Below are 72089 nucleotides of genomic sequence, written 5' to 3'. Positions count from 1 at the left end.
CACTGAGACTAAATAATATTTATTAGTTTGTATGTTTGGGAAGTATTTTGGGTTATTTGCATTGTTCAAACAAATATAGTTTGATGTCTTTTTAAAAGAGTATTCACCGCAGGAATTGATGAGTGAGAATAGAAATTGGTAAATTTATTGCTTATTAAAATTAAGAAATTAAGAAAGTTGGTTATAGGCAAAAATTACGGAAATTAAGAAAGTTGGCTGTAGTATTAAATTTTTATATAATTACTATTGATTTTACAATTGTATCCTTAAGAGAGAGAGTTAATTTATGTTTTCAACATAATATTTATTGTTGATTGAAGAAAAAAATGCAAAATAAATAAGGGTATGTTGGTAAAGAATTAATTAATGTACTTGTAAATACCAACAGGGTTTTATAAAAAAGGACAAATTTTTTTCTCAAAAGGCTCTTATAATTAGGGACGGAGGTAGTATTTTATTTGGAATATTAAGTTTGTTTGTGTTTATTAGTAGACTTCGCACGGGTCAAAAGTCTAGTATATTTATATATAAATCCTATTAAGTCTTGCAACCCTAATTTTACTTCTAAAAAAAATTATGAAAAACACAGCAAGAGAGATTCAAACCAGTTACAACTTGGTGACATTTCTATGTAATACCGTTGCACCACTCAATGACAAACCCATGATTGTTGTTAACTATAATGACGAGGAAAAGCATTTTGCTGCAGAAGAAATCTCATCCATGGTATTGACAAAAATGGGCGAGATTGCTGAAGCTTACCTTGGATCAACAGTGAAGGATGTTGTTATAATTGTGCCTACATACTTTAATGATTCACAACGTACGCCAGTCTACTTGAGATGCGGGTGCTATTGCTGGCCTCAATGTTTTGCGAATAATCAATGAGCCTTCTGCAGCTGCAATTGCATATGGTCTTGACATGAAACCTTTTAATCATGGATGTAGAAATGTTTTCATTTTTTATTTAGGTGGTGGTACTCTGGATGTGTCCATTCTCACATTTGAGAATGGTGCTATCAATGTTAAGGCGATTGCAGGAGACACTCACCTTGGGGGACAAGACTTTGATAATACAATGGTGAACCATTTTGTGAAAGAGTTCTCGAGGAAGTATAAAATCGACATTAGTGGAGATCCAAGAGCCCTTAGGAGGTAGAAGTCTGCTTGCGAGAAAGCAAAAAGGATACTTTCTTCCAATACTACGACCACCATTGAGATAGAGAGTTTAAATCAAGGTTTAGATTTCTACTCATCGATTAGTCGCGCAAAGTTTGAGGAACTCAACAAGAATGACTTCGACAAGTGCATGGAGATTGTAGAAAAGTGTATAATTGAGATAGAGAGTTTAAATCAAGGTATAGATTTCTTCCAATACTACGACCACCATTGAGATAGAGAGTTTAAATCAAGGTATAGATTTCTACTCATCGATTAGTCGCGCAAAGTTTGAGGAACTCAACAAGAATCACTTCGACAAGTGCATGGAGATTGTAGAAAAGTGTATAATTGATAGTGGGATGGACAAGAGTAGCATTCATGATGTTGTCCTTGTTGGTGGCTCTACTAGGATTGTAAAAGTGCAACAAATGGTGAGTGATTTCTTTGGGAGGAAGCTTTTATGCAAAAGCATCAATGTTGATGAGGCAGTGGCATATGGCGCTGCTGTCCATGCTTCTATATTGAGTGGTGAGCGTAGTGAGAAGGTTCAAGATTTACTATTGTCGGAGGTCATTCCTTTGTCCCTTGGATTGGAGACTCAGGGGGGGATTATGAACACAATAATCCCTAGGAATACCAAAATTCCTGCCAAAATGGAACATGTATTCACCACACATTTGCACAACCACATGAATATTCTAATTCATGTTTATGAAGGTGAGAGGAAAATAACTAGGGAAAACACTTTACAAAAAAAATGCTCTTCCGACTCTGGAGTATTTGCGAACCGTAGAAATTTGTAGCCTAACTCATCTTGACAAAACCGGCTTGTAAAGCATGGAGTGCCTCCTCTTCTATACACTTAGTCCAATTCAACCCATATGGGACTAAATCCACCCCCTCAAAGCCAACACAAGACAACTCAAATGTCGCATTTAAGCGACTAGGGACATATCGCAATAAAGGCGGAATTCCCAACCTTTTCCATGGGAAAGAAAGGTTGTTCTATTAGGGTAAGGCACAAAATCAAAATGGATTTTTGAAATGCAAGTTTGGCGTCTAATGAATTTTTTTTCTTTTTATTTTACAAATAAGGGTTACAGCCTATATAGATGGATTTAATATGCTATCCAAGGAGAATATTCACTCTTGCAAGTAGCAAAACTCCGGTTTATAAGAATTTGACTGAATCAATTTTGATGGCTTTAGTGTCAACTTGACTACTTTTTTTTTTCTTTCGAGGAAAGTGTCAGCTTGACTTCTAGTTGTTTTAAATTATGCACCACTAGTTGTTTTGTTTTTGAGCAAATTATTATCCACTAGTTATTTGTGAAAATTATAACCACCAACCTTAAAATCATGAAAACTAATCCGAAACAGCAACGAAACTTACAAAGAAGTTCATATTGTACTTCTTTTTATAAGCCAAGCCCTCAAAGAAAACCTTATACATACATTAGCCGAAACAAACAACAATTTGTTCTCAAAACCTGGGTGACCTTGCAAGAGAGAAATGACAGTAAAAGGTGAGAAAGTTGCAATAGGAATCGACCTAGGAACAACCTATTCTTGTGTTGCTGTATGGAGGCATGATAGGATAGAGATCATACCGAACGACCAAGGGAATAGAACAACACCTTCTTATGTTGCCTTCACTGACTCTGAAAGAATGATTGGTGATTCTGCTTTCAATATGGCTGCATCCAACCCAACCAACACTGTTTTCGGTAAAAGCTTCTAAACTCAATTACTCTTGATTTTATTTAGAATAAACTGATACATGATAGGATAAACTATCATGTTTTTCCTTGATTTTAGTGTTTGATGAGCAAACTATATATGATATTTTAATGCATGAAACTTATCCTATGTATATTATATTTTTAGTTAAAATTCTTATTTTCGATAGGGTTAATATATGTTTACCCTATGTAATATTAACGGTTTTCGGTTTAACTTCTGTAAAGTTTCTTTTTTAGATTTCAACTCTGTTATTTGAAGATTCTTTAGTGTTTTATTTTATGACATCAAATTTCAATATTTAAGGTACTTTCACACTCTGTATTTTGAACGAATTTTTGTTTATGTATGTCATTTTATCGATTTTGTACGGTCAAAATTCATGAAAGTCTAAATCCAAACAATCTTCAAATTACAGAGTTGGAATCAAATTTTTTTATAGGGTGTAATCAGAAACCGCTAATATTACATGAGGTAAACATATATTAACTCTTTTGGATGCAAGCTGGGTTTGGAACCAACTGAATTTGATATGGAAATAATTTTAAATCAACTGTATATTATATATCAAATGATTTTATAGATGTATTATATGCAAAATAATTTTTAATCTAGCTATGAATTTTGTAATGAAAATATCCAATAAAAAGTTATTTAGTGATATAACGATACATGTTACATCAGTGTAATTTGATTCATAATTAATATATAACAATTTTTCATATTCAAGATATATTAGAGTTATCCTATTTATACATACAGATTTATTCAAATGCAATGAAAATGGTACATCATTTTTTCTCATAGTGTACTCAATTCTTTTGTTTGTTTTGTAGATGCAAAGAGGCTAATTGGTAGGAAGTTTTGCGACTCAATCGTACAAAGTGATATGAAGTCGTGGCCCTTCAAAGTAATTGGCGACCTCAATGACAAACCCATGATTGTTGTTAACTATAATGACGAGGAAAAGCATTTTGCTGCTGAAGAAATCTCATCGATGGTATTGGCAAAAATGGCCGAGATAGCTGAAGCTTACCTTGGATCAACAGTGAAGGATGTTGTTATAACTGTGCCTGCTTACTTTAATGACTCACAACGCCAGTCCACTCGAGATGCGGGTGTTATTGCTGGCCTCAATGTTATGCGAATAATCAATGAGCCTTCTGCAGCTGCAATTGCATATGGTCTTGACATGAAACCTTTTAATCATGGATGTAGACATGTTTTCATTTTTGATTTAGGTGGTGGTACTCTGGACGTGTCCATTCTCACATTTGAGAACGGTGCTATCAATGTTAAGGCGATTGCAGGAGACACTCACCTTGGGGGACAAGACTTTGATAATACAATGGTGAACCATTTTGTGAAAGAGTTCTCGAGGAAGTATAAAATCGACATTAGTGGAGATCCAAGAGCCCTTAGGAGGTTGAAGTCTGCTTGCGAGAAAGCAAAAAGGATACTTTCTTCCAATACTACGACCACCATTGAGATAGGGAGTTTAAATCAAGGTATAGATTTCTACTCATCGATTAGTCGCGCAAAGTTTGAGGAACTCAACAAGAATCACTTCGACAAGTGCATGGAGATTGTGGAAAAGTGTATAATTGATAGTGGGATGGACAAGAGTAGCATTCATGATGTTGTCCTTGTTGGCGGCTCTACTAGGATTGTAAAAGTGCAACAAATGGTGAGTGATTTCTTCGGGGGGAAGCTTTTATGCAAAAGCATCAATGTCGATGAGGCGGTGGCATATGGCGCTGCTGTCCATGCTTCTATATTGAGTGGTGAGTTTAGTGAGAAGGTTCAAGATTTACTATTGTCGGAGGTCATTCCTTTGTCCCTTGGATTGGAGAAACATGGGGGGATTATGGAAATAATAATCCCTAGGAATACCAAAATTCCTGCCAAAATGGAACATGTATTCACCACACATTTGCACAACCAAATGAATATTCTAATTGATGTTTATGAAGGTGAGAGGAAAATAACTAGGGACAACAACTTGCTAGGAAGATTTGTGTTGGAAATTCCTCCTGCTGCGGCAGGTGTTCCTCAGATCATAATCCGCTTCCAAATCGATGACGATGGCATCTTACACATCTGTAGCAGGGAGAAATTCCTTGGAGTTAATAATAAGGTTAAAATAATAAGTGATAAGGGAAGATTGTCAAAGGAGGAAATTGAGAGGATGATCAAAGAAGCTGAGAAGTACAAAGATGAAGACAAGAGGTATATGAAGAAGCTAGAAGCGAGAGATGTATTAGAGAAGTATGCATACAACATGAGGAATGCGATAAATGATAAGGACATTAGTTTGATGCTTTCGTCAAAAGAAAAGGAAAAGATCAATAAAGCAATTGATTTGGTCTTCATGTGGCTCGATGTTAACGTGGTTGCGGAACAAGAACAATTTGAGTATTATACGAGCATTCTTTCAAGTGTATTTGATGCAGTTATAGTGAAGAAGATAAATGATGAGAGGCATGGTGTGCAAGAGGGTATTATGGTTGGGAATGCAGTAAAGAATAAAAAGAATCATTGGTTACAAACTTTACTAAAATATTCTTTCATTATAGTGTACGCAGCTGCAACAACTAACATCACTGGGCTAGCCTCTCAGCTCATTGTTGACTTTGTAAAAAAAGATTAAAACTTCATTCAAATTGTATTGTAAAATTTCAAGTTTAAGGTGACAATGTCAACTATATGATAATTTATTCAACGTGCTTACAAATGTATATGACTTCTGTATATATGTTAAGATTAATCTTTTCCCTCTTTGCAACTTGCTTAATATGGTACAATAATATCTATTTATAAAAAAAATTATATTACTTTCCAAGTATTTAAGAGACCAAGGTTGTTCTATTAGCTGAGAGGTTATGGCACAAAATCAACATCAACCTTTTCCATCAACATCAACCTTGTAAAATGAGAATTCTTAAATTTTAGAATGTCCTCTTGAATCCACACAACAATATTTCCCTTAACAGTTGCTATAGTTAAGATGGTTCTATAAGAAATCAACGAATATCAGATGTCGATTTCCTGTTATCAAATTATGTGGATGAATTATGCCTATATAAAATTTAATAGTACCGTAAATCATAGTAGTTAATAGCGGATAGCAGCGCGTAGCGTGCGACCCCAAAAATGCTATAGCGGGATAACGCATAGCGCAATGACCGCTATTTCATAGAGAGCAGAATAGAGTTTTATATAAACAAAACAGAGGATTGTTTGTACAAACTACAAACAGAAACAAAGAGAGTAGAATGGGGTTTGGAATCAATAATTACAAAGAAAACTAGAACAAAAAAGTAATAGGACAGAGTTTGAGATTGTTAAACAAAAAAATAACAGGATAACAGAGCAAACACGACAAAGTAGAGGAAGATTTACAGCAGAGGTGAAGAAGTTTCACAGAACAGCAGAAAAGCAGAGAGAAGATACGTTTTGCATTTTGCAGATAAACACCGTTTTGCGTAAGAATGAAAGAAGGAAGAGAGAAGCTAAACTTTTTAGGATTTGATGAAAATGTAAAAAATACCCTTGTTTTTTATGATTTGATGAAAATGTAAAAAATACCCTTGTTGTATTTAAATAGCAAAAGAAATAATAAACCCGTAGGCCGAAATAAAACAAAACAAAATAATACTAGAAAGTTCTAGAAAATTACTAAGATTTGGCTAAAATAAAATACTACTAAATTACTAAGAAAACTCTCCTACATCAGTCTCCTCCACCTCTGAACAAGAGACCACCCTCCTGGATCCCATTGAAGAAATGCAGTAGCTTGCCGAATAATTTCTAGATCCTCCATTTTACAAATCTCAGGTAAATAATAAGAATGTCACGAGGGAAACTCCCATGATTGGTTCCAACTAGCATTATCCAAGTACCATGAATTAACTTGAAAGTCCATGCCTTCATCTTCTAGAGACTTTTCCTGTATAGTGTATGTCAATTCCTTGCATTTTACGTCTTGAGCTTCATATTCTTTTATCTTGTCCGGTTGATCACTTATGACCACAAACACATCAGCATTAGCAGCAAAATTCCAAGTGCCGTACTTAGGAGGTAAAGTCTTCCATTTAAGTAGAATTGTTGGAACAGAAATACTTCCCTTATCAATCATTTTTCGGTGTAGAACAGCCAGTGACATTCAGACATATTCACATATTTGAAGTAATTTTCATGATACACTCTATCATCACGACTTTCTTTCTCCAAACTAACATCTTCAAAGCTTATATATATTGATTGACTATCGCATGAATATGTAACATGTGTGATTGGATTGGACTACTAGCTTCCCGATGCACCCACTGCCTTAGGCATTCCAATTTTGGGGGATCGCATATGGGCTATTTGAGTTTCATAAACAACAAGTAAATGTGTCTTGGTGGTATCAAATTGAACATACACTTGTAGATCTCTTCCCTAAGACCATGATATGTATGCTTCATAGCTCCTTCACTTTCATTCCATTCCACTAGAAATGACTCCCCTTCTTTATTGGTGCCGCAAGAAGCACTATCTGACAATGTGGTAGATGAATGGCCAAATGCATCATAATCAACCCCAGAACCCATGTTATCATATAACCTGATGACATCTTGTCATTACGTAATTTTTTATGTAAATTTATGATATTTGGAGTTCACAAGCAAGCTTAAACAGTAATTAAAGCAAGAAAAACTGAAGAATTGTCAAGACCTTGGGAAGACAAGAATGAAGATTCACGAGTCCTCAGAAGACTTACAATAGGGAAAAATTATGTTCCCTAGTCTGGAGGCAAGTTATTTGAAGACGAAAACCTAAAACGACGGAAAATCGGAGAATTGGGCCCAAGAAAGACCTCATGCGCCTAACACATGAACAATGTTCCTAGCACATCTGATACCTCGGGGCATATTTGTCTTTTCTTGTTATTATTTTGGGTAAAGCCCGCACTTTTAACCTAAATCCAAGTAGAAACTCTCACTATAAATATTTGCATTCCTCATTCAGAATTTCTGGTTCAGAACTGAAGCAGTTCAAGATGAAGGCTACTTTGGAGCTTCAGGAGAGAATCTATCTTCTCCTTGATTTTCTAGGGTATGTGTTTATCTTTTATAACTTGTTTAGTCACCATGTGTAGCTAAATCTCGTAGAGATTAGGTCTGAGAAAATTCTGATGTAACCCTAATTGAATCATATTGTTGTGAAACTCTATTATTGTGAATATCAATCTAGTTTTATTCAATTTAATTGTTCTTAATGCTTTCTATATGCTAATCAAATATAAACATGATTTCGTGAGAATGACTACTGACCATAGGTTTCACACTTAGACCTAATTGAAATGTTCAAATAAACAGGGTTAATTAGTCTAGGATTGGATAATCGTTTATTTGTGATATTAGGTTAACGTTCTTAAAACCTTCAAAGAATATTAGATCACCTAAGGAATTAGGGACTGTAGTCTGAGAAGAGAGTCTTAAGTCAAGGGTTAGGGCTATTTTAGTTAATCATCGTAAAACTATAGAAATATTCATGAGAAATAGGTGCATTGTACCAATTAGGGGACCTCAGAGGATTCGAAAGACCTAATCATATCTCTCTCTATCTTTTCTAAACAACTTTATTTTATGTTATTTACTTTTTATGCACACATACCTATTGCCTCGGGCACTAAAATAAACTTTACTCATCTTATTTCATAATGCAATTGTTTACTTGAGATTAACACGGTACTCGTGGAAACGAACTTAATTGTATTACTTCGATAGTTTTTAGTACACTTGCTAAATATCTATCATAACCATGCCTTTATTTTCCCATCAGTTGTTGTCCAAAAGATGAACTAAATACTTTCTTTGTGATGAGGGCATACAGAATATATAGGCGCTTCATGACCCTCAAAAGTATATTGCTTTGCACCAGTGACTGCATCCCATGCCTTGATGACCCTGTTGTCTCCAAATGTTACAACACAAAGCTGTTTAGAATTATTGTGATGTGATGCGACATATAAGGACATCATTTGCTGAAAAAATAATTCACTATCTTTGTGATAAGAAAATAGGGTATCCCGATTGACATAGTATAGATCACACTCACTACATGGAGGTAATCTACTAAGCCTGTTGTCAATGTGATCCCCAGAAGCATATCTTATGGATTGATTCAGTTGAATTTTCTTAAAACCAGAATCAGTGCCCTCTGTTGTCTTGGCAGAATCATTGCTTTGACCTTCCAATTGATGCAAAAGTTTTAATGATAAAGAGCGTCCAATACCTTCATAACCATTAATAGTAGAAGACAAGAAATAGCAGCAGCTTCATCAACGACCAATAATTCAACTTGCGAGAGCTTTTGTTTGTCTTTCATGTGACGCTTGTCCTTGTAACACCATTAAACACTTAGACTAGATTTGATATGTGTTTGGCTAAGCATGAAATTTAGATTTACAATCGTGGTACTAGATGACCAATCCATGAGTGGTGACAATTTTTGTAAAATAACATAATCAGATTGTTGGTCGATAACTATAACAACATATCGATCCGGTGGTTTCTTCGACAACAGCTAGCTATTGAAGATCCGATGATTTTAGTAGCGGGGATACAAAATCATTGAATCATAAGTGACTTCCAATGGTTTTAATCGCTCCACATACAATTTCTTCAAGCCATCTATTATTGATGTCATTGCACTAACCGTAAAGAAGTTACCTCTTACTAAGAGGTAACTTCTTTACGGTTTTTGAAGCAACTGGTGGCAAAGGCTGAGGCTGACCAGTACCAAATACATCAGGTTGGGCATTTATTGTCGAACTCTCTTTATCTGCTACTAATACATCAATTACTTCCATGACAGGAAGTTTGATCTTTTTATTGTCAACGCCTTCTTATTTTCCATATCAGCATCATGCGATAATTTCCCACCATATCCGAGATCCTTACTCAACTTCTCCTTCATATTCTCATCATAACCACCCTTCACCGACGTTTGATACATCCGCGGCGACGGGAGCTGCTTCCTCTCCAAATTTTTAATTGATACAAGCGGTGAGAGAGAGAATCTATCCCGAGAGTTAAATCTTTTAAGCATAAGCTGTTTTATCCTTCTCCAAGTTGAAATAGGGTTTTTTCTTTGTCTCTGTCTATGCACAATGAGTCTATCCCACCAAACAGCTGCGATACTTTTCAGTCTGTTCGCAACCATCTTAACTTGCTTGCTTTCCGGGACGTCAATGACGTCGAAAAATCTGTCAACATCAATCTCCCAATCCAAAAATTTTTCTACATCCATTGTTCCGTAAAACAATCGAATATCAGCCTTTATGTGGTAATCATATAAACCCTAATAATTGGAATTGGTTGTCCTCCCCTGTTCGGATTTCTGTTGTTGGTTGTAGTTGCAGTTGTTGTTGTTGCGGTTGTCAATCTTAGTTGTCAACCCCGTTGTTGTTGTTATCAATGTCGCCATTTGATACAGAGCTTTGGCGGTCGCAATTAAACTGTCAAATTCTCCTTTTGTAACCGGTTGATCTCCTATGGCTGATCACGTTAGGAAACGAACAGGAGAAACCTGCTCTGATACCAACTGAAGCAATACGGAAGCAAGGGTTAGCAAACACTAAACCTAAAATATAAAGAGACAGGTTGCAAGCGACAAACCTATCAAATAAGGTTTCCGGAATCCACCAGAATTGAGAGAAAATCTCGAATAATTTTATTGAATCAAAAAGTGTCTTTTAAGCTACATAATGTTCTGTTTAAATAGCAAAAGAAATAACAAACTCGTAGACCGAAATAAAACAAAACAATATAATAATAGAAAGTTCTAGAAAATTACTTAGGTTTGACTAAAATAAAATACTATTAAATTATTAAGAAAACCCTTCTACATTGAAAGAATCTGAATGACGGTTTGAATATGACTTTTGGTCCGTTTGATAGTTTTTTGAAGGGGTTTTTATGGGAGTACAGGTGATAGGTGTTTAAAAAATTTTCCGATTTCATTCTGTTTTTATGGCAAAGACGACACTTAAAATGAGACGGAGGAAGTACTAGATTTGGTTACTATCATATAGATCAATGACTTGGTAAGAGTAACCACAACAAATCTTAATGAAATGAGAACCTTAGTAAGTGTTGACTGAATCAATTTTGATGGCTTAAGTGTCAACTTGACTACTTTTTTTCTTTCGAGGAAAGTGTCAGCTTGACTTCTAGTGAGTATAAAAAATATGTCCTTTGCATAAACACCAAAAAAAAAGACGTGTATTTCTTTCTCTCTTTGGAAAGGTCTTCATGATCATCTATGTCTTTTGTTATGCACATGTACTCGGAAAGGTCTTGTCGTTGCAAATGTTTTTGTCTTAAATTATGCACCACTAGTTGTTTTTTGTTTTTGAGCAAATTATGATCCACTAGTTATTTGTCTAAATTATAACCACCAACCTTCTTATAATCATGAAAATTAATCCCAAATGGCAACGAAACTTACATAGAAGTTCCTCCTATTATACTTCTTTTTATTAATCAAGCCCCCAAAGAAAACCTTATACATTAGCCAAAACAAACAATAATTTTGAAATTCTGAAACGCAAGAAAGAGATGTCTAACACGATGTCAAGACATTTGTAATGTCAAGAATGATGTCGAGACATCGTGACAACACACATAACAAACTAAAGATAAAGACAGAAAGTAAAAGACACAAGTTGTCACCTACGTCTGAGAGCTATCAAGCCAGGAAGAAAATTCATTATAATAGTATTAGTTTGAAGCCTGCATAAAAACCTCTGGTCTACTAGCTTCGCACCTAATCATTTCACTCTATGAAACTTGCTAAAATAAGGTATAATAATATCTATTTACAGAAAATTATATTACTTTTCAAGTATTCAAGAGGCCAAGGTTGTTCTATTAGCTGAGAGGCTAAGGCACAAAATCAAAAAGGATTTTTAAGATGCAGTTTTGGCGTCAAATGAATCTTTAAAAGCAAACGCCACATCAGTGGAAAAAGTGACCACAAGAAATCTTAATGAAATGAGGAACCTTAATAAAAAGGACTAAATCCACAAGTCAATACAAAAGCGAAAGCCCGTTTTAAATAACTCAATTTTCTTATTGGTAAGAGGTTTTAGAAAAAATGGTTAATGATAATAAGCAAGGAAGAAATGAAGATTTTGATGCACATTTTTACAAATTCAAAAGCTCTTTAAAACAGCTAATTATCTATCCTAGGCTTGCTAACTATGTCACTTTGTTATCAATATGAGACGTCGGTAATGTTCTCGTGTCATCCTTGCGCAGGGGCTGATGACAGTCCATCATTCGCTATTTTTAGAGTCTTTTTATATGTAGTTTGATCACAAATTGGAGTTCACAAGGCAACTTATGCAGCAAAAGAGTAGAAAACTGAAGAAAATACAAAGAAGAGAATCGTGTCACGATTTGGTAAAAACGTGACACGATTTTAGAAGACCAAAATCAAGCTTCGACATTGAAGAAATCGTGTCACGATGGCATAATCGTGGCACGATATGAGGAAACCCTAATTCAGTGATTTGCGATTCAAGGAGAATCGTGTCACGATTTACTTAAATCGTGGCACCATTTTAGGCGAAATTCTGTGCCTATTTAAGCTGAAGTCTATTCCAAAGACAATGGGTTACGATTTGGAGAGAGCAAAGTGCGATTTTGAGACCTAAAGACGGCTAGGAGGGCGATTTCTTCAACCTTCTATCAGTTCATGTATGTTTTGGTTCCACTATTGATTATGCTATTTGTAAACTCAATTATGAGTAGCTAAATCTCTTAGAGATCAGGTCTGAGATGATTCTTTGTAACCCTAATTGAACCATGTTGCTGTGAAACTCTATTTATTGTGAATGACAATCTAGTTTTTATTCAATTCAATTGTTCTTAATGCTTTTTATATTCTGATCAAATATAAACATGATTTAGTGAGAATGAATGACTACTGACCATAGCTTTCTACTTAAACAGAATTGAATTGTTCTTATTTTATGTTATTTAATTTTATGCAATCAAATAAAATCTAAACAAAATAATTTATACATCCTAAATATTTACTTTATTTCTAAATTGAGATTAACACAGTCCTTGTGGGAACGATATTTTTTACTACTTCGATAGTATTTAGTGCACTTGCTAAAAATATCTATCAGGGGCCATGCTAATCTTCTCTGTATCGTTCCAATTTTTCCGGACGTCCTCGAAGGGACGAGAGTTCGCTAATGTTAATTCTCAATTGGGAAGCCATGACCCTGTATACAAGCAAACTAATATACATCAACATCAAGCTTATAAAATGAGAATTCTTAAATTTTAGAATGTCCTCTAGAAGCAATACAGCCATATTTCCCTTAACAGTTGCTACAGTTAAGATGGATCTATGAGAAATCAACGAATATCTGATGTCGATTTCCTGTTATCAAATTATGTGGATGAATTATGCCTATATAAAATTTAATAGTACTGTAAATGTTTAATGCATTCTATACAAACTTCTTAATGGTTTATAACTGTTTCAGACTTTCCCCAACCCAAATCGTCGACCAAACACATGGTGGTCCATTGAATCACGATCCTCACCACCCAAGTCTAGACAAAGGAAATCATGTGTTCTTCACCACACAAGAGCGCGGCTCCATCAATTTGGACTGTTCATTCTATCTAACAAATTCCTGCATTCCTCTTTGGGTTTCGATGCATTGAAAATGATATTGCAATTACAATTTCACCAGTTACCTATTGACCTCGTCCACTCTAGTGCATTTGTTGTAGAAGGACTTGAATCACTTTATTCCTATAAATTTTCGCGATGATCTTGTTTTCTTTATGGTGTTTGAAGGCAACACAAACACCATTATCTCCTTGATTCACAAAGATGAAAACTCACTATTATTTGTCTGGTTCCCCTATGAGAGACTCTTCCAATGATGTGAAATCAAGAAATTCCTCAATCTTCCAATCATGAAAGATGTTAGAATATTAACCAATAACTGTAGCTTGCAGATGGTTTTACAAAAGCAGTGAAGCTTGCAGATGGTTTTACAAAAGCAGTGAAACTTCACGTATTTGAATTTTTGAGGAAGAAACTAGGTATTTTTGATGTTCAGCAGTTATGATTAAGGGGGAGTATTAGAATCTTAATCAATAACTGCCATGTAACTAATAGTTAGTTAAGTTTGTTTCAAAATCTAATAGTTAGTGAGATTACTTGCTCTACAAGCAAGTGACTCTTTTGTGCCTATATAAGGCTTTGTATTGTGAAACTTAATACGATGAATGAGATTCACATTGCAAATATATTCTCTCCATTATTTTCTCTTTAGTTTTACAACTTTCTGTTATTTTCTCATCTTGCCCAAAACAGCTTATTTCTATAAGCACTTTTGCTGCATAGAACACAGTTTTTGTTCTAACAATTGGTATAGAGAGCTTGGGTTAAATCCATAGTGAAACACGAGTGAAAAGTGAGCGGAATCATCATTGGAAAACACTGAGTGAAGTGTGTGCACTAATTTCTCTGGTTTCTTGAAGAATAATGAAGATGAACAATAACGGTTTTGGATCAAACATTTTGATTCTTAATGGCAAGAACTGGGAATGATGGAGTGCCTTGATGAGATCCTTGTTTGGCGCACAAGATGTGAGTGATCTTGTGCATAATGGGTATGAAGAGCTTCCTGCATATGCCACTGATGTACAGAGAGCAACTTACAAAGAAAACATGCAAAACAAGGTAAGGGTGCGACTAACTTTGCAATCTTATTAAGTCTATGAATCAATGGTTCTATTTAGCATGAATTAGGATGAGTTTTAAGAAAAATTGAAATTAGGTCAAATTGAGTGAATTCATGATTAAACGGTGAAAAGTTGTTAGATTGATGTAGAAACTGTTCCTAGACCTTAGATAATATGTAGGATGAATTTTGGAATCAATGTTAGGCTTAAAACCATGTGAAAAGATGAATTTTCGTAAAAATTGCACTTCTGCCCGAGCCTACATTCATCGCTCGCCCTCGCGAACGATGATCCCCACCTCGCGAGTGATGAAGTTCATCGCTCTCCAAGCGAACCATTCTCCCTCGCCACAGCGAATAGATGAACTCGTCATAGCGAGCATGACCAGAGAGCATGTAAGATTTCGTATATTTGATTTTTGAGTTGAACCTTAGATGCCTTTGAGTGCCTGAACATGTCGAATATTGATTAGTGAAGAGTGTAGGACGAGATTGAACCTGGAATTAAACTTATGGGATTCTAACCTGAACTCGCCACGGCGAGCAGAGGCCCTCGCCTCGTGAGTGACCCAGAAACATAGTGACTTGTTAGATTTTGCGACCTTTGTTGCATGGGTTGTCGAGGATCGGACCCTTGGGTAGGATTAAGACTTAATAGTGAGGTTAACCGTAATCTGTGAAGATGAATAAGATATGTTGTTGCTGATTATGAAGTGTTATAAAGTTTATGCATTACTTGAAGAATGTTTGTATACAAAAGATGCTGATGAATTGAATTTGATATAATTATGTCATGTTGTTGTACACTGCACATGTTGTTGTTTGTTATTTAACTAAGCTGCATGAGTCGGTCTAAGATGTTGATGTTCCAAATTATTGGACTAATATAAGAGGTTGTCGAATTAAGTTGTTTTAAGAGGTCGAGTCCATGCATTAGCATTCATAGTTGGGGGCTTGATGCCCTGGATTTTTGTACTCACCGCGTTGGAGCATTAGCTCAAAATTAGCGATGGGGGCTTGATGCCCTAGAAGTATATTAATACTCAAATAACGATGGGGGCTTTATGCCCTGTATTGGTACCACATGCATATAAGAGGTCTAAGTTGCATAGTCACATTTGTCGAGTCGATGATGATTAAATGATTGAGTTGAAATTATTATGAAGTGATTTGTGAAATATTATTATCAGTGTTGATTAATAAGATGTTTTATGTTGTTAAATATAATTGTTGAATTATATGCTTAATATTATTGTTTTGTGAAATCTCACCCCTTCTGCTTGGAAATGTTGTTATTCGTATGAGTAACTTGCAGGTAATCCATAGTAGGTTGCTGTTGTGTTTGATGACAGTCAGTCATACACTTTATTTGGAGTCTTTTTAGTTAACTACTTAGTCTATTTTCATTAGTTTAATATTTAATTTAGAGTCATTTTAAATAAATTGTTGTTATTAATTTATTAAGTCTACTAGTGTTCTATTGGTCAATTAGTGTGCCACTTGAAGGAAGGAAATAAGTTTATTGGCCAACCAAGAAAAACAAAAGTGTGATAATAATTGAATGAGTGGTGAAAATAATTCAAGTATTTGCATTAAGAAAACAAGTGGGCTTTGACCCAAGATTATGTGACCCGAAGAAGAATTAAAAATAGCAACCAGGTCACAATGATATATATAAGAAGCTAGCCACATACCGCCTGAGGATTCACGTTTTATGCATTACGGTTTTGGGGGACAGAGCATGGAATGGAAAGAATGGATTCCAAAGCAAAACGCACGCACGCACGCATAGAGAGATAGAAGACGGTATGCACCACGGATAGAAGAAATTCTGATGAGCAAAACACCTCTTTGTAATTTCTTTTAACCTTGTTGTTTAAATTCTTTTATTATGAGTGGCTAATTTCCATTGATTAGGTCATAGATGATTCTGTTCTAGCTCATGACCAAGTAATCTGTAGCTCTGAATTATTATGAAAGTTATTCTAGTTTATTCGGTATAAATTGTGTGTAATGCTTTTATGATTCTGACTCAATATAATTGATATTAGAGATTATAGGACTGCTGACACCAGCTTATAACTCAGATTTATTTATGCTGTTCACGGACAATCTAGGGATGGAAAGTTGTTAGGTTGCGATTATAAAATTAACGGACTTAAAACCTTTGATGATTATAGGTTCACCTAAGGAATTAGGGAATTATAATTAGAAAAGAGGGCTCTGAGTCAAGGGATTGACCTGAGCTATTTTGTTAATTGTTGTAAACTGAATAACAGTCATACGATTTAGGTGCAGATTACTAATGAGTGATGAATAGATGATTCAAAAGACCTAGTTCTTTCTCTAATTTTCTAAAAACCAACTTTTATTGTTTTTATTACGTTTATGTTACAAAAATCAACTCAACTGCCTAGGGAACTCTTGAATTTAATACATCCTTTATTTTAACGTTTTTTCCAAGTAGAAATTGAAACAGTCCCTGTGGATATGAACTTATAAATTTTATTACTTCGATATATTTTTAGTACACTTGCTAATTTTGTATCAGTGCTGTCGTGAGTGGCCTTGCCTCACTGAGTCTTAGGTTGCTCTGATACGTAACGGGATGGGGTCTTTGATTGCATGCTTCTATTCCTTTATGTATTAACTTTTGAAATTATGATTACTGTTGTTGAACTGAAGTTATGATGTGATTTGATGAAGCCTGCGTGCCAAGACAATTTATGGTTTTCGAATTAATTCCGCTGCGTTTACGTTGAAGTTTACTTTGAAAGATAAATTGTTATTTATCTATTTGAGATTTTTAAGAAGTGCGATATCCCGTTTATGTGACGTTTTACTCTGATTATTGTTCAAACTTATAAGTTGGGAAAACGGGGTGTTACACGATTCGCCCCACCAATAACTGTATATTGGATGTGATGGGAATGATCAGTGAATCCCATTCAAGATATTATGAGTTCCTTGATGTGTATTACACAACCACACCAAATGTATCTCCTAACAGTATTTTACAGGTTTATGGTTTCAGCAATTTACTCATGCATTAGAGATTTATGGATGATTTAGAGTAAGAGAATGAGAGAGAATTATGTTATTATTGTAACAAAATTCATGTTTTTTCTGTCCAAATAATTCCCAAATGCCAATAATTATTTCTATGTCATTATATGAGCCTTCACATGGGAGAACACACCCATTTGACTTGAATCAGTGTTATGGTTCATTAAACATCCCTTTGTCAAAGGTTATGATCATATACACTTGAATCAAGGCTAAGGTTCATTAAGTACCCCTTTGCCAAATGTTCCAATGTATATGAAAGATTTCCATGAAGAGTTACAACATTTGGTTCTAAATTGATTCCATTATTTTAGAAATGACCAACCAATGGGATGAAGAAATTGAAGTTTCTGTTGGCTATAATAAGAATTACACTATAGGAACCGTGTTTGTAAATTTAGATGGTTTTTGTGCTTCAATGTGGTTTAATGTGGCATTTGAAGCAGTTTCTTTGAAAAATGTTGTTAAACTTAAAGATGAATGCAAACAAATATTAAGGTTGAGAGAGCAAATCATTTTATCTTGTTGTTAATTTTTTTTTCTTTCTAAATCTTTCGTCTATTTGGTTGTAAACTTTTGTGGTAATTTATGATTTTTATGTTGATGATGGTTTTGGGTTGTTAGATTATGGATTTTCAGTTCTAGATGAAGATTAAGAGGTGTTAGGTATGAATATGAAAGATTTTGGACAAAGATAATGGAGAAAATGTTAAGAGTAGTGTTTGAGAAGATGAAAGGATTAAAGATTTTGTCAATTTTGCTTTTTTGGGATTTGACCCTTTGTCATATTTTTTTTTGGAGTTAGTCCCTCTCACTTATTGATTCGTCAACTCCTTTTCCACTCATTTTCCTTTTTAGTATTGTGCTCAATTATGCAACTTTGATATTAAAAGTAATTAAATACCCATTATCATTAAATTGACTTATGCATAAAAGATTGTGTTTAAATCATTCAACATGGATAACATCTTTAATAACATTGTTGGAGGAGAGTGTTGAAAAGTAAGTGTTGCTAGCATTTATCTTTCTACAAAACCTTTACCTAAAATTGTGCCTTTATTATTCTCAACATATGGGACATATCCACGCTCCTTTCTTGGAAAATCAATCAGCATAGATGCATCTGCTGTCACGTGCCTTGAAAAACTATCATCTAGGTTTCTTTTCCTTTTGAATTATGCTCTTTACCCAACAAAAATTGTTCGCTCCCAACTGAAAAGACCATATTATCCCTGAGTGAGTTAACTCACACTAGTTATGTTTTCTGTGTATTGACGCTAGTGTTAGTTAGTTAATACGTAATTTAAATCAAAACGCAACTTTATTCAAAATTATTCAAGCCATTACATTAGAAAGGAATGTAGAAAAACATCCAACTTTATTACAAGTCATTACATTAATTATCTCCTTCGTCGCTTAAGTCAATTGGGTTGTCCTCGACAATCCTAGTGGCACCTGCTTTTGGTTGAGGACCAAAATAACATGTCATTCCGCTCCTCCTCAGTCTGGAATGGTTTCAAATCACTTTTTTTAACGGAACCATCACATTTGATTTCGTGCCATGTCAAAGTCGACTTAGCTTTCTTTTTCTCGCCCTCTTTTTTTAATTGAGCAGCATCACCCTGTTTTTGAGATATATCTACAAAATGAATGCAAATATCGGAGAAGGAAGAGGAGGAGAGAGTGAGGAGGAGAGAATGTGACAAATGGTGAAGGTTGAAAGAATATTTATAGGGGAAATGCAAATCTTCAGTTAACTCACGCAGATTATAACACTAGCGTGAGTTAACTCACGCTATTGTGGCCGATTTTTCATGCACCAAGAACACGTTTTTTGGACGGTGGTTAGTTATTCAACCTTGATTTTAATCCATTTTTGCACTTTTTTTTTTAACTTTTTTGACTGCATTTAGTGCATATAAAACCTACGTTACCCATTCCTCCCTATAAATACCCCTCCAAAACTCACAATTTCCTCACACCATACATTCTCTCCTCCTCCTCACTCTCTCACCTTTATAGTCTTTGTTTTTTTAGCTTTTTTCGGGGTAAAAAGAGGTCAATCGAGGGGTAAAAAAAGGTCAAGGGAGGGGAAAAAATAGGCCAACCGATTTGGCGGCACAAAGAGGTCAACCCTTGGGGTAAAAGTAAATTTGCTTCTTTTTACCCCAAATTTTTTTTACCGTGGGTAAAAAGACTCTTTCTTGGGGTATCAAAAAAAACCAGATTTAGATTTACCTCAAGGATTGATATCCTTTTGCCCCAAGCAGGTTGGTCTCTTTTTTCCCCAACATTGATTCTCTGTTATCCCATGGTTGGTCTCTTTTTACCTCAAAGATTCAGATTTAATAATTTCGAATAAAATGTAACAATTTTTGTAAATGTATCAATAATTAATAAAATGAGGTTTTATAAGTATTATTTATGTTCCTTTCTTCCTTTTTATTTATTTATATTAGCATTTATTTTATGATTTTGTCATCTAAATAATATTTTGTATTATTTATGTTCCTTTCTTCCTTCCTTCCTTGCGTATTATTAAATAAATTCGGAAAAAAAAAAAAATCATATTACTAAACGTGAGTTAACTCACACTGCATGTTTTAACTCACACAAATTTTACACTAACGTGAGTTAACTCAAGTAGTGGCATTTCAGCTGGGAATGAGCAAAAATTGTTGGGTAAAGAGCAAAAATATTTCCTTTTTGTGGTTGTATAAATGGGACTCTTTGTGACGGGTTAAGATCTTCTTCATTTATAATTTTTTTCATTAGTTCCATTTAGAGAGATAAAAATACACAAAAAGTAAAAAATAATTAATGATGGTGGAATCCACTTAGTATTGAGACTCAACAACTATTTTTTGTGTTTATCTCTTTTCAAATTGTATCTTCTATTTCTTTTTATAAATGGAGGGGATCTTTACCCCTTTGTGACTGACATCATGATTTCTTTAGGTTTTGTTTACGAGTTTGGAGGGGAAGGCTTGGGAAAAAAGGAATGAGCAAGTAGAAGAAATAGAGGAAAATGGGAAGGAGGGCTTTGGGGGGTTAACTTTTCTCCATAATACAAAACCCTCCTCATTTGGAGGAACTAAAGAATTGTATTGGTAGAGGGTTTTGGAGGGTTAATAAGACCCTCCTCATTATGGTTAACTTTTCTCCATAATACAAAACCCTTCTTCAAATTTAATCTATGTTGTCATAATATTTTTAAAATTAAAAATAAAGTAATCATATGCATTAATTTATCATTATCTAAAAAACTACTCTTTTAAAAATTTTGAAGAATTTCTCTATTTATCCTCATATTTTGCACCCCTCAAAGCCCTTCCTTTCCTTCCCTTCCAAACTCTCAAACAAAGCCTTAAAAACTTCAATTTTTATAATGTAAGAATGAAGTGTGGTGTGTCCCATTTTACCACAATAATGACATAGGATTTGCTATCAATATTTTTAACATAAGAGTATTTCTTGTAAGGTTTTTTAAAAGAAGGTGTAACACCATTTGACTTCGTAGCAAATTCTATTTGAGGTTTATAGGCGTGTTCTTGTTTGCTTTTTAATGATAATATCTCTTTATGTATGCTAGTAAAACCATCACAATATTCGACATCCAAAAATTTATGATAACCCTTAGAAGATTCATCCCTAAAAAAATAAAAAATAAAACCTTAGAAGATTCAATATACTTATATACAATATGCTCATTTACATGAGATGCATGATAATTTTTTTGAGAAATTATTTTTCTAAAAGCTTCCATAGTTTCATCTACCCATGAAATGTCAGCCTTCATCCTCTTGTCTTTCCTTTCAACTTGTAGGATTGCTTGCTACTAGACCTTGCACCCGTGCTGCTGCACGGGTCATATTGATGGCAAAAAAACATTTAATTATATTGTAACTAATAATCTGTTTGTGCAAATACAATGTTAAAAAATAATAATACAATTTAAAAAGGGAAAAAATCATGCTGGTAAATTACAAAAATTTTAGGCAAGGGTGGTCGATCTAGACTTTTCATCCGTGCGGCAATGTAAATGTATTAGAGAAAAACAAAAATACATCACATATTTTCAAATGTCATAACTTTAAATTTAATAATAATGGAAGTTTTTCGTGTCTACACATTTCAAAAAATTTCTTTAAACACTACATTCGAAGAGCAGCGAATGAGAGAGAAGATCGTTGATGAAAAGAAAAACCTTCCGCGACTGTGCCGATTCACTAAGAACTCCCGCTTCTTCAAGCTCCCTTCCTATCAAATCGGAAAAATCAATCAAAATAACACCAGTGATACCAAAACCCTAATCACGATATCAAAATGTAACGAAACTGAAAACGCATACCCGAGGGATCGAAGCTCATATAAATTTTGTTGCATAGAAGCATTTTCCTTCAATAAAACTTGAAGATGCTTATTGCCTTGGTGAGGCTGGCCGGCGATGAAGAGAACACCCAAACCTAAGACACGAAGAGCCATGCGAGAAACAATGAGAGAGAAAGGGAGAATTGAAGAAGAATGTCGGAAAATGAAGAAAAGAAATAAAGTGTGAGAAGAGAAGATGCTTTTTTTAGAGAGGAACTGAAGTGAGAGAGAAGATAAGAGGGACTGAAAATTGATGACTTTTTCTGAACAGAGAGAAAAATGGGCGTGAAAGGGGAGAGAGAGCAAAATGCAAGGAAGTAGTTGTTTGGTTCAGATTCCTTTGCATTGGGAAGTGGGTAACTGCATGTCTTGGAAAGAAGGGAGCACAATTCCAATAGGTGGGATATTTGAATTTCAAAATCTGCATTTAATTAGCCACATGAGCACACATTCCAAAAGGGTACATGATTTGAAATTCAAAAATGGCATTAAGTGAGGTTAAAGCATTAGTTTCCCACTCAAAACATAGGATTAGGGTTTTTGATGTTTTGTTTGCATTGTAGTTTAGGATTAGATAATAAGATTAGCTTTTATAAGACTTGCCACATTCATAGCAATTTGTAAGCTCCTGGCGCATGAAAGATCCAGGCACATGCGCTAGGCGCATGACTCTAGGCGCGGGACACATGAGTTTTGCGAAAAAAATCATTTTTCGTGACTTTTTCGTCCCTAGAAGTTTGTGATTTTAGTCCAAGTTAGGTGAAAACTTTCTATACAAATATAGTCTTCCTCATTCACAATTTCTCGTTCAGAACTTGAGCAGTTCAATAGGAAGGCTATTATAGGAGTCAAGGAGGAGTTATATCTTCTCCTATATTTTCTAGGATATATTTTTATCTTTTTGTATTTTTGTCTTAGTTATCATGTGTAACTAGATATCTATAGGTTAGGGTTCTAAGATGAACATCGGTTTGCGTTTGTTGGATAATTATTTAATTTAATGTCATTTTATTTTAATATATTTTTTATTTGCTGTTAAGTTTTGCTTAAGATTAATATATTATGGCGGGGTGCAACCCTAGATTAGATACTTACTTCGTGAGAGGGCTTGACATTTCTATTACTATCTGGATGCTTATATCTTGATATTTATTTCCTTATACTAGTAATTATCCGTCTAGAAAGTAGATGATTAGTAAACTAGCGAAAGATACCAAAAGAGAGTTGACCCTAGTAGTAGGTACTTAGGATGTGACATTATTAATATTGAGTAAAATATGTTGAACCTCGGATGTAGCTAGTTTAGTAATTAGGGAAACAAACACCAAGAGAAATAAACCTAAATAAAACCATTGTCCCCGACCTCTAGGTAAGGTAGATGTTGATAGGGCTGCTCGTTTGTATAACTACTTAGGGGAAAATGAGAGTGTGTTATGAGTGTCCTAAGATTAACAGATGGGCTGACCTACTGCAACATTGGCCTTCATTGCCTTTGGAAAACCTGGAATGCCAATTTAAGTATATGTTTCAATTACCTTTGAATTAGCAAGACCCCGCACGTAAGGATCACTGTGCGATCGTCAAGTGCAGTTAGCCATCAGAGGGATAAACCTAAATCAACCGAGATAGTATAGACCCCACACGTAAGGATCACTGTGCGATAAGCAGGTGCAACTTGACAACCGATTAGGCTAGAATGTCCCAACAATCTCATCACTTGTATAGTCTATTAATGAATGTTATTCAATATCCAACAAAGTAAATAGAGGGGATTTAAAGAGTCCTAACCGCTGTTTCCTTTTATGTAACAAAAAACAGGTAACTTGCTATGTTGCAAACTTATAAAAATTGCAATTTCTAACCCTTATCTCTTTTATTTTATATCGTCAATTTAAAATAAGTAACACGAATTATTTCGAAGAAACGACAACCCATGTGGATACGATACTCTACTTATCACTTTAGTACTCGGTAAACGATTGGGTACACTTGCCTAATCCGACCATCATTACCCCACCCCAAACATAAAATGTTGTTAATTCCAAAGAGCAACGTCAAACTAAGCATCAAACCATACACAGTCAAGATAATATCATATCTAACTCCAAGAGAAATCAAACAAGGTGATTTTAAAGTTCAGGACTGTGACATGATTCGTCACTTAGTAATAAGAAAGAAATATCTTCTGAAGGCTCAAAGTGGTTTCAAAAAGGATAATAAGAATATAAAAAGGGTGGCTTGAAAGTATCAAGGTACCAAAGAAAAAAATGTCTTATGTTTATTATATTTTAACTGATCGTCCGTAAAGAACGACAGCAAATTCGAGAAAAAATAGCATTCAGAAAAGAGATGTTGATCCTATAAGTACCTTCAGTAGCAAGCCCCAAAAAGTATTGTGCTCTTGAAGTAAACTAGCCTCCACTGTGAACACTTTGAAGTGACTTCCTAAAACTAAAACAAAATTAAAGCATAAAAGAAATTGTTGTATTTGTAAATGCAAAAAAAAAAAAAAAAATACAATTTTATAAGATAAAACTTAAGTATTAGTAGCAGAATAAGAAATGACATTAGTTAGGAAATCATAACTTAGCAAAAAATAGAAATGCAGAAAAGATAAACTAATGGGTTGCCTCCCATTTAGCGATTGTTTAATGTCTTAGTCCCGACGATCAATAAGTTGTCTTATATTCAACGCTTCTTTTGAGTCCTTAGCTTGACGGAATAGGTTGTCTCCTATTGAGCGCGTTTTTTATGTCATGAGCTTGACAGATATGTCTAACTTGTGCTCGGTAGCCCCTGTCCTTAAGGCTTCTTAATTTCCTTCTGATTTTCAACCTTCAGGTTGAATTCTTCCTTCGACACTCCTTTCTTCCTTAGGCAACGGTATTGTCCAAAATTTGGTGATGCATGGAATCCTAAATCATGACACGCATTTGTGTATGACCAGGTGTGGAGAAATCGAAACGGCTCAATATTTATTTCTTTCTCGTACAATTATCAGGGATCTTTGGCATTTAGTCCGTGATTGGATAGGTGTTTCCATGACCGATCCTTATAGTATTTCTGGTCATTTTGTTCAGTTTACTTATTCTACAGGTGGGTTGGTTGCGCAGCGATCTTTTATGCAGCTCATTTGTCTTTCATGTGGAACATAATAATAGACTATTTAGCCACAAGAAAAACAGTATTGATCAGTTGTTGGATAAAGTGAAAATTCATTCGTATTGTAGTGTGTGGTTGGATTGGACAGTGTGTGGTTGGATTGTTTGTACTAAGGAAAAGTTTCATTTTTTTATTTAAAAATAAATCTGTGTTTTTTCTAATGAGAAATTGTGTTCATAAAAGAATATTTGTTGGATGAGGGCCACTGGGTAAGGCTTTTAATGAATGTTTATTGGTTGATGGAGTCATTTTGATAAGATAACATAAGACTACTTGGGTATATGGGTCTCATTCAATCCAAAAGATAACATAAGATAAGACTGATATTTCCTCAAAAGATGAGGCTCCAATTGACGTGATGTTGTACACCCCAAATAATCATATGCTTTAAAATCAACTTATCCACTTGCCTACAGCTCACTGATATGATGCATCTCTCCTACCTCACTTGATATGCTTATCACCAAATAAATTACTATAGAACATCAATAACTTTATGTTATTTCAAAACGATAAGGTTATTTAAATTCTAGCTGAAAGTGATATGCTTAGGACATTTCTAATAATCTCCTTAATAAACACTTTTGTTGATCTTTTTGTAAGAGAAAAATAGATCAATAAATATTAATGTATTTAGTACATATTATAAAATAGATACAACAATTTTGTTGACTCATTTGTCCCTCGAAAAAATAGTATAAAAAATTATTAGATATAAAAATACTTAATAAATAGTTTAAATTATAATTTGAAAAATTAAATTAACGTTTTATTGGTATTATGAAATGATTTATAATTTAAAACAATTTTTTTTTAAAAGGATTTATAATTTGAGACGGAAAAAATATTATTAATTGAATAATTTGAATCCTTCTATTTTTGAGTGATTTTAATTTATCAAGGGTCATATGCTAATAAGTGCCCATGGCTATATTTTAGCATTTATCAATTAGTAGAATACTAAACTTTTCTCGACAAATAAAAAAAAAAAATACTAAACTTTTGTGTCACATAAGTCATAGTTCAACTAGCAAAAAATGACAAATTGTTAGGTCAGACGTTATAATCGGGGTTCGAATCCCAATATTTCTACTTTTTGTTAGGTCAGACGTTATAACTGGGGTTCGAATCCTAATATTTCTACTTCGTGTATGCGAGTTTATGATGACTTTGTCATTTTGTCTATTTAAAAAAAATATATATTAAACTTTTGTTATTCACTTATAAGTTGAGAGAATGTTGAAATTTTACACGTACTACTTTGTGATAGTAAGACTAATATTATTATATATATGCACAAATCTTTACATTTAATGAAACAGCTCAAACAACAATTTATTCTCAAAACTCATCGTTCTATATTTTCTACTCAAAACTTTGTTACCTGTGAGTGATTGCAAAGAAAGAAATGTCAGGAAGAGGTAAGAAAGTAGCAATAGGAATCGACCTAGGAACAACCTATTCTTGTGTTGCAGTGTGTAAGAATGGAGAGATAGATATAATAGTGAACGACCTAGGGAAGAGAACAACACCTTCTTTTGTTGCATTCAAAGACTCTGAAAGAATGATTGGTGATGCTGCTTTCAATATAGCTGCTTCGAACCCAACAAACACTATTTTCGGTAAAAGCTTCTAAACTCAATTATTCTTGACTTTACTAATTATAGATCAAATACATAATTTAATAAATGAATCTAAAAAATTGATTTTTATTTATAATAGTAATCGAAGTGAGTACATTCCAAATGTTCATGAAATTAAATTGTAGAAGAGGAATTTAGTGGTGGTGGAGTTGTGTCTAAAGGTGGTTTTCACTGGTTGAAAATATATCAAACACATAAAAATAACCCATTTCAAAGGTAGTTCCTTTCTCATTCCAAAAACAAAAGGTAGTTTGCTTTCATAAAACATGTTTTGGTAGAAAAATGTCGGAAGAGAATAGGAAGAACATGCGGTCAAACAGTGACAGTAAACGATCTGGAAGATTCATCTTTCATGGATCGTACTTTAATCGAATTCTTTGATAATTTTCTATAAAAGGAGAGAAAAGGGTGAAATAAAAAATAAAATATACTAGTATGAAAGAAGAGTGAAGCGTAGGTGTGGGAACATAAGTGTTATATCTACTTGATATATTATAAAAAAATTGGCAGAAAATTCATATATTAAAATGAATTAAATTTAATTATATTTAAATAAATAGAAATTTTAATTATTAAGATACAGAAATATCTTTTTTGAAAGGGGTTATGATACATAAATATTACTCCCTCCGTCCCAAATTGTATGACGTTTTGGGCATTTCACATATATTAAGAAATATAATTAATTTTGTGTGGAAAAGAGATATTATGAGTTGTTTTACAAACTTGTACTTAATAAATAATATGAGAAAAATAAATGTAAGAATTGAAATAAGATAGAGTAATAAATAGTTAAGGTTATAATAGAAAAAGTAACTGTAAAGCGACATACAATTTAGGACAAATTTTTTTCCCTAAAGCAACATACAATTTGGAACGGAGGGAGTAGTAATTATTAAGAATAGTGCAATTAATTTTATCTGATAGAGGTAAACTATCATATTTTGTCTCGATAGATGTTATACATTTACTCCCTCCGTCCCAAATTGCATGACGTTTTGGGCATTTCACACATATTAAGAAATGTAATTAATATTGTGTGGGAAAGAGATATTATGAGTTGTTTTACAAAATTATCCTCAATAAATGATATGAGAAAGATAAATGAAGGAATTGAAAGAAGAGAGAGTAATAAATAGTTAAGGATATAATAGGAAAAGTAACATTAATTTTTCATTGGTATTGTAAAGCGACATACAATTTGGGACAAATATTTTTTCTAAAGTGACATACAATTTGGGACGGAGGGAGTAATAATTTTATGCCTTTCCTTATGGTTTTATGGGTGTATATTAAATGGGTTGAGTCAACCCAAAAAAATCCCTCAAATCCATCCAAAAAAATGGGTTGGATGATTGAGTGGATATGGTTTTAAAAAATGAAAAATCTATAAAAAAAAAATAACGGGTTTTGAGTAAAACCAGACATTGATCCAATAAACTTACTTACCCAATAATGTTCATATTTTTATTTTTATTTTCATTCTCATTCTCATAGGGAGGAAGGAGAATAACAAAGGTTTTGGTTATAATCTTTCTTTTAAAAATATGTTTTTGTTATAAATCAAGTCTAATTTCTAAAATTGATACAACACATCCTCTATATTGAAAATCAAAGTCAAATTTTTAAAATTGACACATCCTCTATATTAAAAATCAAAACATGTTAGAGTTACAAACTATGATGTTGCACTCTTTAGTTATTTTGAAGACGTCATCCAACTTTAGTTTGTTGCAAATATTTTATGATTAAATTTGTTACTACATATTATAACTTTTTATTTTATAACGCTAAAATATAGTGAAATAGGTTACTCATTTTTTTTAAAGAAAATAAAAAGTTGAGTAATTTTTATGAGAAAATATACGAGGACTCATTTAATATTAAAAAAATATGGTATATTTATAGGGACTAAAAAACATATTTAATCCTTTTTTTTTAGTAGTATGTATTTTCGGTTATTTTTTGAAGTGTGATAGTATTAGTAGGTGTATTTGATATATTTTTTATTAATATGTATTTTCGGTTCTATTACAATATAAAGAAATTAACAAGAAGAGAAACTAAATATTTCTTTTCAATAATCTATCTGATATGAAAATTAGAAGTAAAGATTATTGAAAGTTTTGGTTCTTTGTTTTTTTTAAAGCAATAACTCATGATGAATGACCACTATTATTTTATATTAATAGATCTTCAAAAGCTTAACAAAATTATTAGTAAAGTTCATGAGCATATCGACAATGTTCGTTACTTTCTACTAAATTTTTAAGAAAACACATGCATGATTATTTTGTAAGAGAATTATGCAACTGTGGCTTATATATATGATTTTTTTTTTAATAAGAGTATTTTAACTCAAAGTTCATTCAAAGACGTGATAGATTAGTACTAGTTTTATTTTTATACATGATAATACAATTTTTGTGTATCCCACGAGTTCATAAGCAAAATAAAGAGTTCTCTTTGTAATGAAAATATCCAATAAAAAGTTATTTCACGTTGTAACAATACATATTAGGCTTAGTTTCAATTTTGATCCCTTAATATCACAATTTTACGATTTTGGCCACATATCATTTAAAGGGGGTGCCACGTGTGACTTTATATTTTTTTAAGGGGCCAGAATCGCAAGATTATGATACTTAGGGGGAAAAACTGCAATTAAACCTAATAAATAAAGTGATATGGGTGTCACATATGCATTAATTTGATTAAAATTGGTCGGAAGGCCAAAAGTGCAAAAGAGGATAAACATAGGAGCTGATTTGTTATTGTTTTTTATAAGGGACCAAAATCCCAAGATTGTATTACTTACGGGGTTAAATATATAATAGTATTTTCTATACAAGCTATATATATTAAAGTTATCCTATTTATATATATATGGATTTATTCAAATCCACATAGAATGATTAATTCATAAAGCGATCCAATTGTTTTTCATAGTGTACACAACTCTCTTTTGTTTTGTAGATGCAAAGAGGCTAATTGGTCGGAAATTTAGTGATCCCATAGTACAAAGTGATGTGAAGTTGTGGCCATTCAAAGTAATTGGTGACCTGAATGACAAACCCATGATTGTTGTTAACTATAATGACGAGGAAAAACATTTTGCTGCTGAAGAAATCTCATCCATGGTATTGGTGAAAATGCGCGAGATAGCAGAAACCTTCCTTGGATCAATAGTGGAGGATGTTGTTATAACTGTGCCTGCATACTTTAATGACTCACAACGCCAGTCTACTCGAGATGCGGGTGCTATTGCTGGCCTCAATGTTTTGCGAATACTCAATGAGCCTACTGCAGCTGCAATTGCATATGGCCTTGACTTGAAACCATTTAATCATGGATGTAGAAATGTTTTCATTTTTGACTTAGGTGGTGGTACTTTGGACGTGTCTGTTCTCACATTTGAGAATGGTGATATCAATGTTAAGGCCACTGGAGGAGACACTCACCTCGGGGGACAAGACTTTGATAATGCAATGGTGAACCATTTTGTGAAAGAGTTCTTGAGAAAACATAAACTCGACATTAGTGGAGATCCAAGAGCCATTAGGAGGCTGAAGACTGCTTGCGAGAGAGCAAAATGTACACTTTCATCCAATAATAAGACTGACATCGAGATAGATTGTTTATATAAAGGTGAAGATTTCTCCTCAGTGATTAGTCGTGGAATTTTCGACAATCTCAGTAAGAGTCTTTTTGACCGGTGCATGGAGAGTGTAGAAAAGTGTATAGAAGATAGTGGGATAGTGAAGAGTAAAATTCATGATGTTGTGCTTGTTGGCGGCTCTACCAGGATTGTAAAAGTGCAACAACGTTTGATTGATTTCTTTGGAATTAATAAGGGTAGTGGGACGGAGTTATGTAAAAGCATCAATGTAGATGAGGCGGTTGCATATGGCGCTGCTGTCCATGCTTTTATAGCAAGTGGTGCGATTTGTGAAAAGTTTCAAGATTTGACATTGAGGGATGTCAATCCTTTGTCCCTTGGAATTAATATGAAAGGGGACCTCATGGGCGTAATAATTCCTAGGAATACCACGATTCCTACCAATAGGGAAAAGTCATTCACCACAGCTGAAGACAACCTAAAAGTTATTTCGATTCATGTTTATGAGGGTGAGAGGCAAATAACTAAGGACAACAACTTGCTAGGAGCTTTTGAGTTTGAAATTCCTCCACGTCCAAAAGGTGTTCTACATTTCGTGGTCAACTTCCAAATTAACGATGATGGCATCTTAGACGTCTCTGTTACGGAAAAAGCCTCGGGAATTGATAAAAGGTTTAAAATAGTAAATGACAAGGGAAGACTGTCACAGGAGGAAGTTGATAGGATGATAAGAGAAGCTGACAAATACAAAGATGAAGACATGAGGCATAGGAAGAAGGTTGAAGCGAGAAATGCACTAGAGATGTACGCATACAATATGAGGGAATTCATAAATGATCCGGATATTAGCTCGAAGATTTCGTCAAAAGAAAAGGCAAACATCAATAACGCAACTGATTTGGTCTTTAAGTGGCTTGACGTTAATGTGGTTGCAGAACAACAAGATTTTGAACATTATAGTAGCATTCTTTCAAGTGTGTTTGATCCAATTGTTATAAAGATGATAAAGGATGAGGGACATTGTGTGCAAGAAGGTACTATGGTTGGACATCCCGTGAACAAAAAAAAGAATCGTTGGTTACCATTATTAGCCAAATATTGTTTCGAGACAGTGTATGCAGCTACAACAGGTGACATCACCGGAATAGTTTCTTCTGTAATGATTGACTTTATAAAAAGTTAAACCTTCATTCAAATTGTACCGTGAAATTTCAAATTTAAGTGACAATGTCAGTGATGAGGATGTCACTTGTGTAATTTTTTACCGTTAAATTGTACCGTTAAACCATCTTGTTGAATCACTTAAGTGATGACGATGTCAGTTGTGTAATTTTTTATTTATAAAAAATCTAAATGTCACACTCTATTTCTAGAATTAAAAAAGAAAATGGAAGAGTTAAAAGAGAGAAGCACATGAACAGCCTCTTTATATTATTTTATCGAAGAATTTCCAAATCAACTCCTATTTTTCCAATGCAACTCCAATTTTTTCCACATAAACTCCAATTTTTCCAAGAATCTCCTATTTCAAAGAAAACCCAAAACCATTTTCATAGATAAATTAGTTACAAACCCGTGCTTCGCACAGGTTAAATTATGTATTTTTTTAAAAAATTTCTCTAAAAGAGGGATGTTCAAATTACGGAACATTCTTATTCTTCGTAATTTTGAGAACGAAGGTCGCGTTCTTCGCACGGGTTGAATACTGTTTTTATTTTTATTTTTAATCCTTACTACATGTTTGAATAAGTCAAATGAAACTGATTTCTTAAGATAAAATCCAAGTGTCCTAAGCCAATCCCAAAATGTTACCGCACTAGATAAGAAACACAGCCAAATAGTGCACATATTATGTAATCTAAACAAATATACATAGACTGAATAATACAAATCCTCATATTTGTTAATTAACATCATCATGATCATACTAAATAACTTGAGCTCCTCTACACTACACGAAAATTAACAGTCACAGGCTCCAATATAATTCATAAATTGCTTTTGGTTTTTTAGTGTATCAAAAAACAACATTTATGAAGGATTGACAGTGACAAATCCTTATTCAAACTCAGTGATCGCATTGATTTATATTCTTCTAAATCCACGATTGTGATCACATTTTCAAAATATCTGATTGCTTACTTTTTATCAAAACATATTTGAACTTGCTAAGGAAAGTCCATGCTACAATTTAGGCATTGTACTTTCTATTCTGTACAATGATAATTTTACTTACCAATTGGAAAATCAAAAGGGAGATACATGTTGGATGCATTGCAAATGAGCTTGATAATCAACTGTAATAAATTCAGTGCAGGTAGAATGTAATAATTCATTAGTGCTTAGGACCTTGCAACTTCTACTTCACTGTCGAATAACCCCCAAGATATATATACCTACACAAAAGCATCACAATCTCTATAACCAAACCAAAACACCTTTGCCAATTCTTTCTCAATTCTCAGAAACATGTATGACACTACCTATTCTCAGAAACATGTACGATATTAGTGCTTCGCACGGGTTGAATAACGTGTTTTTGAAAAAAAATTGCTCTAAAGGAGAAATGATCAAATTACAAAAAATATCTGCATCTTTCTAAGAAATTGTTATAAATGTGAAAATCAAGCAAGTTAGAATAGAAAATCCTTATTAGACAAAATTAACATTCGAGGTGTAAATAAATAGTCTAAACATCATTATACACAAGTATAATAATATATGATAAGCTTTCTTTTAAAAAAAAGTATAATAATATAAATATAAACTTGGAAAATTATGATTGTAAACTTACCATATATATAGATATTAATGTACAATTTGTTACCAAAAAAAGACAAGTTAAGTTTATTTTTTTTATTCAGTTTCATTTTGTTATGTAACAAAAAAATAATAAAAATCATTCTTAAAAAAAAATCGTAGTTACGTGTGTTACTTTAGTAAGATAAATATATAGCCATTTTGTTACTCATGCACAACCAAAGATAACTAACATTATAATTAAAATATATGTTTTTTTTTTCTAAAAACAAAAAAATAAAATAAAAATATATGTTTTGAAAAAGTGGATCCAGAGAGAATCGAAGGAGGTTACATAAATTCATAAGCTCCTTGTTAAGCCGGTGGGTAAGCTGAAAATTTAGGCTTATTAAAATATGACATAAGCAGCTTATGAAACTATGATAAGCTATTTTTATTTATTTACCCAAACACCTTTAAAAAGGCTTATGGTAGTAGATAAGCCCACATAAGCTCAAAATAAGCCAATCCAAACGGGGCCTAAAACTTATTAGAATTTGCACTCAGGCTTCTACTCTTTTTAATAATGTTGATGCAATTTATCTAATATATGTTCTTTTTAATAATTCTATTTTAATATATGTTCTTTTTAATAATTCTATTTATTTTTATATTTTTATATATGTTCTTTTTAATAATTCTATTTATTTTAATATTTTTATATATAATGCTTTAAATTATTTTAAGATGGTTAAATGTTTTGTTGGTCTTACGAGTCTCTCTCTCTAGTAGTACCTTTGACCCGAGTGATTTGATTTTATTACTAATTCATTTTCACCATAAATTATCTTTATTTTGTAACGTGTCTTGCTTTGCATCTATTTGTCTCTTAATATTTGAAACCACTCTCACCTTCCTAAGAGTTACACATTTCAAATAGTTAGTAAAAGAAAGAAATAGATGGAGTCTATCATATATCCCACACAACAATCATCTTGTGTATATCCAAAAATATTTCTTAGTCATTCTCCTCCATTTTGTGTGATTCTAGCGTTGGGCACACTCTTATCTTTCGTGCGATGGTAAATTTTCATGTTGTTAAAAGAGGAAACGACCAAGGTAAGGGCTTTTTCCCCATACGTTCTTACTAAGTGTTAGGATCTTATTATGAAATAGTGGTAGAGATTTTTGTCGGTTTGAAAGAAAATAAAAATAATAATAATAATTAAAAGATAAATATAATTATTAAAGCTTGGATTTATTTATGAATTTTATATATGAGAAGGTGATATCGATTTCTATTATGTTTTATTTGCTTTGTGATGTTTGAGAATAAAAAGGATGTAATTTGTTTATGATTTAGTTGTGTGGTTGCCTTAGTGGTTGGGTTCTATTTTGCTTTTGCCTAAGTGGCTAGAATATTAATTTTTGAAACTAATCATCATGGCATGGCATATGCATAGCATTTGTGGCTTGTTTCATTATCACAACATTTGCATAGCCTTTGTGGCTCGTTTTAGCCTTTGTGGCTTGTTTATATCTGGATCATGTAGTACTTAAGAGCATAGCATGCATCTCATGCATAATTTCATTTGAGTTCTTTTCTTAAAAGATGGCTTGTTATTTTTATTTCTTTTTGATCGAGAAGATTTTATACTATCTATTTTAGAGCATTGTTTATTGTGCTTTCAGTATGAACCAATTTGGATACGGAAATTGACCCTTACATTAATATAATGTTGTAGGCACCAAAGATGAAATATGAGCTTGATGTGTGATCGAAGCGTACTTGGGGGCAAATTGCGTTTTTCAATGTAAAAGAAGATTAATTTTCATTAAGTTGTATTTGTAACTTCTAAAATACTTTTGAATTCTATTATTAAGGAGTAATTTTTTATTGATTTATTTTTAACAGTTTATCTTTCTATTAGTTTCACTCAAATATTTTTTAAAGAAACATATCATTTTTAAGTAATGTCTTGGATCAAAATCTGGGGCGTTACACTACCTATTCTCAGAAACATATATGACATTAGTGCTTCGCACCGGTTGAATAACGTGTTTTTGAAAAAAAAATTGCTCTAAAGGAAAAATGATCAAATTACAAAAAATACCTGCATCTTTTTAAGAAATTGTTATAAATGTGAAAATCAAGCAAGTTAGAATAGAAAATCCTTACAAAGGAAGGCTGTCAAAGGAGGAAGTTGATAGGATGATAAGAGAAGCTGAGAAATACAAAGATGAAGACATGAGGCATAGGAAGAAGGTTGAAGCGAGAAATGCACTAGAGAGGTACGCATACAATATGAGGGATTCCATAAATGATCCAGATGTTAGCTCGAAGCTTTCGTCAAAAGAAAAGGAAAATATCAATAACGCAGTTGATTTGGTCTTTAAGTGGCTTGAAGATAATAAGGTTGCAGAACAAACGTCAATCAAATTAGTCCCTACGTCCATTTGGGGCGTTAACGGGGATGACGTGGCTGTTAACATCTCAGATGGGATGCCACGTCAGACGCCACATAAGCAGGGACTAAATTGATGTATAATGACAAAAAATTTCAAGGACGAAATTGATTGATTTCAAAAAATATTTTCTAATACAGTCCATATTAATTTTTACTTGCCATCAAATTGATCCCTGAATTATTTCAAAAAAACGTCAAATAAGTCCTTGAATTATAAAAACATATTTTCAAGTTGATCCTTAATGCATATATTTGCAGCAAACGAATTAAAAATGACAAAACACACAACTTCATCCTTGAAAATATCATTAAATAAGTCATATCTCTTAAGTTTGAAATATTACATAGGCAAAAGCAACTCAACTATAAGTCATATCTCATAAGTCATAAGTCATAAGTCATAAATGATGTTCTTAAATATTACATAGCCAAAAAGAACCCAACTAGAGGGCATAATGTAAACAAAGCAAAATATTCCAAAAAGCACAATCTAAGCATGCATCAAGCTTCACTTCTTTGGAAAGTCGGGGGTTGGGATAAACTCCATGAACTTAGGTTGACTTGAACCGGATGGACCATAATTTGGATATGGCACTCGAACAATGTCAGGTGCAGGACCCCTCACTGGTATTTGCTTAGGTCTCTCATTTGAAATAATTGGACCTCTAATGCCATACCTCTTTGCAGGAACACACTGCAACAACATTTTCAATCATATCAGTCCCTATTTAATAAAAAATTCAATCAAATTAGTCCCTGAATTTCTACACTTACTAGAAAATCGATCCTTAGAATCTAACATTCATACCTGTCTAAGCACTGCTTCATTTGCAACACCATTGACATCATTTTGTCCCTGAATTGCAACATTTCCAACACTGGCATTTTGTGCAGCTTGTCCATCATTTCCAGCTACAACATGTCCAGGATTAACATTTCCAACATTTTCTACAACACCTCCACCATTTTCAGCAACATGATTTTCTGCATTTCCTGGTACATTTCCAACATTTTCTGCATTAACGGAGAAAACGAACGAGAACAAACATGATTGAATGGAAAACGAACAGGAACGACGTTACCTTTTGAAATGACGAAATCTTCTATCAAAACTGACTCTTTTGCAACGTTCCTCGCCGGAGATGATGCTGATGAAGATGATGAAGGGTTAGGCGGGAAGAAGAACGGTCAGGGATGTTTTTGATGGAATTGCTGAAATGTGATCATGAAAAGGTATAGGTATTACAAGGGTAAATTTGGAAAAGCAGGAAAAATTGAATTCAAAAGTACAATTGAAATTTTGTGCGTTTCAATCAAATTCGTCCTTGTACACGTGTACAAGACAACAAGCCATGCAGGAAGACAACTCAGCACCACTAACGGTGCATTTGGACGGAAGGACTAATTTGATTGACGTTTGTTAAATTCAGGGACTAAGCGTGCATTTCGACTAATTGGGAGATGTTTTTGGCCGATTCGTGCAAATCCAAGGACGAATTTGGGTATTCACTCCTTCTATAAATGTAGGCTTTTGGCCAAAACCCTAATCAATGAATTTGAATTTGAATTATCTTCTACTTGTTCTAGTCAATTTTAGTGAAACTCTAGTAGAATTTTTAAGTCATCTTCTAACTTATCTTTCATTGGTATATAATTTTTATCAATTAGCCAAATAGTAGTCAAAACTTCATGCAAATTGTATTGGGAAAATTATTGTTTAAGGGGTAACAATGTCAACTTTAAGATAGATAAATTGTCTGGTTTGCTTATAGAAGTATATAACTCCTTTATATGATTTCTCATGAAGATTTTGATGCAAATTTTTTCAAATTAAAGATCTGTCAACGAGCAATCATCCTTCCTACCTAGGCTTGCTAACTATGCAACTTAGTTACCAATATGTTATTGCATTCTATAAAAACTTAATGGTTTATAAAAGTGTTATGTGTGATGGATGATAGGACCAAGGCGGGAAGCCACTTTAAGCCATTAATAAAATGCCATGAAACCTTGAAACCTCCATCCTTCACAAATTAGCCGTGGTGTTTGCCAAAAAATCAGCGACTCTTCAAATAATGCAATCCCTTCAAGGCGCGACCATGGCCGATATTTAACAACATTGGTTTACAAACATGTCTCGTTACATTCAATGGTTACCACGCGACTCTTATGGCCTTTAAATTGGGACGTGGATCCACTTGCTGTTTGTAAATGTGTATATCACCCGATATATATATGGGTTTTGCTAGAAAAATATCTATTTTTGTGTGTTTCGATCGTTTATTTTGCAGTTTAGGATTTTTTAAATTATATAGGTTGTAGTTAGCAGCAACAAACTGAAAAATATATATGCATCAAAAACGAAGTTGCAGCGGCTGATTCGGCTGTGACTCAAACTAGCAAACCTTTGGGAAAGTGGTCTTCTGATAGCGTGGAATCACTTGATGATTTTGTTGTGCTTAGTTCTGATGCATCTGCTACAAAAGAGCCAAAGCTGGTTGATTCAAGCAACAAAGACGAAGTTTCCGCAATTGATTCAGTTGTGACTCCAACTATCAAATCTTTGGGAAAGCGATCTGCTGATAGCGTCGAATCACTAGATGATATTGTTTTGATTGGTGAAGATGCATCTGTTACAAAAGAGCCTAAGCTGGTGCATGTTAAGGTTGAAGCCTATGAGTGAAGTCTCTTGAAAGATTATGGAGTTTCGGTTGTGTTGCTGATGTCCAAGTCAGTTGTCCTTTTGTTTCCGTTAATGACTGTTTCGGTTATGGTTTTGTGTTTTGAAAGATCTGCTATACTTTTGATTTATTTCTACTGCGCATAATGTATATGAAGGCTCATTTATATGTTGCTTCCAACTGTGCAAATAAAGTAGATCCTGATGTAGTAAACCTCAAATATGTTTTGTCCATTGCATGTCTGTGTTTTATGCAAATATTATATTCCTATTAGTAGAAGAAAGTGCAAAAAAAAAAAAAAAGAAAAAAGATTGTGCACTGAGACTAAATAATATTAATTAGTTTGTATGTTTGGGAAGGATTTTGGGTTATTTGCATTGTTCAAACAAATATAGTTTGATGTCTTTTTAAAAGGAGTATTCACCGCAGGAATTGATGAGTGAGAATAGAAATTGGTAAATTTATTGCTTATTAAAATTAAGAAATTAAGAAAGTTGGTTATAGGAGCTTTTTGCAAAAATTACGGAAATTAAGAAAGTTGGTTGTAGTATTAAATTTCTATGTAATTACTATTGTTTTTACAATTTTATCCTTAAGAGAGAGAGAGTTAATTTATGTTTTCAACATAATATTTATTGTTGATTGAAGAAAAAAATGCAAAATAAATAAGGGTACGTTGGTAAAGAATTAATTAATGTACTTGTAAATACCAAAAGGGTCTTATAAAAAAGGACAAATTTTTTTCTCAAAAGGCTCTTATAATTAAGGACGGAGGTAGTATTTTATTTGGAATATTAAGTTTGTTTGTGTTTATTAGTAGACTTCGCAGGGGTCAAAAGTCTAGTATATTTATATATAAATCCTATTAAATCTTGCAACCCTAATTTTACTTCTAAAAAAAATTATGAAAAACACAGCAAGAGAGATTCAAACCAGTTACAACTTGGTGACATTTCTATGTAATACCGTTGCACCACTCAATGACAAACCCATGATTGTTGTTAACTATAATGACGAGGAAAAGCATTTTGCTGCAGAAGAAATCTCATCCATGGTATTGACAAAAATGGGCGAGATTGCTGAAGCTTACCTTGGATCAACAGTGAAGGATGTTGTTATAATTGTGCCTACATACTTTAATGTTTCACAACGTACGCCAGTCTACTCGAGATGCGGGTGCTATTGTTGGCCTTAATGTTATGCGAGTAATCAATGACTCTACTAGCCTACTGCAGATGCAATTGCATATGGTCTTGACATGAAACCTTTTAATCATGGATGTATACATGTTTTCATTTTTTATTTAGGTGGTGGTACTTTGGACGTGTCTATTCTCACATTTGAGATTGGTGCTATCAATGTTAAGGCGATTGCAGGAGACACTCACCTTCGGGGACAAGACTTTGATAATACAATGGTGAACCATTTTGTGAAAGAGTTCTCGAGGAAGTATAAAATCGACATTAGTGGAGATCCAAGAGCCCTTAGGAGGTTGAACTCTGCTTGCGAGAAAGCAAAAAGGATACTTTCTTCCAATACTACGACCACCATTGAGATAGAGAGTTTAAATCAAGGAATAGATTTCTACTCATCGATTAGTCGCGCAAAGTTTGAGGAACTCAACAAGAATCACTTCGACAAGTGCATGGAGATTGTAGAAAAGTGTATAATTGATAGTGGGATGGACAAGAGTAGCATTCATGATGTTGTCCTTGTTGGTGGCTCTACTAGGATTGTAAAAGTGCAACAAATGGTGAGTGATTTCTTCGGGGGGGAAGCTTTTATGCAAAAGCATCAATGTCGATGAGGCAGTGGCATATGGCGCTGCTGTCCATGCTTCTATATTGAGTGGTGAGCGTAGTGAGAAGGTTCAAGATTTACTATTGTCGGAGGTCATTCCTTTGTCCCTTGGATTGGAGACTCGGGGGGGATTATGAACACAATAATCCCTAGGAATACCAAAATTCCTGCCAAAATGGAACATGTATTCACCACACATTTGCACAACCACATGAATATTCTAATTCATGTTTATGAAGGTGAGAGGAAAATAACTAGGGAAAACACTTTACAAAAAAAATGCTCTTCCGACTCTGGAGTATTTGCGAACCGTAGAAATTTGTAGCCTAACTCATCTTGACAAAACCGGCTTGTAAAGCATGGAGTGCCTCCTCTTCTATACACTTAGTCCAATTCAACCCATATGGGACTAAATCCACCCCCTCAAAGCCAACACAAGACAACTCAAATGTAGCATTTAAGCGACTAGGGATAGATCGCAATAAAGGCGGAATTCCCAACCGTTTCCATGGGAAAGAAAGGTTGTTCTATTAGGGTAAGGCACAAAATCAAAATGGATTTTTGAAATGCAAGTTTGGCGTCTAATGAATTTTTTTCCTTTTTATTTTATAAATAAGGGTTATAGCCTATATAGATGGATTTAATATGCTATCCAAGGAGAATATTCACTCTTGCAAGTAGCAAAACTCCAGTTGATAAGAGTTTACTGAATCAATTTCGAGGAAAGTGTCAGCTTGACTTCTAGTCGTTGCAAATATTTTTGTCTTAAATTATGCACCACTGCTTGTTTTTTGTTTTTAAGCAAATTATTATCCACTAGTTATTTGTGAAAATTATAACCACCAACCTTAAAATCATGAAAACTAATCCGAAACAGCAACGAAACTTACAAAGAAGTTCATATTGTACTTCTTTTTATAAGCCAAGCCCTCAAAGAAAACCTTATACATTAGCCAAAACAAACAACAATTTGTTCTCAAAACCTGGGTGACCTTGCAAGAGAGAAATGACAGTAAAAAGTGAGAAAGTTGCAATAGGAATCGACCTAGGAACAACCTATTCTTGTGTTGCTGTATGGAAGAATGATAAGGTAGAGATAATAGTGAACGACCAAGGGAATAGAACAACACCTTCTTATGTTGCCTTCACTGACTCTCAAAGAATGATTGGTGATGCTGCTTCCAATATGGCTGCATCCAACCCAACCAACACTGTTTTTGGTAAAAGCTTCTAAACTCAATTATTCTTGATTTTATTTAGGATAAAATGATACATGATAAGATAAAGAGTATTGTTGTTTGATACATTTAGTTTTGGCTCATAAACACAAGTAAATTACTTAAATGATCATCGGGAGTTAAATGTCGAAATATTAAAGTACCGGCTGCAGTTAACTGCCAAGGAATTTTAAACCTGAAATTAAATAAGGAAATACACCTAAATTTTCCTTAATTAAATTTAATTCTTTAATCCTTTTAAGGAATTAAACATAATTATTTTTATGATTTCATTCATATGATTTTGTTGCCATAAATGAAGAAATATGAGAGATGAATAATATCTACTATCGGTAGTTAATAATTCCTAAAATGATGATTCAATAAAAAAAAAAAATGCAACAACAAAAACGTTACAAATGATAGAATAATTATATTTGAAATTATTAGTAATTAATTTCATTGATGTTTGTCATTATTCATAGATTTGACTAACCTATTATTACTTTATACTAATATTTCAGATATTATTACTTTAATTAACATGAAAAACGCAACAACAAAAAATAAAAATGTTCGTCATCGGTAATTAATGGACCTAAAATGGTGATTCAATAAAAAAAATGCAACAACAAAAAACATTATAAATGATAGAATAATTATATTTGTAATTAATTTCATTGATGTATGTCATTATTTATAGGTTTGACTAACCTATTATTACTTTATAGAGTAAATAATTAATTTCCTCTCTGAAATCGTAAGTTTCATCAATTACCCCCCTGAAATTAACAAAACTTCAATTATCCCCCTGAAATTTCACAACGTTAGTCAATTTACCCCCTCCGTCAAATTTTTCTGTTAGTGAAATGACGTTTTGCAAATACCCTCCTAAAGTTTTGCACTTATGTGCAAAATGCCCCCCAAACTTAAAAATTTATATTATTTTTTTCTTAAAAACAAACAATTAATAGTTAAATTTAAAGCTAACTATTAATTTTGGAGTTTGGAAAAACTACATACATATATACATCAAAATAGGGAAAAATGTGTATTTTTAAAGTGACAATAATGGTTATTTCTAATAGACAAATTATTATTTTTAGAGGTTTATAAACAAATTAATAATCAGATTTAAATTTATATGTTCTCCTTCACCATCGTAATATTTTAACTCCTCAAACTCCTTCAACAATTTTCTCAAATCATTTAAACTACACAACCCCCAATATTAATCCACAAATCATCCCATTATTGTCACTTTAAAAAATACATTTTTTTTTCCCATTTTGGAGCCTATTTTGATGTATATATGCATGTAGTTTTCCCAAATTCCAAAATTAATAGTTAGTTTTAATATTTAACTATTAATTGTTTGTTTTTGGAAAAAATAATATTAATTTTTATAACGTTGTGAAATTTCAGGGGGGGTAATTGAAGTTTTGTTAATTTCAGGAGGGTAATTGATGAAACTTACAATTTCAGGGGGGAAATTGACTATTTACTCTACTTTATAATATTTTAGATATTATTCATCTCTCTTTCAAATAATTACATTTGTAATTATTCATTCTATTAATAAAACCTCTTTTTTTTTTTTTTAGAAATAAAACCTCTTTTCTATTACTAGTAAGAAACATGATCGAATATGTAGTTCTAGGATCTCATATTTCTTCATTTATGGCAACAAAATTATATGAATGAAATCAACAACATTATAAAAAAAATCATGTAGTAAAGAATTAAATTTAATTAAGGGAAAATTTAGGTGCATTTCCTTATTTAATTTCAGGTTTGAAATTCCTCGGCAGTTAACTATCGAAGTTTTCCTCGACAGTTAACTACTGAAGTTTTCCTCAGCAGTTAACTGCAGCCGATTCTTTAAAATTTCGATGGTTAACTGCCGAAGGGTATTAAGGAAAATTACTCGTATTTCTCAGCCAAACCAAATGTGTGAACAACAATACTCTAAGATAAACTATCATGTTTTTCCTTGATTTTAATGTTTGATGAGCCAACTATATATGATATTTTAATGCATGAAACTTATCCTATTTATGTTATTTCTTTAGTTAAAATTCTTATTTTCGATAGGGTCTATGTAATATTAACGGTTTTTGGTTTACTTTCTGTAAAGTTTCTTTTTTAGATTTCAACTCTGTTAATTTGAAGATTCTTTAGTTTTTTTATTTTATGACATCAAATTTCAATATTTAAGGTACTTTCACACTCTGTATTTTGAACGAATTTTTGTTTATCACTGTCATTTTATCGATTTTGTACGATCAAAATTCATAAAAATCTAAATCCAAACAATCTTCAAATTACAGAGTTTGAATCTAATTCTTTTTATATGGGGTAATCAGAAACCGCTAATATTACATCAGGTAAACATATATTAACTCTTTTGGATACAAGCTGGGTTTGGAACCAACTGAACTTGATATGGAAATAATTTTAAACCATCTGTATATTATATTTCAAATGATTTTATAGATGTATTATATGCAAAATAATTTTTAATCCAGCTATAAATTTTGTAATGAAAATATATCCAATAAAAAGTTATTTAGTGATGTAACGATACATGTTACATCAGTGTAATTTGATTCATAATTGATATATAACAATTTTTCATATTCAAAGATATATTAGAGTTATCCTATTTATACATACAGATTTATTCAAATGCAAAGAAAATGGTACATCATTTTTTCTCATAGTGTACTCAACTCTTTTGTTTGTTTTGTAGATGCAAAGAGGCTAATTGGTAGGAAGTTTTGCGACTCAATCGTACAAAGTGATATGAAGTCGTGGCCCTTCAAAGTAATTGGCAACCTCAATGACAAACCCATGATTGTTGTTAACTATAAAGACGAGGAAAAGCATTTTGCTGCTGAAGAAATCTCATCGATGGTATTGGCAAAAATGGCCGAGATAGCTGAAGTTTACCTTGGATCAACAGTGAAGGATGTTGTTATAACTGTGCCTGCTTACTTTAATGACTCACAACGCCAGTCCACCCAAGATGCGGGTGTTATTGCTGGCCTCAATGTTATGCGAATAATCAATGAGCCTTCTGCAGCTGCAATTGCATATGGTCTTGACATGAAACCTTTTAATCATGGATGTAAACATGTTTTCATTTTTGATTTAGGAGGTGGTACTTTGGACGTGTCCATTCTCACATTTGAGAAAGGTGCTATCAATGTTAAGGCGATTGCAGGAGACACTCACCTTGGGGGACAAGACTTTGATAATACAATGGTGAACCATTTTGTGAATGAGTTCTCGAGGAAGTATAAAATCGACATTAGTGGAGATCCAAGAGCCCTTAGGAGGTTGAAGTCTGCTTGCGAGAAAGCAAAAAGGATACTTTCTTCCAATATTACAACCACCATTCAGATAGAGAGTTTAAATCAAGGTATAGATTTCTACTCATCGATTAGTCGTGCAAAGTTTGAGGAACTCAACAAGAATCACTTCGACAAGTGCATGGAGATTGTGGAAAAGTGTATAATTGATAGTGGGATGGACAAGAGTAGCATTCATGATGTTGTCCTTGTTGGTGGCTCTACCAGGATTGTAAAAGTGCAACAAATGGTGAGTGATTTCTTCGGGGGGAAGCTTTTATGCAAAAGCATCAATGTCGATGAGGCGGTGGCATATGGCGCTGCTGTCCATGCTTCTATATTGAGTGGTGAGTGTAGTGAGAAAGATTTACAATTGTCGGAGGTCATTCCTTTGTCCCTTGGATTGGAGACTCATGGGGGGATTATGAACACAATAATCCCTAGGAATACCAAAATTCCTGCCAAAATGGAACATGTATTCACCACACATTTGCACAACCAAATGAATATTCTAATTCATGTTTATGAAGGTGAGAGGAAAATAACTAGGGAAAACAACTTGCTTGGAAAATTTGTTTTGGAAATTCCTCCGGCTCCGGCAGGTGTTCCTCAGATTAAAATCAGCTTCCAAATCGATGATGATGGCATCTTAGACGTTTGTAGCACGGAAAAGTCCCTTGGAGTTAATAAGAAGGTTAAAATAATAAGTGACAAGGGAAGGTTGTCAAAGGAGGATATTGAGAGGAAGATCAAAGAAGCTGAGAAGTACAAAGATGAAGACAAGAGGTATATGAAGAAGGTAGAAGCGAGAGTTGTACTAGAGACGTATGCATACAACATGAGGAATGCTATAAATGATAAGGATATTAGTTTGATGCTTTCGTCAAAAGAAAAGGAAAAGATCAATAATGCACTTGATTTGGTCTTTACGTGGCTCGATGTTAACGTGATTGCGGAACAAGAACAATTTGAGTATTATACGAGCATTCTTTCAAGTGTATTTGATGCAGTTATAGTGAAGAAGATAAATGATGAGAGGCATGGTGTGCAAGAGGGTATTATGGTTGGGAATGCAGTAAAGAATAAAAAGAATCATTGGAAACAAACTTTACTAAAATATTCTTTCATTATAGTCCATGCAGCTGCAACAACTAACATCACCGGGCTAGCCTCTCAACTCATTGTTGACTTTGTAAAAAAAGATTAAAACTTCATTCAAATTGTATTGTAAAATTTCAAGTTTAAGGTGACAATGTCAACTATATGATAATTTGTTCAACGTGCTTATAAATGTATATGACTTCTGTATATATGTCAAGGTTAATCTTTTCCCTCTTTGCAACTTGCTTAATATGGTACATTAACGGTGAGGGCTACGTTACCCTTTCTTATTTAAAGGGTAATTTAGCCTCTCATGATATCAACCAATCAAAATGTAATATACATAGATAATATTAAATGTCAAATAAATGAGTAGATTTTTTCTAAAAATAAAAGAGTTAATCTTAATTTATTTTTTTTAAGGAAAGTTAATCTTAATCTTAAGGTAACTTTTAATACTTTAATTTTTATTTAATTTTTTTTTTGAAACAGAAAATGATTTAATTTAATTTTTTATGTTAAGGTGTTCAATCTTAATTAATTTACACTACAAGACTTATAACAAATAAAATTTTACATCAAATTTCTTTCATCTGGATGTCCTTAAATTCATCATTTACATTCATAAAATTTCTTCGATTCCAGAACACCGAACGTGAGAACAAAAACATCTCATTCATTCAAATTTCTTCTTCTCTATTCTTCCATATTGATCAAATTTCTTCTTCTTCCCATTTTGATTGTTCAATTTTGTCGTTCCAAACTGCCGCAATTTCCAATTATAGTGAGAATTGTCGTTGTTTCTAGAACCGCGTCAGGTATCGTGACTTATTTTTTTTATTTAAGCACCCAACCTAATAAAATATGTTAATACGCATAGACCTGCCTCACTATCAGCAAAAGTCTTTAAGTCCAAACAAAAGAACAAAAGCCTCATTACATAACCATTTCAGCAGCAACCAAAGAAATGCTAGCAAACTCCCACAACATCACAGCGGCAACACCTGCTAGCAGTCCTCAAAGTACAACGGATGACTTACTCAATTGTTATAATTAACTACCTCAGAACCAAGAAAAATCAAATCAAAAAGAAAAATCAAGTCACCATACCTGATGTGGTACTGGAAATAAAGGCAATTCTCACGATATTTAAAATCAAACGAATGACGATGATTCTCACGAAAATTGAAAAGTGCGGCAGTTGGGAACGACAAAATTAAACAATCAAAATGGTAAGAAGAAATTTTATGAATATAACTGATAAATTTAAGGACATTCAGATGAAAGAAATTTGATGTGAAATTTTAATTGTTCTAAGACAGTCATGTAGTGTAAATTAATTAAAATTGAACACCTAAATATAATTTTACATTATGGGTCCTTTATCTTATTTATTTGTAACACTTTGGTCCTTTATCTTTATTTTTTCCCGTTTAGGTCATTTATCTTTATTTTTTCCCGTTTAGATCCTTTATCTCTCTTAAAAGCACATATGCATCTTTTTTCGCATTTTTTTTTATCAAAAAATACATAATTTTATTTTTAAAAATATATTTTCATTAAAACTGAAAAAAAATCCAAAAATATGATGAAGATGTTCATCATCTTCATCTTCTTCCTTTGAATCTTCATCATCTTCTTTAAATAAAATAAAAAATTCTACTAAAATATATCTCCAAATATCGTGAAATAATCTTATATTCACCTCAAGTCTTCTTTTAAACACAAAAATCAAAACCTTAATTTCACAAATGTTGCAAGGCAGATGGTGGAGGCTTAGTCACTGGCGGAAGGGTTATACTTTACGAAATTTAAGATTGTTCTGGAAACAACAAAATTGATGTGCAAAGCTGCTCTCAATTTTGAGGTTATTTTTATGCCGGACTTGAATATTGAGTTAGAAAATAATAATAATAATAATAATAATAATAATAATAATAATAATAATAATAATAATAATAATAATAATAATATAAAGCGTGACAATTTATATAACTAAATCTTTTTTTTTGTGATGAAACTAAATCTCTTTCTCTATAGGTTTTGATTTTTGTGTTTAAAAGAAGATTTGTGGTGAATATAACATTCATGATATTTGGAGATATATTTGTGTAGAAATTTTTTTGATTCAATGAAGATGATGAAGATTCAAAGGAAGAAGATGAAGATGATGAACATCTTCATCATATTTCTGGATTTGTTTCATTTTTAATAAAAAAATATTTTAAAAAATAAAATTATGTATTTTTTTTAATAAAAAAAATGCGAAAAAAGATGTATATGTGCTTTTATAAGAGATAAAAGACCTAAGTGTAACAAAAAAAAAAAATAAATGACCTTTAATGTAATAATGTCTATAATTAAATAAAAATTAAAAGTATTAAAAGTTACCTTATGATTATAAATAACTCAATTTTCTTATTGATAAGAGGTTTTAGAAAAAATAGTTAGTGATAATAAGCAAGGAATAAATGAAGATTTTGATGCACATTTTTACAATTTTTTTTTATAAATAGACGAAAAGGCAAAGCTATTGTAAACTCACACACACAAGTGGATGTACCGGGATTCGAACCCCGGTCATGGCATCCGGCTTAACAATTTTGGCATTTGGTCAGTTGAGTTAAAACTTCTGAAAATAGTAACCAAAACCGTTGCAAACAAAATCAAATTGATCCTCCCGGATGTGGTTGATGAAGAACAAAGTGCCTTTGTGACAGGGCAACTCATTACAGATAATGCTCTCATTGCTATGGAGTGTTTTCATTGGTTAAAAAAGAAGACAAAAGGGAAGAAGGCTATGATGGCCTTAAAGCTTGACATGGCTAAAGCATACGACAAGATGGAATGGGGTTTCATAGAAAAAGCTCTTTTGGCAACTGGTTTTCCTCAACAGTTTACTTCTACAATTATGAAATGCATATCCACAGTGTCCTATCAATTCCTTATCAACGGGCAGCCCAGAAACATCATCTCGAAAAGAGGAATCCGCCAAGGTGATCCTATATCCCCCTATGCTTTCATTTTATGCGCTAATGTTCTGTCTGGTATGTTGCATAAAGAAGCACAAAGCAAAAATATCCATGGGCTGCAGATTGCTAGGGGTGCCCCAAAGATAACTCATCTTTTTTTCGCAGATGATAGTCTCCTATTTTCCAGAGCTAATCAGAAGGAAGCAGACACAATCAAACATGTCCTTCATTCATACCAAATTGCTTCGGGTCAGACGGTAAGCTTGGAAAAATCTGAAGTGTCATATAGCCGAAATATGTCTGAAATTGAGAAAAATATGATCTGTGATAGGATTGATGTAAAGGTTGTGACATCTCATTCAACATACCTTGGTTTACCTGTGATTTTTGGTAGATCAAAAAAAGAGATTTTCTCTTTTGTCAAGGATCGGGTTTGGAAAAAGATTAAGGGATGGAAAGAAAAATGTCTCTCTAGAGCTGGTAAGGAAACTCTTATTAAAGCTGTTGCCCAAGCGATTCCAACATACACTATGAGTTGTTATAAATTCCCGGTTTGGTGTTGTGATGATATTGAAGCAATGTTAGCCAAATTCTAGTGGGGTACTGATGAAAAACAAAGGAAGATTCGCTGGCTTAGTTGGGATAGACTGGGCAAAAACAAAGACAGAGGTGGCATGGGTTTTAGAGGCCTTGGTGATTTCAACAGCACTCTTCTGGGGAAACAGTGTTGGAGAATGATTAGTAACCAAGAATCTTTGCTAACCAGAATTTTCAAAAGTCGTTACTTTCCCATAACCGAATTCATGGATGCTTCAATTGGTTATCAACCCAGTTATGCATGGAGGAGTATGTTCAGCGCTAAAAATGTGATTGAAAAGGGAGCTAGATGGTCTATAGGTGATGGTCAAAAAGTGTTATCGAACCAGGCTGGTTTCAAAATTTGTAGCCCCAATGTGTTTTTGGCTGCTGAAGCGCGTGTTAGTGAGCTGATAGATACTGAAACTAAAATTTGGAAGAGGGACCTTATCAGAAATGTATTCTCACCTTTTGAAGCGAAACAGATTCTCAATATTCCATTATCTTGGAGATTGCCTGCAGACAAAAGAATTTGGCACTAGGAGAAGAATGGTAGATATTCAGTGAGGTCAGCCCATCATCTCATCAAAGAGACTGATTCAAAGGAGTGTCCAGAAGCTTCATCCTCAAATGATCAAGAACTTTGGAAAGCGATTTGAAGGATGAAAGCTCCTCCTAGTGTTCAGAATTTTCTCTGGAGGTTGGCCAAAGACATTCTACCAACAAGGAGCAGATTGCGAAGAAAAGGTGTGCTTAATGATACTATTTGCCCCCTCTGTTTTGAAGAGGAGGAAACTCCAGAACACCTGTTTATGTGTTGCAGATTTTCCCAACAAACATGTTTCTCTTTAACTCTAGGCCTTCATGTTCCATCCCATTGTTGTTTAAAATTATGGATGTCTGATTGGTTAAATAAGAAAGATCACCTAGCTGCGCAGATTTTTGGCATTACTCTATGGAAGATATGGCAAGGAAGGAACCAATTACTATTTCAACATCAGCAATTTAACCCGATCCAAATAGTGTTGTCTGCTGTGGATTTCATCTATGAGTTTAATGCTGCTAACATCACAGTAGCAGCTGTTAGCCGGGTGATTAATTCCCCTGCTAGCTGGTCTCCTCCCCCATCGGGTGCGTTACAATTGAATGTGGATGCTGCATGTTTCAAGGACGAATCTGTTGGGTCCGGAATGGTGATTAGGGACAATAGAGGTGCAGTGGAATTTGCGGCAACAAAGTTGGAAAAGAGGCAATTGTCTCCTAACCTGGCTGAGGCTTTAGCGCTTAGATGGTGTCTCCAGTGGATCCTAACAACAAACCAAGAGGGTAAATTCATCATTGAATCGGACTCAGAAGTAACAGTGAACTGCCTCAAAGGTCGTAACCTTTTAGCTGATGTAGATAATGTTATTTTTGTAGTGATATTCTCTCTAAGCTTCCCAATTGTAATGTAGTCTCTGTTAAAAGGTCTAAGAATGTTGTTGCACATTGTCTTGTTGGCATGGCAAAACAATTTGGATCCTGTTCTTGGGTGGGATATGTTCCTGAACCTGCAGCTTCAGCTGTTTGTACTGATTTGCTTTCTAATATATGAAATGCATGTCTGATTGTCAAAAAAAAAAAAAACACCTTATAAAATGAGAATTCTTAAATTTAAGAATGTCGTCTTGAAGCAACACAACCATATTTCACATAACAGTTGCTATAGTTAAGATGAATCAAATTATGTTGATGAACTATGCCTATATAAAATTTAATAGTAATGTAAATGTTTAATGCATTCTTTACAAACTTCTTAATGGTTTATAACTGTTCCGGACTTTCCCCAGCCCTAATCGCCGACTGAATACATGGTGGTCAAACAAATCACAATCCTTTCCGATTGGCTAGCGTGATGATTACATTTAGTTGTAAACATCTCTTAATTTATTTCAGTCATTTTTATCAATAAAAAAATTAATCAAAGCTAAATATGAAGAATAAAACATGTTTTCATGGTGCCGTTTAAGGTAGGAGATGTGAATAGGTTTTCTATGGTAGGAGACTATACGAAAGTTTTGCTATTAAAATAACTTGTGTTTGGTGGTGGTTGTACTTTGGTAACTTATTGTTGTAGGTAAATTCTATTTAAATTATTCATTTAACGGCAAGACAATCTTGGAATATCCTCTTAAATAAAAAAAAATTATTTTCCCATCAGATCTGTAATGATTACAACATCGTTGCTATTCCTTTGAACACCATTAATATAATGACTTCATTTTTTTCTTTAGAAAAATATAACGAGGAAGTTGAAAATACATTCACGTTTATAAGAATATATTATGAGTTTTTTTTTTAAATAATTGAATATTATTAGTCGAATGGTCAATACACAACAAAAGTAAAATAAGTTTTTAGTCCCGATAAATATATTAAATATTGTTTTTAGACCTCAAGAAAAACAAAATTGACATGTTTTAGTCCCTATAAATTAAAATTTGTTTAATTTTGCTTAAAGATTTTAATTTTTTAACACTTTTTTACATAATCCCAAGGCTACCATTCTATCACCAGCTTCATCTCTAACCTCTTCCACATCCACCATTGTTGTTGCACATCAAAAACACCATAACCCACACACATCACAAGTTTCAATTTTTCGTTAACAAGTTTCAATTCATTGCTTTTTTCTCTTCTTCTTCCCTTCTCATAGACATTTCCAACTTCATAATTTGTGGGTTTGACAAATTCGTGATTTAAATAAACTGGGGACATATAACATTTGAGAATTTCATGACTTAGGGATTTCTGTGTTTCATGATGACTATGTAGTTTGCTTTGAATTCGGGTATGAGGATTTGTGGGATGGAGATGACTATTGAGTTTCCCAATTTCAACCCAGAAAAAGTTATATAGAATCTGTGAAAAAAATCATCTTCATTTAATTAGGTCACCTCTACTGTAAATCATTACCATTCAATTGAATAAACTAAATCCTAGGATCCATATTCATTTTGTAAAGGAAGAAAAAAAAAAAGCTCTCTCACGGTATAGGTCTCCTACCGTAGCCTTACCCATGTTTTCATGATCATTATAAGCATTTTAGATTAAATTTCGTAAGTCAATGTTTATCATATGAAATTCATGTAATGATGATAAAATTGTTCCAAGTAAGCTATAGAAAATTTAAAGATACCCACTTTAGTACGCGAATTAGTATTCAACATAAATTGTTTAAATTTTAAGTAATTTTTACCACACAATTTTTTTTTTGTATATAAGCTAAAATTAAATTAATAAAATGGAAAATAAATTAATAGAAAAGCTTAATATTTTTTTGTGGTGGTCGGAGTTCGAACCCCGAACCTTAAATATATTATGTATTATCCAAGTTAACTGAGTTAAGCTCACGAGGACAGAAAAACTTATTTTTTTTTTGGTAGAGTCAGAAAAGCTTAATCTAAACCATATTTATGTGTTTTACTTTTAAACTATTACTAGTTTTAGACCCATGCGATGCACGGGAAGTTAGATATGACATTGATTAATAAATAAGGTAATCGTAAATGAAACAATAATAGTTGTAAGTTGAAGGTGAGAAAAACACAAGAAGGGGGGGTTGAATTGTGTTTTCTTTTTCTCTCTAAAAATTCTTCTTCTGATAAGACTTCAGAAGCAGTTTGTGAATGCTTCTGATGAAATGATCAGAATCAGATGTGCAGCGGAAAGGATCAGAGCAGAGAAAAGAAAGACAAAGACACAAGCAGTTATCCTGGTTCCTTCCACAACACGGAAGTAGTCCAGTCCCCCTTGCACTTCCAAGGAGATTTCACTATAATCACAAAGATTACAAATGCTTAATACTCTCTAAGTATGAGACTTCACAAAAATGCTCAAGCACACACGCAAGAGTCTTCTAATGCTCAAGCACTAAGCAAGAGACTTCTAATGCTCAAGCACGCAGGCAAGAGACTTCTTATCAAACAAAAATACAAAGAATTAAGTTTGACTTGAACACTTGATATACAATCAGTGGTGTTCACAATACAATACGTTAAAGACTCTAGACTTTTGAATTTCTAAGATGTATCAAATCAGTGCAGAAATTCAGTGTGCTTTGTAGAATCAAATTGACAGAGTTTTGGCGCTTTTTAACTTATGTATCACTATCTACAATCTTCAAGTCTTCACTCCTTTATATAGAGGCGTGAAAGAGACGTTGAGATAATTAGCACGTCTAAAGAGTCATTTGAAATCCTTTGATCATTCACCAGTAATCCTTTGCCTGATTTGGGTGTAGTCCTTTGAAGAATTAGCTTCAAATTCATTCCCATCTTGAAGGCACAAATTCTGCAGGCATAGCTGTTGTCTTGTCTTGTAGCGTGGACAAAAATAGAGTAGTGGAGGTAGTGGTTGTACACTTGTACTTTGTCAACTCTGTTAACGAAGGACAAATACTCAGTGCTATCCAAATGACCGTTGATACCTCCCTTTCAATTCTTCGTTCTTCTTAGATAAGGTTGAAATGAGAAACAGCTACTTTGGATCTTCAGTTTGAATTTACGGATTATATGTAGCTTCTGGTGTTGATTTCGCTTCTGATGAAAACCTTGCTTCTGATGACCTTCTGCATCTGATGAGCTTCTGCTTCTGATGACATCATCACTTCAGAAGCACTTCAGCTTCAGAAGCACTTTAAGCTTCAGACGCAGTTTTCTTCAAATGCTTAGAATTCTTTTGCTTTCTATTGTTCTTCCAAGACCTATTGAAATTACTTGACTAGCCTTTGGTCCTGTACACTTGAACAATTATTAGCAATAACCAATTGACAATTTTTAATACCTTGTTATCATCAAAACTCATTAAGGTTCATTGTGAAACACACTTTGTTCCAACATAAGTGAGCATGAATTAACGTGTCCAAAATAAAACCAATAAAAACTTGAAGTAATTTAGAATTCTCGTTATCACATCGGATAGACAAATAAAAATAACCAAATGCAACTACTAATATAAGTTTGTTTTGAGTAATAATATACAAATTTATGGATGATAAAGACGTGTCAATTCTCAACAATTGAATCGGTAAAACTCATTTTTGTGTCCATGACTTTTGGTGATTCCAAATCAAAAATTCATCATAAAGATGATGATAAACCTGGCATGAAATAAAATAAATTTGTATGATTATACACGATTGTTTTAAATGGTAGAAGGTATAAAGAGAAATACAAATTACATAACAATATATAAAAAAAAGTATAAGAAAAATGCATAACATATTGTTAATATGTGAAAAGAATTTAGTTGATAAGTTTTGACTTTTTTGTCAACAACAAAATTCTAAATATTATTTCTTACACACGCATGTGCGTCTATGCGTGCGTCTACACACAGACACACACACACACACACATATATATATATATATATATATATATATATATATATATATAGATCGAAAGAAAGGCATTATTTTAAATAAAAGTGCTTTGAAAAACATAGCTAGATGCGCACAACAATAAACAAATAGAATATATATACGAATATATGTATATGTGTAAATTATCTATCTTAAATTTTGAAAGACTTCTTTGTAGACAACATTATTAGTTTTGTTGGAGACACGTCCTTCGTCATTGCAAATCAGCATCTTCAGCCCATCACGTGAAGTAACGCGTGAAAGAGCAACATATAACTGTCCGTGTGAAAATATGGGTTTTGGAAGATATATTCCAACATTTTTAAGAAATTGTCCTTGACTCTTATTGATAGTCATCGTAAATGAGACCATAATAGGAAACTGTTTACGTTGAAACGTGAGAGGAAGTTTTGTATCAGATGGAGATGGAGATGGAGACAAACTCAATCTTGGGATATATACCTTTTATCCAATACTGTTTCCTGATATTATCTTTGCCTCAAGTACGAAATTCTCCATTTGCGTAATTATAAGGCACGTACCATTGCATAATCTTAACGGCTAATCAATATTTCTCAATAACATAATTGGAACTCCAACCTTGAGATTTAACTCATGGTTTGGCAAACCTGAAGATTTGACGGTGTTCAAAAATTCTAGAGTGAGAATCTGATCAGGACCATTAATATTTTCATCATGTGTAGACGGACTATCAACATTTAAGTATGTTTTTTTTTCTCACCAGGAATCATCTATAAAATGTAATTGTTCAGTGAATTATCATTGGTAGGTGCTAAAATTGCCCTATCTTAAAAAAATGAAATATCACTCATATTCTCCAAAAGTGATGGATATGTGCTATTAACAATTGAAGAAATTGGGTCACCTGAGTTCTTGATCAACATGTCATCTGGTATTTCAATTTCAGCTTCACCATCATTGTTGTCTTCAATATTTCCATCTCCAACATTTAAAATCCAGTCAGAGAACTCTTTGAGTTCATTGACATCAGAACATGAAGATCCAATTTGAAGCCTCATGGTTTTGGTCAATTTTAAGACTCGACAATGTTTTCAAAGGCGCGATGAATTAATGTTAGCATCAACAACATCATGTCTTGGTGCTCTTGGAATGACCGGAAGAATTTGCCTGAAATCACCACCCAAGACGACCACTTATATATATAGAGAGAGAGAGAGAGAGAGAGAGAGTGGATTAGTTTGGCATAAAGTGCCACATATCTAGGAAAAGTTACTTAACAAAAACAAACAATAGATGAGGGTAGGTCAACAAATTAGGAAAGTTAGTGGAAATCAAACTAAGATTATTATGAAGAGAAAAAAAAAAAGGTTAGATTCTATTTTGATGAGTCTATTTGTTATAGACTTTTTAAGAAGTAAAAAAAAAATCAATTTTAAAAGTGTGCATCCAATTGTTACAATTTGTAACAAAAAATAGAATCTATGTTACAATTTGTAACAAAAAATAGAATCTAAAAAAATTTCCCAAAATAAGAATCTAAAATTTTTTCCCAAAATAAGAATCAAAATATTGAAGCAATTATAAATAAGATAATTCATTTTATATAGTTGTATCCAAACAATTAATGGAAAACAAACTAAGATTATTATGAAGAGAAAGTGAAGATTGTGATGTCATTTGGGTGACCCCTTAGGTCAAAGATGCATTGCCAGTTTCCATTCTATCCCAAAATTCCAATAATTATCAATATATAATATATGTGTAATAACGATAGGTTAGTGCATACCCTTTCTTGTAGGTGCAACATTCTTCAATGTTGGGATTTATAAGCAACTTGGTTTAATCAAAAAAATAGGACGTACGATTAATTTGAAGTAAGATGATTTAATCGAAGGATGAAGGATGAAGTGACTTATAAATACTATTTGATGTTACTTATTTAGAGAGTTGAGAGATGATTAGTTTGGCATAAAGTGGCACATATGTAGACAGAGTTAGTTACCAAAGACAAACGTTAGATGAGATTTTTTCTTTTCTTTAGTGGTATAAATTTAATGAGAATTTTTTTTTTTGCAAAAGTTTGTTTAGAAAAACATAGTTAACAAAAACAAAAAAAAAAAACATATGGGGATCGGTGTTTATATTGCCAAATAAATAGAGAAAATAGCACTACCAAATAACAAACTAAGATTATGGAAGAAAAAAAAACGTATTTAGTAGTTTATGGCACAAAGTTAGCAAATGTTTGTTCAATTGCTTAAATATATGTTAAATAATAATAATAATAATAATGAGATGTCAATATTAAATTTAGCAAAAGTTTGTTCAATTGCTTAAATATATATTAAATAATAATAATAATGAGACGTCAATATTAAAATGACAAAATTAACCTCAATTTTTGGCTCCAAAAAGCTGTTTAAGACAACTTAAGACCTTTTATAAATAAGATTTGCCCAAAATAATACTCCCTCCATCTCACAATAATTGTCTTTTTACCCATTTTTCTTTTTCTCAAAAAAATTGTCACTTTAGACTACCAATGCAGCATTTATTATTTTTTTCATTATAATACCCTTATTTATTGAACTTCATCCAACTTAACTACTTCACTAACTATAATTAATAAGGGTGATTTAGTAAATGATACTAATTTTATCATCAAAATCAACATCAATTAATCTTTGGTGAAAACATATATTTGTTTTCCTTCTTTGTTATATTTTTCTCAATTGTTTATCAAAGCAATAAGTACCGTAAATCTTTAAACAAGTGTGATTTTTTTGATTAAATATTATATTGTAAGTCTGAATTTTGGACCAGTAAATTCACATTTACATAGATGTCAGGTATATATATAACATATCCTTGTAATATTTCTATAAATTTGTAGATTCTTTAGTTGATGGCAAGACTTAATGGCAAAAGAAAGAGCTATTGCATTTCTAATATTTGTGAAGTCTAAGTCGAGGCAAAGGGTAACTAAGCAATATTTGGTGATTTTCATTAGATCCCAATGATCGACCACCAAGATGAAATAGTTCAGCATATACAATTTAAGTTTCGCTAATCACTTTGAGTCGAATGAGAAGAAATGATCTCCTTAGGCTTCTTCGTTGGTGATCTTCACATTAGGTCTCTTATTCAATATAGTCATGAGAAAACCAAAAGAGAGACTTGTGTGAAAACTTACAATGTATATATTCATTAATGAAGGAAGAATTTGCATTTTTGTTTACAAAAAACTTTGTATCTCTATGTATATGCTAGCTAATCTTTATTGATAGACTGAAAAAAGGTTGAATGATGTTTTATATATGAATTTAAAGCTCTTCAATGTAATAATTTGTTTATATGAATTTAAGATACTAAGATCTTGTAATTTTATATTGTGTGAAAATTATAATCTTTGCCTGATTATTTTTAATAACTCATTATAGCATATTTATTCATTGTCAGTGGAAAAAAGGTGTACAAAAATTTCTTTGTTTCTTTTCCGCTTATGCTTAATAAACAACGACACTGTGAAGGTTCGTAAAATCATAAATTAATTTTTTTTTTTTGGTTTTCGCACCGGTCTCCGACCCACCAAAGTTGGACAACTAATCTGACTCATGCGTAGAGGCATGCGCACTGGTCAAACGTTGTTTCCACTGCGAATCGAACTCGGTATTTCCCGGGTATGTCCTTGGAATGAGCTTCTTGTCACTGAGGCCCAAACAACTTTGTTAAAATCATAAGTAAAATTTTGTACATGCATAAATTGAGAATCGAAGCCGGTCAGATTTTGTACACAATAATTAGATCCTAAGTTAATTTTATGCTATATAAATTGAAATGTTTAAATGAGAAATAAAATCTTTCTTTAATAAATTAAAAATATATAAGTTCTCTTAAATCTTGTCATCAATGATTTTGATATTTCATGTTGTACCTTTCCTACTGAATTTTTTTATACCCTCTAAACTAAGAACATGATAAAGGAAAAAACAAATGAGAGAGAGCGACGTGAGCTTTCGTGGTGGCCGGCCTACGTTTGTTCCGTGGCAACTGCGCCGGAGCTTATCTCCAGAGGAGAGATACATTGGGGGGATAGGGGTCCAGCCTGGGTGGCAAATATTGGGGGGATAGGAGTGATTGGTCTGTAGTTAGGTCTAGGAAGAGGAAAGCGACGCAACCGGAGGATCGAGGACGGGACAGGTCAAGGGTTTCAGCGCTGCATTGAAGATTCGATTCGCATATGGGGAGGTCGAAATGGATTCATGATGGTACTCTAGGGTTTGGCATGATTGTCGATTTGCACACACAGAAGGACTTAAGGAAACTGACAGGCACGGTGCACTGGTGCAGCATGGTATTGTTTTGGACGTAAATAATCGATACGAAGGCACAAAGGTTACATTTTACTTTACTAATATTCCAGAAGCTATGCCAGTGTTCCGTTTACGGCAATTTTTCGAGGTATGTGGTATTTTGTCCGATGTTTATATTGCCAGACAACTCAATTCATGCAGTCAGGTCTATGGTCTCGTTAGATTTGAGTATGTGAAGAATAGAGACAAATTAGAACACGCTTTGAATAATATCTCGATTGGTGATTTTCGAGTTTGGGCTCCAAATGCTAGGTTTGATAGGTTCGCGCAACATGATGAGGAGGTTAGGGTTTCTAGGCGTGGTGATGGGAAGGATGGGGTGGTTACACCGGTGGTGCTAACTCATGGCAATGGTGTAAAAAATGTGAGGGTGGGTAAGATGGAGGGTGAGGAAAGAGATAGGCAGGAGAAAAAAATTGAGAGGATTGCAACGGTGGATGTTCATGTAGGGAAGAGGAAGAAAAAAAATAAGTCGAAAAAATTAAAAATTAAAAAAGAAAAGGAATGTGAAGCTGAGGGAGAGGTGGGAAAGAAGGATGAGAATAGAGTGGAGGAAGGGAAGAAGGTGGAGGAAAGGAAGCAGGTGTGGATTTCGAAGGTGGAGAAGGTGAAGGATAGTGATATTCCGCGACCTGTTGAGAATCTTGGTATGCTCTTGTATAATTCAAAACCGGAGGATCGCTTGTGGGCTAATGGTAGTATGGTGTTAAAGGTGGTGAACGGAGATTCATAGTTATCCTTACAACAAAGGGTGAATGATGTACCGGGGGTGATGATATATGGAAAGTGTTTAATGAAGCTCTCCACTTTTTCGGTATGTTGTTCTCGGACTTGCATAAATGGTCGCATGAGGATGATATATATGAAAGGGGCACCTGGATTAGAGTTTATGGTACTCCTGTGCATGCCTGGAATGAATCATTTTTCAAAAAGTGGTATGGATTTTCTATAGGAAATTTAAAGACCCATACAATTTTTTTTACTATAAGCTTAAATTAGATTAATAAAATGGAAAAACATTAATAGAAAAGCTTAATCTAGACCATATTTATGTGTTTCACTTGTAAACTATTATTTGACCAAAATGATGTAATAATATTTCCCCAAAATCACTTCAAGCTTCTTCGTTAGTGATCTTCACCAACGAAAGAGAAAACCAAAAGAGAGACTTCTGTGAAAACTTCCAATATACGAGAGAAGCAACAAACGTTGTTTATTTATAATGAGATGTTGATATGAATTTTTATTACAGAAGAATTTGCATTTTTGTTAACAATTTTTTTTGTATCTCTATGTATATGCTAGCTAATCTTTATTGATAGACTAAAAAAAAGGTTGAATCAAGTTTTATATGAATTTAAAGTACCAAGATCTTGTAATTTTATACTGTGTGAAAATTAACGGGTGCGGTTTTGGTGTATAAGGAAATCCTTATGCACCTACATAAATTCAGAAATGGTTTTGGAGTACAACTCACAGAAATTATTTCCACAACAAAATGGTTTTTGCATAATTTTATACAAAATATATTATGATTTATGCAAGATGCTGGAAACCATTAAGTACATATAATGGTTTTGGAGTACAACTCACGGAAACCATTTATGGATTCCTTATGCACCATAACCGCAACCAAAATTAACATATAAGATCTTGTATAATAATTTGTTTATATGAATTTAAGATACTAAGATCTTGTAATTTTATACTGTGTGAAAATTTAAAATTTTTCCCAAATATTGCATATTTATCTATTGTAGTGGAATAAAAGGTCTGATAGTTACGGAAAAAAGGTGTAAATTTTTTTCTTAGTTTCTTTTCCACTTATGCTTAATAAACAATGACATTGTGAAGGTTCATCAAATCATAAATTAAATTTTGTACATACATAAATTGAGGATCGAAGCCGGTCAAATTTTATACACAATAAATTTGTATTTTTAATTAAGAAATAAAATATTTCTTCAATAAATTAAACAATATATAAGCTCTCTTAAATCTTGTCATCAATGATTATAATTTGTTGTACCCTGTAAACTAAGAATGGGATAAACTCCTAAGTTTTTGTATTATAACTATAACGGCCTATATCTAAAAACTATTACTCAATTTTGCCTCTAATCACTTAATCATGACTCTAAGGATGTAAAAGGGAATTTTTTTTTTTTTAAAGTAAATATGGAGCACCCAATTGTAAACTCATGCACTCGTGCAGCAAAGACAAAATGTAAAAAACTCAAAGGAAATACTATCTAACAAAGAGCTATATTCGAAATCAATAAAAGGAAACACCAAAAACAAAGACAACCCTTCGCACAACAACATAAACAAAATTTATACCAAATCCCTCAAACTTCCATCAATTTATCTGCTAGTTTCTCCACTTCTTCTGCATATTCTAGGCATGCTTCTCTGTTAATATTAGAAAAAGTGGGGATGGCATGGTTGTAAAATTCATTTTAACCCAAGGGTATGGTTGTAAATTTCATTTTAACCTAAGGGTATTTTGATAATTTCTATAAAATAATGGGGAGGCCATGGCCATCCCCAGTCCTCAAGTGGTCCGCCACTGGTATGATCAATGCCAATTTTTTAGGGGGAGCCAAATATTCATATCATGTATATATGATAAGCGTTTTCATGAGTAGATAGAAATTGTTGTCTGGGTTAGATGGTTGTTGTGCATAATAACTGCCACAAGGTTACTGGTTCAAATCTTGGGATACACTTTTTGTGAATAAAAATCAAAACGGCATTATTAAAACCAAAAAAGGAGCCACGAACTCATGGCCTCACGATACAAAAAGCCTTCAATTTCTGCTACGACACATGCGAAACCATTGAAATATGCCTAATATAATATTTATTAGATATCTGGGGGAGCCATGGGCTCCTATGTAAATCCGCCACGGGGTATGATTTGAATATTTAGGTTTAATATTTTTAATGCTTAGGATCCAAATGGTTTATAGGACTCTAATGAATATATTCATACTATAATGGATCATTTTATTTTTGGAATTAGGATTTTAGAATGGATAGAATGTGATAAAGGTTTAGAATGAAAAATTGATGTGTTATTGCTTTCAAAAAATTTAACATTTACAGATATACATGTAGTTGATAGCCTATAACTTTTTACCCGTAACTGATTATGCATAACGGTTTAGAGGTTGCTCAAGGTACTAGTCGCATTGGATTGTGCGTGAGGCCCATAATAAAGTTTCCCAACCTCCAAGGTTTTTGTTTCTTAAATTATAATATACGTGATTTAAATAATGATATGAGATTATTGCATATGTGATTTATTTGTAATTTGTATTCTTTATGAAATTGAGAGAACATATAATGACGAGTAACTTTACAAAGAGATATCAAAAGAGGTTACAATAATTAGTCTTCAAACATAATTCTACCTAAAGTCCCCATCTCTTCCCGTGACCAAGTGACTCAATCCTAATAGTGTTTCTCCAAGGTGAATCAATCTCAAGTCGCAACCCTAAAGTTTGTTGTCAAGAGTAAACTCTAAAAACCCTAGTTTTAGTGTTGGCTTCTAAACCCTTGTTTTCTGGCTCTCTACTTCTCCAGGTTTACTCTGATACAAGATTTATATCTATAGTAAAAGTATCCCGCATAAAATTAGAACAAATCCAGCCCATAAAAATATATTTTATTTTTATGCTAAAGCGAGATATCGGGCGCCGATTTTGCACAAGTAGAAATTCAATTTTGAGTCACTTCTACAACATTCTCCACCTTAACTCTAAATTTGTGATGATGTCAATTTAACCATCAACCACCTTGTTGCTCTCTCCATGCTTCACCTTCCCTTGCTTCCAACTACACCATGTAGCTCCACAAGCTTCCACTCAATCTCTTCAACCATTGGAATGCCTTCGGCGTTCTTGAAGACCATCCTTGCATCCAACTACACTAGGAATTTTAGGTAGTTCCAGAAGTCTACACCACAACCTCTTCAACCATCGGAATGCCTTCCGCCTTCATGAAGACCATCCTTGCATCCAACTACACTAGGAATTTTAGGTAGTTCCACAAGTCTACACCATAACCACTTCAACCATCGGAAAGCCTTCCGCCTTCTTGATGATTCACTTACTTCCAATTACCCTTGGTCTTTTCTGGTAATCCTATAAGTCATTCCATACATTCTTTAAACTCTAGAATGCATTCCTTCTTCTTGAAGAATTCTCTTGCTCACAACTAGAGCCTAGCACCCAAGGTCTCCATCGTCGTACCATTCCCGATGTCATCAACTCCACCACAAGCTGAGTTTTCTCTACCTGAACTAGCAAACGCGTACATCCACTATGACTTTCACCTTGAAACTCCACCTCAAAGGTTGAACATGAGTATTCTTACATCCGCCTCTTCAGACTAACCATGAGTATTCTTCCCACCGCCTTTCCAGAATGATGTTGAGTGTTTAACGTCTCTATAGACGATCACCGCTCTATAAGGCATCATTCCCAAGGTGAGAAACATCACCTTCTTCATCGTACCAACAACACACCACCAAAGCACTTTGTAATTTGACCACACAGATGCAGCAGTTGTTTCCTTTGCTACATCTCTCAAAACTTTATCCCTGAGGCACAAGACAATGGCACTCCTAGCCTTGTCCACCATCTCGGTCTTTACGTTTGTGACATCGTGACCGGTAACACACCTTCACCCTTCAAAGCTTTCTCACACTTTTGCTGTATTAACACTGGTTCCATCTTTACCTTCCATAACCCAAAATCATTATCTCTGGTAAACTTCTCAGCATCCCACTTCGAACCCATGGTACTTGATTATCGTTTGATCCTTGCCCCACGGTGGTCGCTTATGATAGGTCTTCTTACATTATTCTTAGCATGTTTTTCAGTTTATTTTAGTAGGATTTAGTAGCAAAAAGGAGGATTATTAGAATGATTGCATATGATTTCGAGACTTTTGTAATGTTTTCTATATTTGAGTCTGTAAATTCTAGTTTTTTACGAAAAAAAGCAATTTTAGGTTGCTTTTGAAGTAATTCATGAATAAATCATGCAAATCGGCACATCAAGAACATCCGAAGAATTGTGAAGATTCAAGAAACAAGAAAGAAGATTCAAGAGGTCTCATAGGACTTACAAATGGGAGGAATTTTGTTTCCAAAGTACCGAGGCAAGTTATTTGAAGACAAAGACCTAAAAATGACAAAGATACCATAGGAATTGTTGACCCTAGACGTAGGTATCCAATGGATGATACCCATTGGGTCGGGTGGTGCCTTACCGAAGTTAGGAATTAAATGGTTAGTAATTAGGGAAACAAGCACTTAGATGTCCGACTTAAAGCTATAACCTAATATATTAGGGTTGTTCGTTTGTAGAATTACTAAGAAAGTATAAAGAGCGTGTGCTATGAGTGTCATAAGATACATAGATGGACAGACCTAAGGGAACCTTGGCCTTCATTGCTTTGGGAAACACTGGAAAACCAATATAAAGTTTATGTTTCAATTACCTTTGAATTACAAGACCCCGCACGTAAGGATCACCGTGCGATCAGCAGGTGCAGTTAGCCATCGGAGGGTTAGGCCTAATTAGGTACCTAATGGATGATGCCCATTGGGTCAGGTGGTCGTGCCTTACCTAAGTAGGAACTCCCAATGATCTCATCACTTCTATAATCTACCTAAAATAAATAAACGCGAAATTTATATTACTTATTATCAAACAACAAATATACAGAGGGGATTCGAAGAATCCTAACCGCTTCTTACTTTTTTTGCAACCAAAAACAGGTAAGTTCGCTCTGTTGCAAACAGATAAAAATTGCAACCTAACTTTTATACCGTCAAACTTACAAAAATAATTAACAATAATTATTCAGACGAAAGGACAATCTCTGTGGATACGATACTCTACTTATTAAATAACAATGTTTGAATACATATTGTGTATCTTACTGTACCATTTTTCATATATCACGTATATTGCATGGTTAATTTTAACGATTAAACCCAACTATATTTATGTACGAAATGATCAAACAGTGGATCATTGATCGTGTATCTGAAGGAGCATTGAACAAGACGGTGGTCACTGTTTAATCAATTTATAAAAAGTAGGTAGAGATAGCAATAAAGCTGCCGGCAGTGTGGGGTTGGATTGAACAGTGTGTGGGTTGATTGTTTGTACTAAGAAAAAATTTCATTTTTTTTTATTTCAAAAATAAGAAGTTGTGTTCTTAAAAAAAAAATTGTTGGATGAAGGCAACTGGGCCAGACTTTTTTAATTAAATGTTTATTGGTTGACTGAGTCACATTTAATGACGTAAGTGTCAACTTGACTACTTGAGTATAAAGTATAAACACCAAGAAAAAAAAGAGAGTGTATTTCCTTGTTGCTTTGAAAAGGTCTTCATGATCACTTTATAAAGTAAGTTTAATTAGTCCCTCGTCCCAAATTCTAAATTGTTTCAACCAATTTACAACATAAAAAAAAAAAAAAAAAGCAATCAATATTGTATATAAAACAGAAATTAGAAGACTTTCCAATAATCTCCTTAATAAACACTCTCTTTGGCTCTTTTTATAAGAAAAAATAGATTAATAAAGGTTGATGTATTTAGTCTATATTATAACTAAATACAATAATTCTTGTAGACTCATTTGTTCCTCAGAGAAATAGTATGAAAAAGATAAATTAAAGATTAGATATAAGAAAGCTTAATGAGTAGTTTAAACTTTAAAGTATAGTTTGAAAAATTAAATTAATGTCATATTGGTATTGTAAAACAATTTATAATTTAAAACAATTTTTTTTTTAAATTTATAATTTGAGACAGAACGAGTATTATTAATTGAATAATTTTAGCATCTCTCATTTATCAATTAGTAGAATACTAAACTTTTCTTAACCCAAAAAAAAAAAAATTAAACTTTTGTGTCACATACGTCATAGTTCAACAGGCAAAAAGTGTTGAAATTGTTTGGCCGGACGTTATAACGACGTCTCCACTTTATATGTGTAAATTTATGATACCTTTGTCATTTCGTCTATCTAAAAAAAATGCTAAACTTTTGTTATTCACTTAAATGTTGAGAGATTGTTTAGAGTTCTTTTGAAATGAGTGTTTTATCCGTGTTTTAAGCTTGAGAGTTGAAATACTTTAAAGCATAACCCTATTATCGATGTTGACCAAAAGTAAGAAATTTTACAAGTCAACCAACGATTCATTCTTTGTGCTAGTGAGACTAATAATATTATAAATATGCACAAACCTTTACATTTATCCAAGCAAGTCAAACAATGATTTATTCTCATCATTGAATATTTCCTTCTCAAAACTTTGTTACCTGTGAGTGATTGCAAAGAAAGAAATGCCAGGAAAAGGTGAGAAAGTTGCAATAGGAATCGACTTAGGAACAACTTATTCTTGTGCTGCAGTGTGGAGGAATGATAGGGTTGAGATGATAGTGAACGACCAAGGGAATAGAACAACACCTTCTTATGTTGCATTCACTGACTCTCAAAGAATGATTGGTGATCCTGCTTTCAACATGGCTGCTTGCAACCCAACCAACACTGTTTATGGTAAATGCTTCTAAACTTAATTACTACATCTTTTAGGCTTTCTTGAATATGAACTCCAAAAAAGTTAAAGTGGATTCTTACAATTTTTAGAACATTTTTAAGGCATATCTAATATAGATCTTTCAAAAAAAAAAAAATTTAAAGATCTTTAGATTGTAAATTTATCATAATTTTAAGGTTTCAAAAGTCCTATTTTTTTAGGTTTCCCAAAGTGGTCCTTTTAAGTTTCAAAAGTCCTAAATAAGTCCTTTTAGTTTTTGAATCGTTTCAAACAAGTCCTATCGTAGATAGCATAGATGGTAATTGCTTCCTTTGAACTCATCTTTGGTACCAAATCTGGCTCCTAACACCCACTTAAAATTAGTCATCTTTTTAGACATGGCAAATGGTGGATAATGCTCTTTGTTGCTATCATCTGAATCATCACCATCATCCTCTAAAATGACTTGTTTGAAACGATTAAAAAATTAAAAGGACTTATTTGGGACTTTTGAAACTTACAGGACCACTTTAGGACTTTTGAAACTTAAAGGATGACTTTGGGAAAAACGAAAAATTTAAAGATCTTTAGATGCATTTGACCTAATTTTTTAAAAAAATATGGTGATTGTTTTGTTATTTATCATAATTTTTTCCAGACAGTTCATATAACTCTTGATTGTTTTCTGTTATTTTTCGTGATTTTGTAGATGCGAAGAGGCTCATTGGTAGAGAATTTAGTGACCCTATAGTTCAGAGTGATATGAAATTGTGGCCATTTAAAGTAATTGGTGGCATAAATGACAAACCCAATATTGTTGTCAATTACAATGGAGAGGAAAAACATTTTGCTGCTGAGGAAATATCATCAATGGTATTGACAAAAATTCGTGAGATTGCAGAAGTTTACCTTGGATCAACAGTGAAGGATGTCGTTATAACTGTTCCTGCTTACTTTAATGACTCGCAACGCCAAGCTACTAGAGATGCAGGTGTTATTGCAGGTCTCAACGTTATGCGAATAATCAACGAGCCTACAGCAGCTGCAATTGCATATGGTCTTGACAAGAAACCGTTTAATCATGACCATAAACATGTTTTTGTTTTTGATTTAGGAGGTGGTACATTGGATGTGTCTATTCTCACATTCGATAAGAATGGAATCACCACTAAAGCCACTGCTGGAGATACTCACCTCGGGGGACAAGACTTTGATAACACAATGGTGAACCATTTCGTGAAAGAGTTCTTGAGGAAGCATAAAATTGACATTAGTGGAGATCGAAAAGCCCTTAGACGGTTGAAGTCTGCATGTGAGAAAGCAAAGAGGATACTTTCCAGTAATACTGAGACCACAATTGAGATAGAATGTTTGCATCAAGGGATAGATTTCTTCTCACCGATTAGTCGAGCAAAGTTTGAAGAAGTCAACAATAATCACTTCAACAAGTGTATGGAGATTGCGGAAAAGTGTCTAATAGATAGCGGGTTGGACAAGAGTAGTATTCATGATGTTGTCCTTGTTGGCGGGTCTACGAGGATTGTAAAAGTACAACAAATATTGAGTGATTTCTTTGAAGGAAAGGAGTTATGCAAAAGCATAAATGCAGATGAAGCTATTGCATGTGGTGCTGCTGTCCATGCATCAATATTGAATGGTGATTTTAGTGAAAAGGTTAGCGTTTTGCGATCGAGGGAGGTCATTCCTTTATCCCTTGGATTGGAGAAACATGGGGGAATCATGTCAACAATGATTCCTAGGAATACCTTAATTCCTACCAGCATGGAACAAGTATTCACAACACATCTTCATAACCAAACCAATATTTTGATTCATGTTTACGAGGGTGAAAGAAAAATAACTATGGGGAACAACTTGCTAGGAAAATTTGTTTTGGAAATTCCCCCAGCTCCGGCAGGTATACCTCAAATCATGGTCAGTTTCCAAATTGATAATGACGGCATCTTGCATGTCTCTGCCACCGAAAAATTTCTCGGAGTAAAAAAGAATGTGACAATAAGAAATGACAAGGGAAGGCTGTCAAAAGAAGAGATTGAGAGGATGATCGAAGAAGCTGAGAAGTACAAGGATGAAGACAAGATGTATAGGAAGAAGGTAGAAACAAGAAATGCATTGGAGAAGTGTGCATATAACATGAGGAATGCCATAAACGATAAGGAGATTATGATGAAGCTTTCGTTAGAAGACAAGGAAGTGATCGATAACACAATTGATTCGGTCTTACTGTGGCTTGACGACAATGTGATTGTAGAACAACATGATTTTGAGTATTATACGAACTTACTTTCAAGTGTGTTTGATCCCATTATTTTGAAGATGAAAACGATGAGCCTAATGATAAAAAGAAACATCGGTTATCATTAATGGCGAAACTCATTGCAAAAAAGGGAATCGTTTATTTAGCTGGTCATACAATTTTTGAAGTTTTGTCAAATATGTAAAACTCCTTGCAAATTGTACTAGAAAATTTATGTTTAAGTCAACAATATAAATTCTTAGATACATTGTTGGACTTTCTTAAAGATGTATATGTCTCCTTTATACAAAAGATAGAAATCTTCATCACTGCATCACTTCAGGAATTACCTCATCACTCAGTAATGTGATATTTATCTTTCAAATCTATGTTCTAATTTGATTCTATTTTAGGATTTCTTCGTTCAATGTTTGTGTGTCGATGATATTTTGTTACTCGATTTTTTTCTCATATGTAATGCAAGTTTTTGCCATTTGCACAGATTTTTGCTTTGTTTGAAATTTCATTCACATAATGGAGATATTTTTAATTAATGTGACCATGAGGCTAGTAAATGACTTATGGAGATGGCATCACTCATGTACCTTGTGCTACCAATTTAGGATTTAGTTACAAAATCATAATAAAATGTTACTGTTGGGTTTAGTAATACTTAACAAGTGTTAGATAAAGCATTTGTTACTAAAAGGATTTAGCTACAATTTCAATATCATTAATAACATTTAACAAATAGTTTAGCGGCTAAATTGTAGCTATTTTATAGCAAATTTATTTAGTTACAAGTTAACAATGAAATAACTATTATATTAGTTTTTTTTTTAATTGGAGACTCGGATTTTTCAAATAGGATTACAAGAAAATATAGGATTTGCTTCCAAAGTAGTACTATCAATTGTGTTACTAGGTAATCTCAATTAAAAAAAATCTTATTTGATCGGACACATCAAACTATGAAGGTCATCAAACTCTATATTGTACGTCACCAGATTCTGAAGAATAGAAGACTCTGAAGGACATATCAAACTTTGTCTTTTACTAAAGGTGTCACTTTCAGATAGTACAATTTGTCTTCTTCTGAATCACGTGCTAAGTCAAATTCAAGGACAAAAGGAATGAAATGTATAATTCTATTTGCATCAATAGATTTTGAATGTCTTTCCAAACGACATTAAAGATATCATGCAACATTCCAACGTCTTTGATTTGATGGTTTTCAATGAATCTTAATGTGCTGGCACTCCCCAACGTTTCTTATTATCCTTGCCTATGTAAGGAGTTGAAGACTTAAAGAACATAACAAGACTCTGCAATTTTAACTGTGCCCTTACACTATCAAATTCAAAAGCACATAAACACTTTTAATTTCATACAAACTTTATATCTTAGAAATTATAAAGTCTTAAAGTCTATTTTTTATTGTATTCTGCTTACACTTCAGATTGTATATCATTTGTAAAACCAAACAATCTTTTATTTGATTAAGTTAGCTTGTAGACGTCTCTTTCAGCTGTGATTGAGCATTTGGAAGTCTCTTACTTGTGTGTTTGAGTATTTGAAGTCTTTTGTTTGTGTGCATGAACATTTTTAATCTTTAGTGATTATAGTGAAAATCCATTAGACGTCCAGGGGAATTGCACTACTTCTGGTTTTTGGGAGGAACCAGATATTAAGAAATGCAATTAATATTGCGTGGAAAAAAGATATTAAAAGTTGTTTTACAAAATTGTCCTTAATAAATAATATGAGAAAGATAAATGAAAGAATTGAAAGAAGATAAAGTAATAAATAGTTAAGGTTATAATAAGCAAAATAACATTAATGTTGCATTGGTATTGTAAAGCGACTTATAATTTGGGACAATTTTTTTCCCTTAAACGACATACAATTCGGGACGGAGGGAGTGTATATATATATATATATATATATATATATATATATATATATATATATATATATATATTTGTGTTTGTTTTTATCCGCTGCACTAAGACTTCTGAAACACCTAGAATAAAATTTGAAAAAGCCAACGCAATTCAACCATCTTCTTGTATTTTTCTCACCTTCTGTTGGTATTAAAGCACAATTTGTGCTCAGACAGTTCACTGTGTCATAGTAAAGAGCTAGAGAGAAAAACATGTCTACTGTCTAAATCCTCGCTTGAGACGCTTCTTTGCCCAATTATCTAACCACCTATTTTCTGATTTCCGATAACATGATGATTACATTTAGTTGTAAACAACTCTTAATTTTTTTTTTCCATTTTTACCAATAAAAAAAGTTAAAATTCATGTATTGAAGGTAAAATTGTTCCAAGTTGTATAAATGGTATGAATTTGTCCTCATGAGCTTAGCTCAGTTGGTAGGAACAATGCATATATAAGCAATGTTCGAGGTTCGAACCCGGCCACCACCAAAAAATGATATGGATTTTCTATACGAAATTTAAAGATACCCATACTATTGTTTTTTGGCTAAAATATGATTTTACTCCCTGCAAATATGCCTCGTTTTGGTTTTCGTTCTTGTAAAAAAAAAAATTGTTTTTGGTCCCTGTAAAAAATTTTGAGGGACTATTTTCAAAAACAAAAAATTTTGCAAAGACCTTTTTTAAAAACAAAATATTTTGCAGGGATCAAAAACTAAAAAATTGGTTCAGTTATCATCTGCCACGTATGCAAATCATCACAAAAGTGGGGTCAGGGACTATTTTCAAAAACAAAAAATTTTGCAAGGACCAAAATCAAATTTTTTTTTTACAAGGAATAAAACCATATTTTAGCCTTTTTTTTTTTTTTTACTATAAACTAAAATTAGATTAATAAAATGGAAAACCATTAATAGAAAAGCTGAATCTAGACCATATTTATGTGTTTTACTTGTAAACTATTATTTGACCAAAATGATATAATAATATTTTTAATTATTCCTACCTCTGTTCCTTTTTAATTGTCACTTTTTGACATTTTACACAAATCAAGACAATTAATAAATGTTACTACTTTTGATACAATTGTTTTTATTTTTACTATAATGACCTTATTAATTTA

At 33.1% G+C, this 72089-nt stretch overlaps 7 protein-coding genes and 1 pseudogene across 8 annotated transcripts; 7 read left to right on the top strand and 1 right to left on the bottom strand.

Annotated features, from left to right (window-relative positions):
* Nucleotides 1-654: 654 nt before the first annotated feature.
* LOC25495984 (heat shock cognate 70 kDa protein) lies at nt 655-1964 on the top strand. The gene is given in 3 exon segments (XM_024786383.2): nt 655-825; nt 827-1238; nt 1414-1964. Coding segments are annotated over 3 exon segments (1125 nt in total). The 5' UTR covers nt 655-663.
* Nucleotides 1965-2521: 557 nt separating this feature from the next.
* LOC25495983 (heat shock 70 kDa protein 18) lies at nt 2522-5668 on the top strand. The gene is made up of 2 exons (XM_013596249.3): nt 2522-2888; nt 3738-5668. Exons 1-2 carry the CDS (start codon nt 2675-2677, stop codon nt 5549-5551), a joined length of 2028 nt encoding a protein of 675 aa, XP_013451703.1. The 5' UTR covers nt 2522-2674; the 3' UTR covers nt 5552-5668.
* Nucleotides 5669-13055: 7387 nt separating this feature from the next.
* LOC112416165 (uncharacterized) lies at nt 13056-13147 on the bottom strand (annotated as a pseudogene).
* Nucleotides 13148-26567: 13420 nt separating this feature from the next.
* On the top strand, nt 26568-31862 carry LOC25495977 (heat shock 70 kDa protein 18). Its single transcript, XM_013596243.3, has 2 exons — nt 26568-26892; nt 29890-31862. Exons 1-2 carry the CDS (start codon nt 26679-26681, stop codon nt 31713-31715), a joined length of 2040 nt encoding a protein of 679 aa, XP_013451697.2. The 5' UTR covers nt 26568-26678; the 3' UTR covers nt 31716-31862.
* Nucleotides 31863-39486: 7624 nt separating this feature from the next.
* LOC25495975 (heat shock cognate 70 kDa protein) lies at nt 39487-40227 on the top strand. Its single transcript, XM_039826910.1, has 2 exons — nt 39487-39571; nt 39728-40227. Exons 1-2 carry the CDS (start codon nt 39487-39489, stop codon nt 40225-40227), a joined length of 585 nt encoding a protein of 194 aa, XP_039682844.1.
* Nucleotides 40228-41000: 773 nt separating this feature from the next.
* Nucleotides 41001-46060, top strand: LOC25495973 (heat shock 70 kDa protein 18). The gene is made up of 2 exons (XM_013596239.3): nt 41001-41440; nt 44190-46060. Exons 1-2 carry the CDS (start codon nt 41227-41229, stop codon nt 45995-45997), a joined length of 2022 nt encoding a protein of 673 aa, XP_013451693.2. The 5' UTR covers nt 41001-41226; the 3' UTR covers nt 45998-46060.
* Nucleotides 46061-48600: 2540 nt separating this feature from the next.
* Nucleotides 48601-50989, top strand: LOC112422521 (uncharacterized). 2 transcript variants are annotated; one of them, XM_039827196.1, is made up of 2 exons: nt 48601-48887; nt 49029-50989. In XM_039827196.1, the coding sequence occupies exon 2, from the start codon at nt 50102-50104 to the stop codon at nt 50891-50893; it is 792 nt and encodes a 263-aa protein (XP_039683130.1). In that variant the 5' UTR covers nt 48601-48887; nt 49029-50101; the 3' UTR covers nt 50894-50989. Both variants share the same exon structure in this region, with proteins under 2 accessions (XP_039683130.1, XP_024641304.1).
* A 15491-nt stretch (nt 50990-66480) lies between these two features.
* LOC25495969 (heat shock 70 kDa protein 18) lies at nt 66481-69287 on the top strand. Its single transcript, XM_013596235.3, has 2 exons — nt 66481-66784; nt 67474-69287. Exons 1-2 carry the CDS (start codon nt 66571-66573, stop codon nt 69147-69149), a joined length of 1890 nt encoding a protein of 629 aa, XP_013451689.1. The 5' UTR covers nt 66481-66570; the 3' UTR covers nt 69150-69287.
* Nucleotides 69288-72089: the final 2802 nt, after the last annotated feature.

This window comes from Medicago truncatula, chromosome 6 (genome assembly GCF_003473485.1).
Source record: "Medicago truncatula cultivar Jemalong A17 chromosome 6, MtrunA17r5.0-ANR, whole genome shotgun sequence".
In the NCBI taxonomy this organism is placed as follows: domain Eukaryota; kingdom Viridiplantae; phylum Streptophyta; class Magnoliopsida; order Fabales; family Fabaceae; genus Medicago; species Medicago truncatula.
The sequence above is the reverse complement of the archived record's forward strand: the minus strand, read 5'-3'. Positions and strand labels throughout refer to the sequence as shown.

Coding starts and splice junctions, on each gene's coding strand:
- LOC25495983 (XM_013596249.3), top strand. CDS start 2,675: ATGACAGTAAAAGGTGAGAAAGTTGCAATAGGAATCGACCTAGGAACA. Junction 2,889..3,737: donor CCCAACCAACACTGTTTTCG/GTAAAAGCTTCT, acceptor TTTGTTTTGTAG/ATGCAAAGAGGCTAATTGGT.
- LOC25495975 (XM_039826910.1), top strand. CDS start 39,487: ATGGGCGAGATTGCTGAAGCTTACCTTGGATCAACAGTGAAGGATGTT. Junction 39,572..39,727: donor ATACTTTAATGTTTCACAAC/GTACGCCAGTCT, acceptor TTTTTTATTTAG/GTGGTGGTACTTTGGACGTG.
- LOC112422521 (XM_039827196.1), top strand. CDS start 50,102: ATGAAAGCTCCTCCTAGTGTTCAGAATTTTCTCTGGAGGTTGGCCAAA.
- LOC25495977 (XM_013596243.3), top strand. CDS start 26,679: ATGTCAGGAAGAGGTAAGAAAGTAGCAATAGGAATCGACCTAGGAACA. Junction 26,893..29,889: donor CCCAACAAACACTATTTTCG/GTAAAAGCTTCT, acceptor TTTGTTTTGTAG/ATGCAAAGAGGCTAATTGGT.
- LOC25495973 (XM_013596239.3), top strand. CDS start 41,227: ATGACAGTAAAAAGTGAGAAAGTTGCAATAGGAATCGACCTAGGAACA. Junction 41,441..44,189: donor CCCAACCAACACTGTTTTTG/GTAAAAGCTTCT, acceptor TTTGTTTTGTAG/ATGCAAAGAGGCTAATTGGT.
- LOC25495969 (XM_013596235.3), top strand. CDS start 66,571: ATGCCAGGAAAAGGTGAGAAAGTTGCAATAGGAATCGACTTAGGAACA. Junction 66,785..67,473: donor CCCAACCAACACTGTTTATG/GTAAATGCTTCT, acceptor GTGATTTTGTAG/ATGCGAAGAGGCTCATTGGT.